The sequence below is a fragment of the Accipiter gentilis genome, chromosome 9 (assembly GCF_929443795.1).
Source record: "Accipiter gentilis chromosome 9, bAccGen1.1, whole genome shotgun sequence".
NCBI lineage: Eukaryota > Metazoa > Chordata > Aves > Accipitriformes > Accipitridae > Astur > Astur gentilis.
Window position 1 is genome coordinate 23,890,658 of NC_064888.1, and position 72,089 is coordinate 23,962,746.

Below are 72,089 nucleotides of genomic sequence, written 5' to 3' on the forward strand. Positions count from 1 at the left end.
TCTCGGCTCGGCCCCCGCCGCCGCCCCCCGGCCCCGGCCGGGCACCCGGCCCACCTCGGTCCTCGAAGCTGCGCACCACGTCGCCCTCCAGCAGCTCCGGGGCGCGGGTGATGCCGTTGGCGTCGGCCACCCTGTTGAAGAGATCCACCATGAACTGGGGCGGCTTCCTGCGGGGCAGGACGTCGGGCGGCAGCTCCTCGATGTCGAAGACCTCCCGCAGCCGCTGCAAGGCCGCCGCCAGGACCTCGTCCCGCGGGCCGGGGGCCAGGGGCGGGCCGGGGGCCAGGGGCAGGCCGCTCGCCGCCGGCAGGCTCAGCAGCCAGGCCAGCCCCAGCCGCAGCCGCAGCCCCAGCCGCAGCCGCAGCCCCAGCCGGCGGGCCGCCATGGCCGGCGGCGCTGGCTCGGGAAGGCCGAGGCCGCCTCGGCTGCCCCGCGCCGCTTCGCGGCTGTGACCGCGCTGGGCTGAGGCGGCAGCGGCCCTCGGCGGGCCCCGGCCCGCCACAGCTGAGGGCGGCGAGGCGAGTGCGCGGGGCAAGGGCGCTCAGCCCCGGTGGCCGCTTCCCCCGGGGGTGGGCGGCCGCGCCTCGCCCGGGCCATTAAGGCCCCTTTACAGGCTCAATGGGGCATCGCCGCTGGCTCGTTAACATCAGAGGGCCGCCGGCCGGGGCTCGGGGCAACGGCTGCTGGTGTCGGGGAAAGCCAAGTAGCTGCAAAGAAACCCGCACTTGTGAAAGTCTTATTCTTTAAACTTACCTTCTGGAAAAAGGCTTTGATTTGGGCATTGCTGATCCCGGGTGCCGTTTCCTGTCAGTGCCACAGCAATAAAAAGCACACTTGAAAATGAGCGTGAGCCTCTGCATCTGCCAGCTTCACAGCCTACAGGATTCCCCCTGGTGTGGGCCCAGGCCCCGCGGTGGGCTCGGCCGCGCTGCAGGACAGAGCCTGCGCTTACACAGGTCTCTAACGCCGGCCCTACAGCTGCCCAGGGCGAGGCTTCAGGGACAGAGCCCGGCCGCCTGCCATTGCCGTGCGGCAAGAGCAGCCAAGCTTCCGAGTAATTCGCGATGGAGGGAGGCATGTGTATTCTGAAAAGCTATTTGAGGACTTAAATCATTCCCAGACTGAACCAGCTTTCAACTGATTGGCCTTTTTTCCCCCGCTTTCGTTGATGAAGGGAGTTCCCACTCCCCCCCAAACCAACCAACCAACCCCAGCCCTAAACATCCTGCATACTGGTCCTTTATAAGGCAGTCTGGCAACTGACTGAGGAGCAGTTATACGTTCCTGATGGTTCACGCAGCAGTGCCTGTTCTGCTTGTGCCGCATGGCCCCTTGTTCCCTTTCCAGGCAGGAAAGCAAAGGGAGGTAGGTTATGGGGCAGGGGCAGGTAGAAACGTCCTCTGGCTCCTCTGCTTAGGCATGTGGGCCCATAGGTGCATGAGGTGGCGACAAATGAGGCTACAGCTCTGCACGCTCCCAAATTAGCTATTTGAAGGAAAAAATGGTTTAATCTGGACTGTTCAAACAGCTCTGATACAGAAAGCACTCACATTTTGCTGCTGTAAAGCTGCAGTTCCTAGGGCACTTGGCCATGCGGTCTTGAGCTCCAGACTCTCTCCTACTGTCACTTGTTCCAGCCTTCAGCTATTGTAGCCACATACTTGAAAAAGAAATTGGATACTTATTATTGCTATGTTTTTTTCACCAGGAGACAAGGTTGCTGATCAGTTTGCCACATGAGGTGCAGAGGACTGATGGAGGAAAATGAGAAGCAGTGATGAGTTGATCAGACCAGTGTAAAGAGCATTGTTGCTGCACACGAAGCTACAGCCAGTTTTGATCCTCAGAACTCTCCAGCCGTCTTCCAAGGGCTGTAGGTATCTCAGCTCATGGCTAACAGCAGTGCTGGATAAAGTAATATCTGTTCAACTGTCTGCCTGACAGCATGGAAAGAGACTAGTAAGATATAAGAAATCATCACTAGACTGTTTTTCAGTCACCCTAAAAGCTTTGCTTCCACTCCACTGCTTCTTCACATGCTTATCCTTACAAACCCTACCCTGCCCTTGGGCCTCTTCATTTACTCCTAGTATCCTCCCTAGGCACATACCTCCATTTTTACTCTCATGGTGCTGCTTCCAGACATTAATGTCTGGAAACACATAGCTAGGGTTCCCAAACAACCTTAACTCTGCCCTAGAGGCAAAGATTTATGAAAAAATCCTCCCTGTTTAATATAAGCTGGGACCACAAACAACGAAATGCCTCAATCATAGTAGTGCAACTGCAGAAATTCCAGCCTACAGTTAGCCAAACGTAACCCACTGAGTGCTGTGTTCTTTTATTTTCATATTTCTGATTAGGCAAACAACATAATGAAAGCCTCGCTCCCTATTCTTTTCTAAGACTGTATGACTCACCACTTATGTAAGCCTTATGCAGGAGCTGGTCATAGCTCCACTGATGATACTACTTACTGGTTTGCAATTAGTGCAAGGCTTCAACCTCCCTGTTCTATACAATAAAAATAGGTTCTCTCAACTTAGATGTTGTGAGCAGTGTGGCTTTGGGAGCCCAGGAAAAGCAAGGAATCTGTAGGGAACTATGACAGACAGTTAACAACTTAAAATTTTAGGTGGATTCTCTAAAGAGTTCAGCATTGGCATTGCTTTTCCTTCTCCCTCTTTCAAATGACTGGATAAACAGCTTGGAGGGTCTGAAGAGTTCAAAATCATCTGGCTTTCAGACGGGTAAAGAACGGGGATTTTCTTTATGGGTAAGAATGGGGAGATTTATTATGTGGCCTGCCACATCATCTTTGATACCATTATAATTAATATGGACAGCAGTACTGAGTGGGCAGAGCAAAATTTAGTTGGGAGCCTTCATTGTGCATTTCAGAACCTTAGCAAGTTTGGACTTAAACGCAAGTCCAACCCTGCCATTCAGAAATGAAGAGCTCAGCTCAAAGTATACTCTCCCATCTCCCATTAATTCCAGGTTAGCACAAACAATGAGAAACTACTGGATAGAGCAGGGTGAAAGTTGCTTCCTTCTCAACACAGATGCCTGACGCTTCTCCGTACCTGGGCAGGTTTTGTAGTTCCTAGTTTAGTAACTCATGCAGATCTTTTCTTTCTGGAAAAAGGAGAGTAGTTTTCTGCTCCCTGAAGACAGCAATGATGTACTGCAGTCTTCACTGTGGCTTTTGCAGGCAGGGAGCAAGAACACAAGGTATTTCACTCGCTTCATAGCAGCTGTCTTAGAGCCATTTAAAAAAGAAAAGAGGTATGACCCTTGCATGAAAGATGTCAGACTTCTCTTTACTCTCTTTAATGATACTAGAGGCAGCAAAACCAGGGTCACCAGCAAAAATTAAGAATTACTAAGGAAAGCTTCATCTTCTAAGTCTCAGCTGAAGGAACAGGACTATACCACATCAGCAATATCATGTGAAGTAGGACTGTTGACGTCACCCCAGAGCCTAGAATAGTAATCCCTTGAGGGCTGGGTAGATGGAGAGAGCCACTAAGTTAGTAAGCATATATTCAGCATTTAGCTTGAATGTTGGAACAGGGAAATTATAAATGGCCCTAAGTAGCAGAGAGTGTTTTTACCATGTATCCAATATATAAATACCTCTCCCAGAGGAGATAAACTCCCAAGTGCAGACTTGCCAGCACATCCTGACTCCAAGACATGTGCCCTACTCAAGACCTTCAAAAACTGGACTCTCAGCAATTTTGTATGATAGTTTTGTGTAAACTACAGTTGCTGAATTAATAATCTAGACAGAAAGATGCTGTATTACCTCTTTTTTTCCAACCAGGAATTCTTTGTACTGTGCTATCATTTCCTGAAGCATTTCCAAAGGACTTGAAAGATTTCTTGCCATCCCCGAAAGACTGCATCCATCAGATAGGGAAGTCAATGCAGCAGGCAATATAGTATGGCATCCAAAGTCACCCAGAGGTTTATAGCAAGAGAATCCAGATCTCCCTGCTCCTAAAAGACCAAACAGGTAGATTACTCCACATTTTAAACCATCTCAGTGACTATGCTACCCAGCTTAATTCCTTCTTAATTTTTTCTCATGGTTTAAGTAATTTTTTGGCCCCATACATTGGGAGTACACCAAGTTTAAAGCTGCTATGGGGTCTCTTCACATCTAATCTTTTCACCATCTTCATGTATCATTTGAGAAAGCATAGTCTCCACCAGCACAAAAGACTTTGCATCATCCTTCCTTGCTGAACCACTGAGATATGGCTGTTCCTCAACACCTTCCGCCCTCCGAGAGAGAAAACTGCTTAAAGTTATTACTAGATTTGACAGAGGAATCACAGCTGTATGCAAAAAGAATGCAAGTCACGTATTATCTCACCAATTTTATTATTCACCTACCCAGTTCCTTCTATTAAAAATAAAATTATTTTATGTTGAAGAAAAGTGTTACCCTCTTGAAAGAACATTAGTCAAGTTACTGTTTTCTCTAAGACTGTTTTGTCAAATTAATTGCTTAAATTACTGCTTCCTGTGACAGCTTTCCCTGAAGAATACACCCTGTAACAATAATTTTCACACTGCTTTTTCTAGTAATGTGATGCCTGCCTGGATATCTTTGTCACTGAGAAAGTATTGTATATCATTACATGTGGTGTTTTTTTGTTTTTTTTTTTTTTTTTTCTCTTTTTTTTTTTTTGATAGATCTCAATGTGTAACAACTTAAAATCTATTGGAAAATTCCCTCCCTCCCCACCAATGTTGTTATGAGCATTCCCCTCTCATTTTTACACTGTTACACAGTAGTGTCATTGTTTACTGAACAGATTTTGTGTATTTTCTCAGTCTTAGGAAATGCAAAGCATTCTCCCTCCAAAGAGCTTTTTCGTTACATACTAGTGATGGGGCATTACGGGTCCTGGCAGTATTCATTCACTACCAAACTCATTTAATTGGTAGATGAGGAAAAAAAGTCCCAATTCAATTGCAGACTAACATCAGTATAACAAAGTGCACTTCATACATAACTTTAACTGGGGAATCAAGACTCAAAGGTCTCCTCAGACGGCTACTAAAATCATTGCCATCACCTATCTCCATGATTTTTGAAACGCACATCTCAAACCGTACTTGGAGTTCAGCCAAAAACGGGGCCCACAAGATCATTCTTTGTGAAAAATCAACCAAAAACCTGTGCAACAGGCTATCCCTTTTCAGGTATGCAACTTGCCTTTAATTGTCCTTTCCATACAGCAGTATCAGTAAGCACACAGAAACTGGAGAAAAGCTGATCTGTGGCCGTTTCAATCACGTGCAGCATCCCAGGTAACACCCTCGCTAGGTCCTCGAGGAACGGCATCAGCCCATCCATGTCAGTGGAGCTGCATTCACAACAGCTGAAGAACTGGAAACTTCTTAGTCCTAATGAGTCAGTAGCTCAAAGAAGGGGAGTGCTGCAGGATTTTATGAACAACAACAACAAAAATCCCATCAAGTCCTTTTGAAAGTCTTGTCCCCTCTGCTGTAGCTTCTTGAAAGGCAGAGAATTGCACCACTAGAAGACAGTAAAAATCAGCCAAGTTTAGCAATCTTGGAATCGAAAGCAAAGTTGACCTTGTGACTTGAGTACAACTGTCTGTAGGTGATATCATCTGAAGCCAAAACTTGCAGATAAAAAGCCCAATTCCCTACAGCTTTACTTGGGAGGGTAACATTTATTAGCTGTAGTAGACTCAATTCTCCACATGGTGTAGCCCTTTGAGAAGAGGCCGAGCCGCACTATGAAGTTATGGATTTAAAAATACTCCTCTCAATTTTTTAATCGCCATTTCTATCAATCTATGTATTCAGCATCTTGCTAATGTTTCTTTTGTGGCAGGTCATTATTGTTCAGAAGAGTCAAACACCTACAACCTTTAGCAGAATCTCTTTTCTCTAGGTCAGAATTTAGTTCTTTTACCAGAGATGAGTAGGTTGACTATACAAGACTTAAGTCTCCAGCAAAAGGATTAACACAGGAGAATAAACACCTGGAAAAATGTAAAAGGAGGACGAGATGTGGGGGGGAGGGGAGAAAGCACCTTAATAAACAAAGAAAGAGTGTTTTTTACCTCCCCTTTACAAATATGGTTTGGAACCAGAAGAAACAATTATGGTAAGTTTTAACTTCTGCTGTTAAAATACCAGCGCAGCACGTTTTACCCAAACAGTGTACGCAGCCCTTATAACTGCTTACAGAACAATCCAAGTTTTTGCTATTTAGCTTTCTAGATTTTTGTTCAACTGCATTTGTCTGCTGAGCTGTGTGGGTAGTAGGTCACATCATCTACAGTGGCATGACATTTTTTTGAGTAGCATGGTGCTCAGCTTTTAGCATCTTTACAGGAAACAAGTTTTCAGTAGTTTATTGTGGCATACTTTTTTTTTTTAATTTAAAGATTATACTCACTGCTCCATGCTGAAATGTCTTTTCTTAATAAGATTTAACGATTTTTCCCAACTTGATTCCTAAATTAACATCTATATTTTAATCGTTCTTTATCCCCTTTTTACTGAGGTAAGAAAACAAATTATAAAAACACAAGCATTCCACATGAGTGATTTTTGGAATCATGCACAAATAAAGTGGCAACTACCAACTGCAGCACTGAATACTAGGAAACTGAGAAGGCTAAAATACAAGCTTTAAAAAATATTATGTATCTATAAAGCTATTTAATGGTAAACATGTTTGACTCTGCAATATCGTTAGTCAGGAATTGTTTCAGATTATTCATTGAAGATGTGAAAGGAATTCACTTTACAGAGGTAAAGCTGAACAAACAAAAAAATCAGATAATACTTTATGGAATAAAAGTAGGATTATTCTGAAATAACTCTTCCACTATAGAATGTATAGCAGCTGTATTATATTCCAGAACAACTTTTACCTATAAATCAGCCTGTAGACCTTTAATCACATACACTTTTGAGATGAAATACTTTGAAATATTTTTTTGAGTATTATACTAATATTCATTCAGTCTTTTAAACATTTTAAAAGCTAGTACTGGAAAAAAAAATCTGGTTGCTAGGCTGCATAATTTGAAGTTGTATGAAAAATGGAAATGTATTTAAAGATAACATGAATCATTTAGTCAGAGCTACACTATACAGGAAGAGATGCCTCCCCGCCATTCTTCCCCCCGCCCCCAAAGAAGACTTCTAGAACAGACTTTTGGTTTTGCTTTTTTATTAAGTCCATAAAAGCCTAGGATTTATAAAAAGCACATGCAAGTCCATTTACATTAACAGATCAGCAAGAAGCAGTAAACTTTCCTTAATACAGGAACTATTTCTTTAAGATTGGAAGTAGTAAATAAAACAGGATACCAGAACTGACAGCTAAGGTGACAACAGCAGCTTTGCTAACAGCTGAATTCCTGGTTTGTTCCTGGGGCATAGGGATATGTGGGGGCATGACACCCAAAACCAATTAAAATTCCCTACAGCTTTTGAAAGAACAGCAAAGTTGGTTTTTTTTGTTTTTTTTTTTTTTTTTTTAATTTTTTTTTAATTTTTTTTTATTTTTATTTTTTTTTATTCTTTTACTGATCCATTTTAAGTCAGATCAACAGATCTACAATTTTTGAAGTGTTTTGCAATTGCAGCCTAGACTCTTGTTTTACCTTTCTCCTGAAAGAGGGAATGTAAGTGAATATAAATGGGATCAGGAAAAGAGATGTCAGGAAAAGGTGCCACAGTCCCACCTTGAAATGCCATGAGGAAAATAAACAGATTCTTGGACTGTCTGCCCTGTCCAGCTCTAGTCTGTGAAAAGCCAACTGACCAGTTATTGAAACAGCAAGTCACCACTTTTTGCAAATCTCTACAGAACCTTTAGCACTGAGCAAAACCAAGAAGAAGAGCCACTGGGGTATCTTAAAGACTTTCTTTATGAGAAAAAAGTAACAGTTTGTATTGTTGCTTCACCATTCATCTTTCAGTATTTGTATTTTCACTTGAAGTAAACAAGATACTTTCACACTGAACAAAAAAATTAGAGCTTTCCCTTTTCTCAGTAGCTTAGGGATAGGAAGGACATTAGGCATATTTAACTGTTCCTAGTTTAAGCCATACAGTAATTTAATATTGCTGCAAGAATGTCGTTTTCTTCTCAAAAATCTAACCATTCTTTCCCCCTTAAGATTTCCTTACATAGCACACTAGTACCTTGAAGATAGACCCAAAGTAGTACTCAGGTTTGCTACAAATAATCTAATCCTTCCTTCCTTGGAAGAAAGTGGGTATTAGAACTTGTCTGACTGTCAGGAAGACTGAGATTTTCCCTATCTACAGAATAGGTATGACCTGTGACTGCTGTATATGCTCTAATTATGTCTCTGGCCAAAAGTGATTATGTTTAGTAAAATGCAGTGAAACCATTCCCCTTCTGACCAACTAACACCTCAAAATTTTACACCTTGACAAAGACTAAGTGCTAACAGGGAACTGGAAAGTTTTGGACATAAATTACAGTGAGACCTATGATAATTTCATGGGATTTCAACTATCAGTCCACAACCTGTGACAAACATCACAGTTACTGTCACCTCAGTGGTAAGAAATATTGTACCAAGCAATTGACAGTGGTGTACGGGACTGTAACTGAATTGATGATTATAGTGTAAATGGGTTTTCCGTAATATCCTAAGTTTTCCATAATTATCAACTGTCAGTCATCTCAATATCCTGCCAGTCTTTCAATTTTTGTGATTAAACCTCTGTGGCAGTAGAATTATTTCCCAAAATATTTAGTGATCTAAGTTACGCTGCATATGCTAGATGCTGGCAACAATGAAAGCACCTACATTGAAACAAAATTCTCACTACTGATGATACACAATGACTTTGATGCACTTATCAGTGCAAGTGAATCTCTCATGCTGACCGCTATCATCTCCTCCTCCTTTTTTTTTTTTTTTTTTTTTTTTAATGGTACACTGAGTGCCCCATGACCATTCAAGTAACATACAGAAAATCGAGGAAGTTCTTGGAATTTCGCAGAAATCAAAGTCTTACAACCCATGGCAACATCCATGGTTCTTACTGCAATAAAAAGTCAGTATGTATTCTTCATCCCAGTTATATTAAGATTTCTTTTAAAGAAAAGGTGCTGAAATTTTGTATTGTTTCATCTATGAGGTAGACGGCACTTTGATATAAATAGTGTAAATCAGAAATTAAGTTAGCTCTAAGCCTGCAACAAGCACTGCACCACTGACTGCTCAAGTCAATTATTAAATCATGAATACGAAATAATTCCTCACTTTAAAAGACAAACAGTAAGTCTTTGAAAGGAGAGTGGTGGCCAAGCGTACAGACAGATGACTTCTCTTGACAAAGGTCATCGGAATTCTGGCTTTAGCCTCCAGACACCTTCACCGTTTGGGCTCCTATGGAAGGTGCAGAGATTGCGGAGAAGTTCTCTAAAGACGCAGGACTGCGCTGCAGGCAGTTTGGACTCAAATTCATGCAATATTTCCTGAGTGCTAGCCTCGCCGTCCACATGGGCCTGGAACGCTATGAAGTTACGCATATCCACGAGCAGTTCATCATATTCTGTTGAACCCAGGGCTGGGGCAGGTGCTTGCTGATGATTCTCATCTCCCTCATTCCCTGTCTGTTGTGGTAAAAGAAGGTGGTTTCTTGTCCTCATCTTAGCTAATAAAGATGAAGAGTCTAGTGCACTGGATGGTGATTCTCCAGATTTTCCATCAAAGTGCCCATTGGAACTACACTTCTTTACGTTTTCTTTCTTTATTGTATCTGCACCCTGCAAATAAACATAAAGACTATGAAGAAAGTTGGATTTTGAGATCCACAGAATCTGTTATACAAAATCTGCTTGCTGTTTACACTTCAACAACAAACATGAACACTCAGAAGCTAGTCACCTGAAATACATAATAAAGAGGTAATATGTTCTGGTAGCAACTTTAGAACTTAGGAAGTGAAAGAAAAAGCACTGCTCGTCTTTAGACAGATAAACAGACCATGCTGCAATTTGTGACTGCTGTATCTAATTAGACTTCATCAAGATGCTATATCAAAACATGAAAAATCAAATTCATGGGTGACTAAAAATTCTAGAATTCTACATAATCATACGACAAATGGGTATGAGACACATCTACAGTATAAATCACATTTGTTGCATAAATCAGAACATTTCACATATATCAGCTATTAAAAGAGAAATGTTAGCTTGTGTCTCTTACCTTGCACTTCTTCGCAGGTGATGCACAAGTGGAATGTGAAGAAAGCAGCATGGGATTTCGTTTTTGACCAAACCGACTCCTGAAAACCCACAAAAGAATTAGCTCCATAAAACATCCTTCTCAAAGTGATTAGGATAGTTTTGCCAAAGCCATTGACTGGGTTTGAGTTTTAGGGTTCTCAAGAGCCCTCTGCCAAACTCTCTCTCCTCTACCATGCAACAATAATGCCTTCTTTGTACTTCAGAATGGACTTCCTAGGCTTGTAATATGCCTTCATGTCTTTATTAAATATAAAACACGAACTCCACGTTGATACATGTTATTGCAAATACCAAGTGCAAAAAAATTGATAAATCCGTAGCATCCTAAGGAACTTTTCTGTTTTTGGAAAAGCAGTGTGAGAACTGAACTTACTTTATTCCTGATGGTGCACCTGAAAAACCACTCATGCCTGTCCAGGTTGGCACACCAGAAGCAGCTCCTAAACATTGCTGTCGAGAGACTTTTAAGGCTCTTAAGGCATCCTGGGCCACTCTGTTTGCTTCTGCTTCCACCAGCACATGATCTGCACTGGAAGCTTCCATAATGGCATCATGCTTCATAACACTGTGCACCCCTAGAAACCAGAAGATAGAAGAAAAGGTGAAGGAGGACATCTGTTCATTTACATGGTTATCTGTAAAATTAAATATTCACCATTTAAGTGAATGCCACAATCATATTTTTCCTTTTGCAGGTTGATTATAGTCAGCACTTCAGTATAGTCATTTCTAATAAGAGAACCCCCTTCTATCAGTTAAGCAATCAATTTGACAGCAAACCACTTCTGGTGTGCTGATGAGGTCATTATTCACAACAGACTTGGCAATTATGTGGGTAAATTGATCATTTCTATTATTATGGACATGGCAGACAGAAGTGAAACCCCTGTGTAAATGAAGGTTGGTTATATCCTTATTTCCAGAAGAAACACTGCATTACTTTTACATCCAGAAGTGTTTCTGGAAGGCTGCAGATCTCTGAAATGTTTGTGCCGAGGTAATGAGCACATTCATAACCGAAGCATTTCAGTGATGGACATTTTAATGTTTCACTACAGTAACAAATAGATAAAACATGTTTTGTATTGTAGCTCTGACCATCAGAGTAACAGAACTGCTCCTTCCCTCGCATAAGTTTTATATACCTCTGTTTAAATAGTCTGACACTGTTGAGCAGCAAAATAACAACTGTTACCTGATTTTTTGAAAAGTTTCTCCAAGACATAATCATCATTTTTCTTTGAGTCTTCCTCCTTCTCTTCACTGCTCTCCCTTCTGTATCGCTTTTGTTTCACTAGATGAGGAACGCGCTCTCCTTCAAATTTGGCATCTTTGTGATGCTTCTTCTTAGACTTATCTTTGTGGCTCTCGTGTGACAGCGTATCCACCCTGTGCTTTGTTTTTGAGGTACACTTATAATGATTATTATCTAATTGCCCATCTTCAGTTTTAGCAACCTGCTTTTCCCAAGAGCCAGCTGCACCACATGTAAGGCTAAAATCTCCCTTCACATTTGCATTAGCTGCTCCATGTACTTCATCAGCCACCATGGTGTTCAGACATTTGGCATTCTCTGAAGACCCTGCATCACGTGGCAATGACTGGAACATAGATTTGTCAGCTCTTTCCAAGCTTTCCTCCTTGCTTTTATTCAATGAATTTATATTAGTAGCAGCTTGTATATTATCTTTTGCATAGCTATTTTGGTCAAAGGCTTCCAAATTCCCTTTGGTTTCCTCACTTGCGTCTATTGCTTTAGAAGAAGAATTTGTCATGTGGGTGGTCAAGTAGGAATTGGATGACTTGCTGCACTTTGGTGAGCTGCTTTCTGTAAGATGGAGATCACCTTTAGAATTGTCATTATCAGGTGGCTTTTCAAGTTTCTGTTTCAATTGGTGTTTTGGGACTTGAACATCTGAACCAGTACCTGAGGGATGAATGAAATTAGTATCCATTTATCAAACACTTCAAACATTTTTTCTTTTAAACAAACAGAGAAAAATGCATACCTGCAAAAATTGCACTTGTTTCTGTCCCCTGAGACACATCTGGGCTGCTCAGAGTAAAAAGTTCATAAAGGTCATTGGATTTGAAAAAGCGCCTCTGCTTAGGGTCTTTCAGCACTCTGTTTGTTAAAAACTGTTTGAAGATTTGTCTAAAAATGAAAAAAAAAGTACTTTGTGCATGAAACAATGTCTAGCTATGTTTAAGTACTGAATACAGTACTTAAACAGAAAACTGTATAAGCACAAATGTTACCCTGCAGAACAACTAAGCAGTGGGAAGATGATGTTAGTTTCCAAAAGACAATCTTGAGTTAGTAACTTTCAAACAACCAACTAAATTGTTAAACACAGGGATTTATTGTTTTGCAACAACCCCATAACACAACAGGTAACCACCATCCTGAAATGTCCTATGGGGCATCCCTTAACTAAGCAATAAATAACTTCACAGCTAGAATTTTTTTTGTCCATTAAAACTGAAAAGCTTGCATATGTAACAATAAAACTATCAGAAAGCTCCTGAAAGAAAAACAAGAGCTTGTTAAAATTACAACATTTTAATGGTCAATTGGTTGGAGGAATCAAAAGCACCAGAGCAGCTCAGTCCGATGGTGATAACTAGATGACAATCACTGAAAAGGGAAATCAGATTTGTGGTTGAGAGGAAGGGAATAAAAGCCCATCTGCAGAAGACTGAAAGAAACAAATCTGCAGGAGATCTAAGCTGCAAAAAGTCTTCTAGCATTGGTAAATCTACTTCTATGCCATGTTTGTACTACATAGCTTTTGATTTCAAGTTCTACGCACTATTTTCACCTACAAAAAATACATCCCTAAATAAAGCTGGAAATCAGTTCTCAAGAAGTGTTTTTATCATGGTTTTGGCTCTGCTGGCATTAAGCAGGGAAGGTATTTTTAAATCCAGTTGGCAAAAACTAAGTTTAAACTTAGGTACCAGCTACTGTAGTGCACCCATCAGATGACTTTAAAGTTTTTAAGAATTAACTGAGCTTCATAGCTTCTTGCAAGGATGATCACATATTTGCAGAAAAGAAAACACAGGTGAAGAGAAAAGGCAACTTGCTCAAAGTTCAAAGCCCATTGCACTGTTCAGGAAATAAATGAATTTCTGATGGCTGCCCTGACCCTTAGAGCCCACTTCCTTGATGTGGTCAGTGTTGTTCAAACAGAAGTATGCCAGAGGGATGCAAGCCAACCAACAGCGGATGCTTTGTGTCCATGTGGTAAAATAGATTTAAAAAGGCACTCAATAAGTGCGGGTATTTCATTATTTAGAGCTTTTCATTCATCTGCATTTTCAAAGGGGATATTCCAGTTCTGAAGAGTAATGCCTGGGCAGAGGATTCCCATGTACATTCACTTGGAATTCACGTCAGTGAAGCTAACTACTGAGAAAGCTGAACGGGAAAGTAAAACAAAAAGATTTCACTGTTTTCAAAATACAAGCACTTCAAGGCTTTAGCTACATTTTGGAATAAATAATGTGAATATGACTGGTGGTTCTTGGGATTTAATTCTCTCACTTTGGAATGATTTGGGAATAAAATCAAATTGGGTTTGCAGAGTAGTAAATGCATGTATGTACCATATACATCTTTATATATTCTAAGGACAATATAAAGAACTTGTTGATTTCAATTTGCATTTCAGACTTGTCGAGTCTCATGTTCTGAGTAAGGGGCTCATTTTTTCCTGTCCATGCCTCATACTCTCTCATTTACAGTGAATTCTGGATGTACTGGACACAGCTGCTGGAACAGAATGATGAGGTATGTTTAGCATGTGGTTCTTGGAGCTAGAGAGGCAGCAGCACAGCCCTGCAGCTGGGAGCCTAATATTAGATGAAGGTCCATTTCTCAGCAGAAATTTTTAAAAGTTTTCAGTGACTTGCCCATCATGACTAAGATGGGGATTACAAGCCATGTGTGCACATGCACAAGTATGTCACTGTTACGTACACATCAGATTCGCTACAAATATTTTCTTGTGCATACTGCTTTATCCAACTGACCTGTGGTATATCTTCTCTTCAATAGTACCTGCAGTGAGAAGCCTATACACAGTCACCTGTTTCTTTTGGCCTATTCTCCAAGCACGTTCCCGAGCCTGGAACAGAAAAGGTTTGGTTACCAGACATTAGCCTCTTAGACATGTGTTTGACATAGAGCTATCGATACCACTGCTTCAAACCTAGTTTGGATATTTAACAAATAGTTCAAGAAGTAGCATAGCTGTGGTATTTCTACAGCATTAGGACAACTAACTCAGCAGGAGAGGAAAACAATTTAGAAAGTTTACCTATGTAAAAAGAAAAGTTTCCAGTTGTACCAAGAAATCTATGCAATAAATCTCAAAAAATAAATTACATTAAAATTAGAACTCTCATCTAGGATATGTACTTTATATGGACTTATTCCAAAAGGGAACTATTTTACAATAGATCTTTAATATACGCATTTCCATTGAACTTTTCTTCTTTTTCTTAACTGAAAGCTTTCCTATAAACATCTTGAACCAACAACTAAAACATACCACTCGCAGATCTCAGAGCTATGTAGGATTTTCATCAAAAATAGTTTTTTCCTCTCAAGCATGTAAGCCACATATACTGTTGAGGGATCTAATAAACCAGGGTCTCATCACACCATCAGATAAAGAACAACTTCTTCAAGGTATTGGCTTAACAGCAGCTTCTAAGGGTATAGCTACATATCATTATTTAGTGACAAAGCCAATTTAAGCAACACTTGCTCTCCTTTTCTTACCCTGCACTGCCACCGTAAACAGTCATGTGTGTTCAAGAGCTTGCACAGCTGTACTCTCCCTTCAGAAACATCTGGTTGGTTGGTTTGTTTATTTTTAAAAATCAGGCCATTTCAACTGTTTGTTTGGCTACACTCTAAACAGACTATGTGAACTGACAATATTGAAGAGTGGTAAGGTATAACAGCATAAAGGGGATGTGGTGGGAACCACTTAAATCGGCTTTGCCACAAGAGTAATAATATGGAACTGCACCCTAAGTGACCATTGCTAGGAACAAAAACTTAGGGAAGAGCAACATAGTGCTTTAACACTATTTGAGGAGATAAATGTCATTCTGTCTTCAGTTTTATTTAAACTTAGATGGTAAATGGAATGTAATGAACCAAACTCACCTGTGTGTCTGTACTAGGATTCCAATCAGGATCATAAATAATAACCCGGTCAGCACCAGTCAAGTTAACTCCAATGCCACCAACACGAGTTGTTAGAAGAAAAATAAATATGGACTTGTCCTATAACACAAGAAAGAATTTACTAAAGCAAGAATTACCAAAGTAGAATTATTGTTGTTTGGATTTTTTTTTTTTATTTTTTATTTTCTGGATTCTTTTATCATCATTATTTGCAAAGATGCAAAGGGACCCAAGAGAAGGAATGCATTTCCTTCTTTGCCTAATATCTCTTGACAAATAAGAGTAGTTTGATCTAAATTTCATTTACTGTTGTCCAATAAAATTTCTTTTTCCCCTTTTCAACTGTGTTTTTTTTCTTAGCAGAAAACCCAACTTAAGTGTGAAAAAAGTGATCACTTTTTTCCCCCACTCACAAAGAAAGTGGTTTCATTTGATTGAAGTCCCCACTTTTGTGTGTCAAACCTGTAGTATAATTAAAAACAGACCAAAAAGGAATGCAAGAACTCAACCATACTCACTAACAGGCATTAGTGTGTGGGATGCAACATCTCACCTCATTGTATCTTGCTATAAGGGGCTGTCTAGAAGCTATTGTTGTGGTGCCATCCATCCTGAGGTAGGAATAGTTTCTTTCACTCACAAAGACTTCAAGTATCTGCAGCATCTGTTGTGATGGAAAAAATTTAATGAAATCCAGACATGAAGACTGAGCAACTGTCTGATGAAGTCATAAGAATTTCTGGTACTAACTGCAGTGCCAATCAAACAAACAAGATGACGACCAAAAACTTGTGAAACTTAAATACGCAGAAAATTCATTAACTTATGTAATTGGGGGAAAAAAGTAATAAAAAGTAGTTATTTCACTGCTGAATGTATGAGTGGAATGTTTGTGCTTGGTTTGGGAAGTCCAGAGCCATGGTCTCAAGACAATTAACCAGGTAAATGGTGCAGCATTCCAAGGGAATCCATGGAAGCAAGACAAAATCATGAATACATAGGGAAAACAAATGAAGGTCACTGTCTGTGCTACTGGCCCAAAGCACACAATTCTGAGAATTAGATGTGCAGCACATGCACTAAACACAGCAAGCAAACTGACTACCGATTCTATCCTGAAACTACACAGTAGGGATAATAAATACGTCACCACTGCTTCAGCTTGGAATTATATGGGTAGAACTGATACAAGCTTTGACCCACTATAATGAATTTGGGCAAGACTGCCACAACACTGTGTTATTCCAGTAAAGCTTAGTGAGCTTGGGAACTGGTCTCCAATTATTCCAAAGACAACAGTAATTTTTGGTATTTTTTTTCAATAAGATGTTAATTTTCTGAGGAGGACACTAACAAAGGTGGTTCTAATTACAAGTCTTGTTGGGATACATACACACACATTTTTAGTTTTAGTAATAACTAAAACTAAAAACAATTAGCTCATCTTACCTGTCTTGACTGAGTAAAAAACAACACTCTGTGACCTTGTTTGTGCCATATTTTCAGCAAGGATTCTACCACTATCATTTTTCCAGAACGTTTCCAATATCCAAACTGATCTGCTTCCGCCACTTCAGCATCTGGTACACCCTTCAAATTCCTGGGGCCACCAGAGAAGAGGTCAGGGTGGTTGCAAATCTTTCTCAAAGCTACTAGTCCTGAGAAAATCTGGAGAACACAGGAGAAAAATATTTTTATTTTCATTTTCTTGACAACTACATTTATCTGTATGGGTTGTGGTTGAGAAAAATAATAGATTAATCCAGTAATCATCAAGAAGTTTGTTTTTAATAGTGGTTTGCTCTTTAGAAAAGCCAATGGACGCTAATACCCATTTCATGGAAAGTTTTAGAAAAAAATCAGTACAAGAGAAGGTCAATGAAATTTTATATTCTTTTGAGCCTATTCTGGTGACAATGTTACGAGCAATTTCCGTTGCTGTTTCTGCAGCAATTTCCACATTAGCAAAAGTAGTCTTTAGCTGTAACTCACAGTCAAATTTCTCCTACTCAAAAGGAAAGATTCCACCAAGTCTGTTACTTGAAATTATTGTGCCCTTCCTTCCAACCCCTGCCATGTTAGCAGGTAACTTCAGACAGACCTTGAGGATAGCAAGTATACCCACCAGCATGCATGGTAACAAAGAACAGATGAGTAAACATATTTGAACAAACATATGAAACTGAAAATTACCACTTTTGATGCCATCTTAGAAGGTTCTGTTCAGTTATTCATTCAACAAGATTACAAGTGTTACTTATTCTTCTGATATAATGGGCACTCATAAAAATGAACTAGCTTGAAACAGCAAATCCTTCAATCTTCTATCGCTACAAGTTGGATGAGCCTGCTCATAATTTATGGTTTGTTTATACAATGGGGTTTTTATTTTTCAGCTGGAATTCACTGCTGTCATCACAAAACATCTAGTAAAAGCATTGACATTTACCGTTCAAAATTTTCAGAACTCTAGCAAATATGATAGCCCATTCTGCACATCTTAAGACAAATTTCTGCATATAGTCTTGTACAAGCCATCTCTTGAAGATCAAGCTCCTTAAAATAATTTTAATTGGGATAACTAAAATGGCTAGGCATTTGAAAAAGCTTGGCCACTATACGTTTGTGAGATCTTGAAAAAATATAAAAGTAAAACCAGTGATAAGGTCAACATCTGCTTTGTATGGCACTGCAATATACATGGCTGTACTGACCATAGAACTAACTGGAGTCACTGGTGGTGGGGGCAGAAGGGATTTCACAGCTCACAAGACAAGGAAACATGGTAAATTACACAACATAACCAAGACATATTACTTCTCTTACAAACAGTAGATCTGTATCCTGCAGGTAAAATGGGAATGAAAAACATCCACTGCATGCATACAGAAGTCAAATGGACCAAATGTGTGCAATGCAGGAGTCACAGGGAATAGCAGACATTTTACACAGGCAACAGCAGGCATTTGAAACTGTATTTCCATTACTGCTGTCAACCTGGTCACAGCAATTTCAACACTTATGTTGTAAGGATGGAGGCAAAAGGTGTTGAAGTGACTAGTACGACCGTAACAAGGATGCTTGCTATTTGCTCTGCTATACATTAAGACTCTGTGAAATAATCAACTGTTGCATCACAAAGTTATCGTACCTGAACTGTACTCTGAGGACAAATTACTCTTTTCCTTTGCTTCACTTTTGCAATTGTATAAAAGCATGCATACGGTAACCTACAGCAGGTCATCCAACAAGCCATAATTTGTTCCCAAGATCACAAACATATTGCAAAGCTCATTCCATGACTACTTTTATCTGCTCATGCCGCTACACATGGATCACTAACTCTACATATTCCCTGGAATGTTTCTGAGAAAAAAAAGCATACATCCACAAAAGTAGAACTGAGATTAGTGTGTTTGCTCCCCTTTCTGCTCAGAATCCAGACAGAAGAATGCAAAGGTCAGTCCATGACTTTATCCATCAAACTCTACCTGTCATTAACATTAATTAATGCCAACCTGCATGTCTCCATTGAGAATCTGGTAAACTTCTTTAGAGCTGATGAAATTTTGATAGACTTGACGCTGCTCATCTGTCAAACGGCAGAAGAGGACCTACCAAAGCAAACAAATGAACAAATGAAACAAATGAACAGGTTGGGCTCAAGCCCGACCTGTAAACTCCAAATAGAGTGAATTTTAAAGTTTTGCAGTGTGCTACAATGAAGCTTCACACATGTCTGACATACTGAAATACTAAGTTAAAAGATAGTGCATAGAAAGAATTAAAAAAGAAGAAAGATTGAAGAGAGGACAGGAAAGCCTGAAGAACTGAAACCTGAGTGGCAGAAGAATCTAATAATGACCACAAGTGAGTATTTGTAGGAATTTCAGTTGTTTAAACAATTCTTTCAACCTCTACTTTGAATCAGAATGTTTCCTAAAAAGATCTCTCACCTCTTTGTAGAGCAAACAAGTTTTTGATCAAAAGGCTAATATTTTGGAAATTTATTAGAATGTTGTCCTGGTTTCAGCTGGGATAGAGCTAACTGTCTTCCTAGTAGCTGGTACAGTGCTATGTTTTCAGTTCAGCATGCGAAGAATGTCGATAACACACTGATGTTTTCAGTTGTTGCTCAGTAGTGTTTAGACTAAAGTCAAGGATTTTTCAGCTTCTCATGCCCAGCCAGGGCACAAAGAGTTGGCACAGGACACAACCAAGGCACCTGACCCAAACTGGCCAACGGTGTATTCCATACCATGTGACGTCCCATCTAGTTTAGGAACTGGGAAGTGGGGGGGGGGGGGGGGGGGCAGGGAATCGCCGCTCGGGATCTGGCTGGGTGTCGGTCGGCGGGTGGTGAGCAATTGCCCTGTGCATCATTTGTACATTCCAATCCTTTTATTACTACTGTTGTCATTTTATTAGTGTTATCATTATTAGTTTCTTCTCTTCTGTTCTATTAAACCGTTCTTATCTCAACCCAGGAGTTTTACTTTTTTTCCGATTTCCTCCCCCATACCACTGGATGGGGGGGGAGTGAGTGAGCGGCTGCGTGATGCTTAGTTGCTGGCTGGGGTTAAACCACGACAAATGTACAGGCCCAGCTAGCTTGCCATATAAACAACTGTCATCAAGTATTTCTCTACCATTTGCTGCCCAAATGAACCTTTTTAAAGGAGAAAACAATGTTAAAGTGTCCAAGAGATGCATCATAGGAAACACCCCATGGACAACTCATTTGTATGCACCTGTGACCTAGGAGGACAGTATTAAGCAGACCTGACTACGCTTCATATATCCTTTGGTTTTTAGATGAGAGTGTACTTGTACAGACCCTGCAAGACTGTGACCATTTAATACTCAGAATGTAGGTGAAAGGAGTATGCAACTTGAAAACTCTACATCTTATCTTTAAAACAGCATTTCATCTACTATTAGCACAAATTATTTCCAAATGTCCATGAAAGATTAAATTTTGGGGAAGGAGAGGGCTCAGATCTAATAGTAAAGATAAGCAAACCTGTTCATTTTTATCTGGAAGTGAAAGGCTCATTTTTACATCAGCCTTCATTCTTCGCAGCAAATAGGGGTTTATGGTGTCCCGTAACACACAGGCACATTTGTATGCAGTTTTTACCTGAAAAAGGAAGAAAAAGGAAAAGTTGTATTTTGGTTCTTGATATTAACTTTAGGAACAAGCAAAATTCCATATCTAGTAATAGGAAAATTCTAATAAAATTAGATTATTTATGAATCACATGCATTTGCAGTTACATATTCAACACAACATGAATTGCAATAAAATTCATGTTAGCAACAATAACATTGAAAAAGTAAGTCTTCCTCAGATACCACTAACTTATCTTTCCTAATTTAGTGGACTTTAAAAGAGATCAGAAATGAGGTATTTCTTTTAGAAACCAATTCAAGAAGTGAGTATAAACTTGCACAGAACGAAAATCCTCATGAAAAACTGCTAATACATATACTGAAGATCAAAAAACAAGCCTGCAGCAATGGTGGTTACTAGACAATAAGTGAAGATTAGTGCCCGCTTGAGACTATTAAAAAAATCGGTACAAGAAAATCCTCACGATCACAGAAACTAAAGGTCACTCTGGCTTTAAATGGAGCATATGGTTCTATAATGGGTAATGGATGTGTGAGATGGGTATTAACTGTACATAATGGCTAAAAAATACCTTCGTTTCTCTTAAAGCAAAACAAAGAATATAATAAATTATTGATGTGTAAAAAACAAATTGGCTGTCCAATTTAGTAAATTACTAAGCTTTAGACAGGGGAAGTACTTAAACTCAAGAAGAAAATAAAACTTTAGTAACATATGTGTGCAAAACATTACAAGAATATTTAAAAGGATACATGTTTATTAGCATTTATATGAAACTTAGTCTGCAGATTATTATGCAGACAATTTATCTATCAGCTAATTTGAAAAAAGTTTAAGAACTCATAAATACTGAGAACCACAACTACAAAGATTAATAGACATACTTATTCAAAATAATATTCCCAATAATTTTTGCTTCCAAAATTAAATAGTTTATCTACTTTCAGACTTCCAATACGTACTCTAGCTTTTTAAAATGAAAATGGTTTTCAGTTTGGATTTAAGGATTCCTCTATTGCATAATTTGCCAAAGCTTGATATCAAACAGGAAAGTTTTATTCAAATACATCAAAACACAAGATGTATTTTATATACACTTCCCACCGCAATTTGCTTATCTTTATTTTACATCAAAGAATAATTCTAATGATTTAAACTTTTGACAAGAAAGCCTTGTGTATAAGCTATACCCCTGTATAAACAAAATGACCTCATTTAGTTGAACAGTTCTTTTCACAAATGCAGCAGTAAAACACACATGCACCTCTCTTGAGTTAAGTGTCTAGAACATACAGCATGAAGTACATTTAAAAGTCAGTTTAGAAACAACGTAACAGTTTCCTTCAAGCAAAGTGATATTTTTGAGGCATTTACCTGGACAGGAGAGGCATTAGAATACCCTCCCATAGTTATTGGAACAGAAAATTGCTCCATGAACACAGGCAGTGTTCCCAATTTCCCCGGGAATACAAAGTCAAAGAGGGACCAGAGCTCCTTTAGGTTATTTTGCATAGGCGAGCCAGACAAGATGATTCGATGGGGTGTGCGGAACTATTAATAAAAACCACAAAACCAAAGGAAAGTTATTTTCACAGTTCATGGTGTAACCTGCCTCCTGCCTCAGAGTATATTCAATTTCACCATCAGTGAATTCTTATTTTAAAATATGTGGCCTCATATTCCTGAAATAAACAGCTTTCTGCAATATATTGTCCATAAACTGTTAGCAGAAGATGAACACCAGCAATCTGACATTCATCCCAAATGGTAAATTACTACACAATTTAAAATTTCTGATTTTTTTCTCTACCATACTTCTGTAAATTTACTAATGTAAGCTCATTAAAAATGTTAAGTAAATTAAATAGTCAAATACGGACCGTTTTGATTTATGCTTTTGTTCTTTATTAATGGTCAAATGTGCATTTTTATAATAAAGTAATACAGGCTATTAGATTTGGGAACCTCCCCCCAGAGCACTTAAAATATTTCATTCATTTTTTATAAAGTACCTGCTTGCATGCAAGTGTGACCGCGGCATTTGGATTTCGGATTTTGTGACCCTCATCCAGAATCACATAATGCCAGTCATAGCTGTGGATGTTATCCTGCATCAGTCGAATGTATGAATAAGATGTAATTAAAATTCCATGGCATGAAGCAATTTCATGAATTAGTTTCACCTAAAAGCAAAAGGTGCATGTTGTCAGTAACAGTGAGACAGAAAACTCAGACCTACTGAACTACAGGTTTGCTGTCCAAGGTACATACAAAAAGTTTTGAAAAAGCAGATACATAATTTAGTTTGCAAAGAAAATAAGTATAGGCAAGATTTTGATTATATGATTCTTAGCTCACCTGTAAAAGAATGAAACACTTGAATACCGTGTTATAACAGATCAGAATTCGACCTGAAGACTGGTTAGAAGGAAACAGTGGTTTTCATTTATGTATTTATTTATTTTAAAAGGCAATGTCTGAAAAAACAAACATTACATTTGATTAAAGTTCTCCTATATTCACTTCACAAACCCAGCTTTGTGTACTGCATGCAAGATCTAGAAAGTTCGAGAAAATTAAACAAGTGAAAAACTGAAAAACAATCACAAAATCTGTTTGGTTAATCCTAAATTCTGCCCAACCTCTCTCATTAATAGGATTAATATATTTGTGAGTAATCTTCAAATTTTGTGCTTCTCTTGTAAGCTATATCCTTTCCCCAAGTTTTTACTAGCCTTTATAGCTGTAGATTATGTAGGGCAGGGACCATCTATGTCACCTTCCAAGCATTCATAGTATTCAAGCCTCATCCTTCCTGCATTTATCCTCCACATATGAATCTAGAAGACTTAAACAGAAGATGATGGGCTGGGAAGCAATTCTGGATGAAACAAAAATACCCAATGTAAAAGAAAAAAAAGTAGAACCACCACAGAATTTGCTAAAGGAAAGACAAAAGTCTTATTACTAGAAGTACCTTAAACCCCTCCCCCCAAAACAAACAACCCAACAAAAACAAAAGGGAAAAATCCATCTCAAAGACTCGGATGGTGTTAAAAGTCCATGATCTCTTATTATAACATTTCTTGCTCAGATATATCCCAAGATTCAAAAAGCTCTTCTGTGTTCAATTGTTCAAGAACTTCTACGTTCTGATTATCACCTCCTGATAAAACCATGACACATTATTTAATGTTGACATGATTCTCAAGAGAATATGTAATCTTTAGAACAATTTGTATTACAGAGTAGGATTTCTAGGCAGATGTGGACATCCAAAGCTTAATTCTACCTGGCACACTGCCCACAGTCTGCAACCATGTCCTAGAATCTCAGCAATGGCCTATCATAGAATATTGTAGACATCTCTACCCAAACACTTAAGACAAACCATCTCGGGCGATTTCAAATTAAAAGCTTGTAAAATATGTAACCTCTCCTAGTTTTTGCAATTAATAGGGTATGTCTGCAATTAGCCTGACTTACAGAATGTTACACTGTTGTCATTAAAAGATGTTTTGTGAAAGTGCTGCTGTTATTATGGAGGCTCAAGAGACCAATCCCTCCTAGAGGGCAAACAGTGGACTAGTAGAAAACAACAGCCATAAATCACATTGTCAGGTAGCAGAGAGAACAGAAGTGAAACACAGGCACATGAAGGCCATTCACTGTAAACACACCACAGCAGAATCCTAGTCAGGATTTACTGAACCTGTAATTAATTAAAGTTTCCTTCAAGCTAAATTTTTAATAAACAAGGATTTGTGCTGACAATGAAGAAATACAACAGCACAATTTTATCAACTCACACTACAACACTCATTTTACTGCATTGGGTACTTTCTCAGAGGTTGCCTTTGCTTTAGTTGCAGCTCTTGGAATAATTTTAAATATTTAAAAACACGATAACAATTTTAATATTGGATGCACACTGTTTTGAGGCTGTGGCATTTCAAAATTTATGCTATTTTATCATGTATTCTTTAATTCACAATTCCTGTTTGGTTAGATTCAGGCATGTTTAATGTAATTTTTTTTTTTCCCCTCAGGAAATACACTTCAATGAAATATTTCAGGGCATGTGCCGTTAAACTAAAAAACCCAAGCAAACTACCCCCAAAACAGCCTCCTCCCCCCCCCAGCTTAAGAGAGACAAATCCTACCAATGCCAAAAGATTACACAGCAGTTACCCAGCTTTGAAATTCTGAACTCTGGCCATTAAATGGTGCTAATGAATAGAGGAACATGTGAGTAGATCAAGTAATTCTGATCTTGTAGATCTGTTTAGCACAGTATTTCAGGGTTTTACAATTCAAAGACAGTATTTTCTCCTAACTTAGGGTGGTAAGTTGATTGCATTGCATTGTCTTCACTGGGACACATGCAATGGACGAAGACTGGAAGATTTTTGACAAGCACCATTTCTTAAAGCTAAAACGTTTATGATTTATTCTAAGGACACACCTCTAAGGAAGTGTTTTTTTTCCTGTTGGTACCTCACTGTAGCTACAAGTTTGTTTCTGAAGCTACAAAAACAGGACAAATTTTTTGACTGATGCTTACAGAAATAAGATTTATCTTTTTTAGCACAAAGTAGTGTTTTAAAAAATATTTAAGAGTAAGACCTGAACTCTTCTATAATATTATGTATTAAAAATGGTAATTTTCTTAAACAGAAATGTGTATGTTAAGACTGAACTTAAAGAACTAGATGAGTGATAACTACAAAATTCTCTAAGCATTCAGATACCTTTAAGGCAAGTGTGAACTTAAGAGATAGTATCTAGTCACTTACTCAACCATACATCACTTGTGAATCAAAAATGCATTCTTCAGCAGGCTTATCACTATCTCATAACCAACCATTAAGCCCAGAGATCCATAAATTCAACCTGTAAAACCTCTTTATTATTTCCCTGCCCCCAACAAAACAATCTAGATGGCACCATGAAGAGGCTTCAAAAGAACACATTACAATGTTTAATAATGTAAAAGTTGCAATAAAAAGAGCTAAAGCACTTACTGCATATTTAACAAGAATGCTACTTCTTGTGGCATGATACTGAGTTTATCTGAGTTTGGTCCTTAACTCAGAAATAGAGCCTTTGGCTAAAATAGAGGTTCCATATGCAGTCATGCCAGTAACTGTAACCTCTGCAGCTTATTTTCTTTACATGTAGATTGCGTATTCTGCTGTAGTGTGAGGGCAGAATGTCTAAAATCTCCAGAGTGCAAAGTCATCTTCAAATAGATGATTCTACAGGTGCAAGAATCATGAACTGACAATTACCTTCAAGGACTGCATTGTGTGCCCAGCATTTGACTGGAATAAGGGAAAGTAAAGTTACGGCTCTACAAATGGTATGTGATTACCACCAGAAAGAATGGTTAAACTCAGTGATACTTGTTCTAAAGATCAAGAAATTGAAAGTTCAGCCTTGATCTTAAAAAATACAGCCTCCTTCCGTATACGATATGCTAAACCAAGATAACCAAAGTTCACATTGCCTCTTACATTCTGTGATATACAAGTGCTCATGTGCCATGAGAAGTTTTGAAACAACAGGACAAGCTTATTGTACAAAAGGCTTTTTTTCCCTACACTTACAGAGCTTTCTTCCCCTTATCTTCTGTTCTATACCACAAATAAAACAGTGTTTATGATACGCTACCTTAGATTTACTTCTTTATTTTCTCTCATCCTTAGAAGTCTCAGAGCACTTGATATTTACAAGTCACTTTAAGCTACATCAGAATTGAGTATAAACCATAGTAGGAGGTTAATAGCATAAGACAGCACCACTGGACATATTTAGCCACAAATGCTGTGCCTTATTCAAACTGAAAGCTGACTTCACACGGAAGACTACTACTTAAATCTGGTTCTTCCTACTGCTTCCAACTTAAGCATGTTTATCATCATAGAAGAACCACATGATCTTCTGTGAGCACAATTAATAATAAAAAAGAAATTTTTACATTTCACCCAAATGCCTTAAACTAGCTCTAAATTCTTGGAAACCTATCCAACTTGCTATTGTGTCTTCCTTCCAACATCTAAAATACCACCCTGCTTTCCCTTGTGGATAGCTGAAGGCCTTTAAAATGTTACTCATATCTCAAGGGGTGAAACTGGAACTTTTCATTTCTCCCCCTTACTGCCAAAATTGTCTACCATTGTTATTTTAGCAAATGAATGAAGTAGTCTCTCTTCAGAAGTTTCACATGGTAAAAAAACCCTACACAAATACTACAGCAGCAAAGATATCTAAGCAGGATGTCTCAATGACTCATCTGAAACAGGCTGACCAGATTTGCAGCCAATCTGGTGCTCACAGTTCCGGCTGTTATTTCATAATATCATTGTGGAAAACCCTAAAGTTGCTGGCAAAGAAAACCGAAGTGGACTGGGAAGAGAGGATATGCCAAGGTAATGATCAGTGAGCCTTTTACTTACCACAGCGCTCAGAAGTCCTTTTGTAATACTAAAGAAGTGTCACTAACCAAAACTATGTGCAAGTTATTGCCTAGTATCAATTTATGATAAAACAATTGGAACAGATGTCTTCCCCACCCCTCACTATAAAGCAAATAGTTCTGTGGGCAAGTCTAAAGAACTGGGAGACAGGATCTTGCACTGATGCTTGGGTACCTTAGAAGGTGCAACAGAAAATACCTATTCATAAAAGCAAATCATTTCACCAGTGCTGAAAGATTTAGTATTTGCTAATATTTCAGGATTCCCGACAATGTTATGACAATAATTACATAGATCCATCTTACCTAAAAGAGCAACTTAAGTTTTATCAAATGAAACTTTAGCTGTTGTCTCTTTCTGCTATGAAATACCATCTTGCCTTATGGGACACCTGTCATTGCTTAACTCTTCCTCCAAAATTCTCATGCATCAGTTTTAAGATTAATCTTTCCTCAGAAATCCTTTGTCCCTCTTTCACAGGCCTGTATAGAGCAAGCTGCAATACTGTGTTTTACCATGAACAACCTGCTGGCCAACTACTGTGGGATAATGCATTCCTCAAAATCCATTAAGATCTTCACTGTCTGATGTCCAGTTAATTTCAGGGACAATTATGTTCTTCTACCAGTCCAGACCATTCTAACCTCCGTTAGCCCAGTGTCGTGGTTTAACCCCAGCCAGCAACTAAGCACCACGCAGCCGCTCACTCACTCCCCCCTCACCCAGTCAGATGGGGGAGAAAATCAGGAAAAGAAGTAAAACTCGTGGGTTGAGATAAGAACAGTTTAATAGAACAGAAGAGAAGAAACTAATAATGATAATGATAACACTAATAAAATGGCAACAGTAATAATAAAAGGATTGGAACGTACAAATGATGCGCAGGGCATTGCTCACCACCCACTGACCGACACCCAGCTAGTCTCCCAGAAGCGATCCCCCCCCCCCCCCCGCCACTTCCCAGTTCCTATACTAGATGGGACGTCCCATGGTATGGAATACACTGTTGGCCAGTTTGGGTCAGGTGCCCTGGCTGTGTCCTGTGCCAACTTCTTGTGCCCCTCCAGCTTTCTCGCTGGCTGGGCATGAGAAGCTGAAAAATCCTTGACTTTAGTCTAAACACTACTTAGCAACAACTGAACACATCAGCGTTATCAACATTCTTTGCATACTGAACTCAAAACATAGCACTGTACCAGCCACTAGGAAGACAGTTAACTCTATCCCAGCTGAAACCAGGACACCCACAGGCTGAAGTGACCTTTCTCACTCCAAAGCAGGTAACAACATTTTGTTCCCCAGTCCTGCCTCCTGGCAAGTTAGCTGTCCAGCACAAAACTCTTCTTATTTACTTCCTGATAAACCATGATACACTAACAGAACAACAGGTGAATCCTGGAATTGTCAGTTTAATTCCAAACAGGTCTGTGCAACATTGAGACCACAGGTGTCCAGAGATTTGGCTTTTGGCCACGTAAAATTAATCTCAACCAAGGAACAAACATATGTTCTTATGCAGTCTAACCACAATTTTCTTATTTAAGTTTATGCCTTGTGCCAGAGCATAAGGGGAGAATGGTCCCTGAATGAGTATTATTAAGGTTAACATGTGCAAAAGCAGTCTCCTGTAATGCCATAGGTTATCAGAAGCTGGAATTGTCACAAGATCAGATCAGCACTAACGTACTCATAGCAAGAACATATATTGAAAACAAATTCTAGGCAGGAGAAAGTCACCTGGTCTGTATTTTATGTGATATATTTTCAGTGCACAAGTGTTATTTATGCCAATAAATTAGTAGTAAACTTTTCTTGCAGGTATAAGGACAATTAGAACGTGAAAGTTTTGTTGGTTTTTTTTTTTTTTTTTTTAACTTTAGTTTAGTCCTGAGCTTGCTCTTCTCTGATTAAGAGGCATCTAGGAAAAAAAATGTGTAGAAGGTAAAGACCACATCAGCAGTGACACTTGTTTAAAGCACACTGTTGCAGCTCTCAGAAGATGAGGCATTAGAGCAGAATAGAGAACTGAACCTATCTAAAGTGATCACATGGTATCCAAATTAAGTTGTTGAGTAGGCATTTGTGGGAGGACAACAGGAAGGTGAAGTCCTGGAAATCTGACTATTCCTGCAGATGGAAAAATTTAAGCCAGTCTTGTCAAGTGCATTAATTAACAAATACCCCAAAATAAGCAAACACAATTTAATTTAGGAAGACATGTGAGCATGTTATTGAGGTCAACAGACTTTTAGGGCTTGAAAACACACCAAGTTAATTGAACAACAGGAAGCTATTAGCACATCAGAGCATGCTATTCTTTTTTTGCCATGTACTGTAACTGCATCAATTACCTCAGAATACGTTTAATCAAGTGCAATTAAGCACCATATCATTTTAATGTTATTACAAGAAATTCAATAAATATTTAAAGAGAAATTTAAAAATGCTTGGCCGAATCCTGAAAATCCATTTAAGCATCTGAAATATGAGGCCAAGGGAAAAGAAAAAACTAAGTTTTCCTTGTTTTGTTCCTGCAAGGTACCAAGGATTGAAACTTCAGACAAGTCAGGCTTGTCAACTTAAGAAATGGAGTAAGAACACACATATTAAGAGACTGGCCAAGAAAATTAAAAGACAGAAAAGGAAGTGCTTGAAAAAAAGAAAACCAACAAAGTAACACTGTCATTAAAGAAAATGAGACTAGGTGATATCAACTGACATACTGACCAACTGAAGAGAAATTGCCTGTGCAAGCAAGATGTGTTAAATATTAGATCAATGATATACTGATGCACAGAAGTGCGAAGAAAGAATTCACCAGTACTGGAAGCATATATCTGGTGTACAAGCAGTCTAGTCATGAACTTCTAGCATGGACTACACTACAAGCAAAGCTCAAGCAAGAAACCTGTTACTAAGTCTTGTTCAGGCAACACTAGTCTGTATCATAATATAAATGTACTCCATGTCATCTCCTTTTTGTCCAGTTTCCTAACAAATCTATACAAGACACTGAACTTTTTGTTCTTTTAAAACAATCAGAGAAAAAGCACAAGCCTGCACAGAAACATTCAGGAACAAGGGATTTTTTGGGATTTTTTTGGCTAGCGCAAAAGAAAAAAAGAAAAGCTTCTGGAATTACAAAATGGATGTCAACCATTACCTTTTTGTTGGTATAAGAACCAGTTTCATGGAGAATGGCAACTCTAAATGGCGGCCACCAAGTGTGGAATTCTTTTACCCACTGATGCATCACAGTAGCTGGACAAACAATCACTGTTGGACCCAATCCGTGGTACCTAAAATAAAGTATTCAAGAAAAAACCAAATGTTTAACATGAAATAAATACTCCATATTAAGTGGCTCATTAAAATACACACATATTAAAATGATACACTTTATAGTTCAAGCGGAATATGAGTGCTATGGAAATTAATTGGCATTGTTTTTCTGGAAGTCTGCTTTTTAAAGGAAGATGAAAGGTGTACTGCTGTAAGAACCCATCCACTGAACAGTTAATGGATGCATCTATCAAGATAAACACAGAAATAGAAAAGCTCCAAACAATAAGGCATAAGGGAACTTCCTTCTGTGGTAATACAAATCAGGTTTGGGTGACTGCTGTTTCTATAGGAGAAAAGAAATCATTAACAAACAACTATTTTATTACTTCTATTAAAAAGAATGTGTAGCTAGAGTCTCACAAATGGACTTACACACAGGTGTTCTGTTTCATGTTGGTAATATACTGTACAATTATCAACATAATTTACGGATAAGACAAGGACTCTAAAGCAGCAGAATGTATCATCCATGGAGGTTGAGGTCTGAGCTGGGCTTAAACTGTCTCCTAAGTTTCTTATTCATAATCATATGATTGTTTCTGAGAATTACTGAGGACATTTGAAACAAAGTCTTTCTGTATTAAGTTCAGAGCTACTCATAAGGTTAAGAAGAGAAAAATCTCTTGCACAACAGCCAAACAAGAAACACTACCATCACAAACAGACACCAACAATCATACAGGAAATACACTAAGTAGTGGTTACTAGTAGTTATTTTTCAAATATATTTGCTCTTTAAAAAACAGAACAAAATGACTTTGCAAACAAAGGCAATAGCTACAGTTACCACAGTGATCTGTGTCTGGATGACTATGTACTATTCAAGTGGTAATAAATACACAATTGAAAAGATCACAGTATACATTCAAGATCATACGCATATAGCAATAAATAAGGATTTCCCAGACACCAGCAATACCCTGCTTTAAAAAAACCTGTTAATGCCTTCAGAAACTGCTGACATTAAGAAATAATACTCTTTATTAAAAGCTTATACATATGCAGAATAACAACCTGGGTGTTACTAATCTCTTTCATTATGAAAAAATTGTATATACCAACCTTACATAAACTAATTAAAAAATCCCAGCAATCCAAGGCGAAGTTAGAAGTTGGAGATGCAAAAAATAGCTTAAAACTATGCTACAAATCCAAATAACCTCTGCCACTGCTCTTAAAAATATCTATAGCAAAAAAGCCAACTTTCCCAGAACAGATTAGTTTCTCATTCTTCATGGGCAGTAACAAGTTACCTCTATTTATTCCCCTGGTCTGTATCAAACAAGCTCACATGCTGGGTTTATCCATTCCCCCCGCCCCCCCCCCCACCTCAGCTTACACAAAGAGTTCACACTTCCTTTGATCAATTTTCAGAAAACCTTCTCCCCTTCCACTCGGTTGTGTGAAACCTCTTCTGTCTAGTCTGGCTCTAACCACTTTCCACCAGCCAACATTTTATTCTTCTCTTGAGAGCTTTTATTTATTTATATAAAAGAGTCATCTAACTTCTTCCAGTCTGCGCTGTTTCACAAAACTAAACAAAGCACTCACTGCTGCTTGCTACACTTAGGAGGCATCCTTCATTCTCCTGATCACTGCAACAGATTTGCTCTGCTGCCCATCCAATTTATATTTGTTTTGCTTGAACAAAGGTGACACTAATAACATTCCAAACCAAAGTCTTACTGGTGCCTTGCACCAAAATACTAATACTGCCCTGTTCCTACCCAAATATATTGTCATAATGTATTCTGTCCCTTTTTCACAGTTGCATTGTACTAATAGCTTATGGTCAATATCATATACGATCAATATATCCAAATCTCTTTCTCCTTTTGTTGCTTCTGGTTTATAAAACTCAAATTCACAGCAAGTATCCTTTATGAGTTCTTATTTAATTGCATGTGATTGAAATTGCAAATAAGATCTATTCCTGCAACTTACTACCAAGAAAAAAGGAAGCTGTAGTTATACTGTATTTATAATCTTTAAGTACTCAGAAAATCAGCACAGGAAAACATGTTGCATTATAACCAACTCTATTGCCAAGCACTGGCAAATCATGGCTTCAAAATGAAACTGAAATGACAACTAAATCCTAGTGAAAATAAAAGGACAGGGCAGCAAGAGCAATACAAATTTTCTGGGGCAATGGATTTTTATGTAAGTGCCACGGAAATTAATCTCTCTGCCCCTCATAGCAGAGATTGAGCCTTAATGTTTAATGTGTATGATTATATCTCAGTATCTTGAAGTGCACAGATGAGGAAATAATCAGTGTATAAACTTTAAGGCAGTGTTTCTCATCTGATCTCTCAAATAAATGAAGGAAAGTCTGTAGTGAAAAGTAACATCTTTGCTAAAAAAAATAATGTATTTGGAAAGAAGCAAACTTGTGGACCCCCAAGCTCTTAAACATGTTTCAGCAACAGATTTCAACCTAGATACAGGTTAGAGATGGGTTACTTGAAGTTTGCTGCTGCTTTTCTTTTTTCTTGTGAAGGGACCACTGGTCTGAGAGCTTATTTGCTTATTCCAACTATCTCAGCTTGTCTAATGAAAGACCTTTCCCCCTCTATAGATCTTGTTTCCCATATATCCTTATACCACCATAGCTGCAACACTTCTACTGATACCTCACATGACATTTGGCTTTCTGCAGCTGTATGGCTCAGTAACTTTTAAAAGCGAGACATTTTAATTTTTGTAATCATTATACTCCATGTAACAAGTAGTTCCTTGCTTCAGCTAGTCTTCAGGCTCCTTCAAAATCAGAAAAGCACTGGAATCAGAAGTGGTTTACAAAAGGAAATTTCTACTCCCCTTATTTTAAAGAACACTTTTCCAGAAAATTTCACCGATAGAAAATAAAGCTGAGTATTTTGAATATCAACAAAAGTGACCTTTTTGTGTTAATACTCAAGTGCCTCCAAATACAACAACCTTTGCAACTCTGCACAGGAACGACAGTATTATCTCCATTTTAGAGAATGCCAGTTGAGGCTGGGAAAGCCCGCAGTACCAGATTCATACAGTAGTACGCTAGCTCCACCTACACATCAAGGTAATTACATATGAGCTAGGCTGGAAGACATTTAAACATGCTGACAACACAACTATGTCCACTCTTAATGCCTGCTTCTCAGCTGCACTGACCAGAAGGTCTTCTGCTTACTAGACTATGTGGCTTTCAGACAGAAGCTAGTTAGATGGTGTTACTGCCTTCCTAGTTCAGACTGCAGATGGGGAAAATACTTGACTATGAGAACATCAAGCTGTTTAGACCCTCAGTCTTACAGCACACAAGCAAAATCAGACTAAGTTTCACCAAAAAATTAAACCTTGTTTCCTCCCATGGAATTACTATCCTAGACTCAGTGACATGCACTAGCCACAAAATGAAACTGAACACATTATCTTACATGCAGAAAGAACATTGCTACTTAGGTGTGCAATTATATTTCGGCCTTTTCAAAGTTTTATTGTAGTTTCACTGCAGTATCTTAGGCTGTAACCGTGTAACAATGTCAAGAGATGTTCCTGAAGGATTTCCATCAACTTAGTGGTCCTCCAGCTGGGGCAGGGAATATACCTACACAAAATAATCTGTACAGTAGTATCCTTAAATCAGGCAGCGATAAAGTAAATCGACCTGGAGCTTTTCTATACAAAGGCTACAGTAGGAAGCAACTGAAGAAAAGACAGTAATATTTTCTCTTTAAAGCATTATTTTACAATTCATGTACATGCTGAACATAATTTAAATATGCCTCTATATAAAGTTAATTATTTTTGTTTAGTATAGTAGTATGGTATTTGCTTAATTGCATGTAGTAATTTACATCAGGTAAACAGGCCAACAGAACTAGAAAAATCAAGTATTATTCACACGTGCATTTGTAAATCCAAGAACACTAAGAGGTATCTTTTCTGGTAATTTCACCTATGAAGAAGGAATTTTAAAGCATTGTTCAGTAACAATAAACCATAAAAGGTCTTGTAATAAAGGTCAGTCACTCTAACATAGTTTGAAAAGCAACAACAACAACAAAAAAGCAGATGGAAATTCCTCATTGTAAGTTATTGGTTTTACTATTACTACTCTTCTTTTGGCATGGATAATTCCCTGCCGATCAGAAACTCTAATTTTCATTGCAAATCAGCTTGCTACTTCCTGTAAAGCATTTACCTGGTGGCTTGCCAGAACAAATATTTTAATGTAAAATTTAATAAATGGAACTAAAGGTATTACATCTAATTCAAAATTCCATATTGTGTAAACTATTGATATTAATGTAATTGAGTTTGTAAACAATCCATTTGTGGAAGCTAACCTTAGACACTGTATTGACCCAAAATATCTAGTGCGGCTCATCTGCAAAATGAAGCATCAATGCCTGGAATTCATTAAAAGTGTTACATGTTTAATTTTTCCTGCCCTACAGCTCCATTGTCTCGTAAAATTTTTCCTTTGATGTCCCCCACTAAAAGAATTAAAGGAATATTGTAATTGAAATGTCATTAATAATTCACAGGACCCTCCTCCACCAGCAATACATCTGATGAAATATTAATTGAGCTCCACAGACTGACAGTCTGCAGAGGAGCACTTGCCTGTAATTTGAACCACGAGTCCTGATCTTGCTGTAGCTCAGACCTGCCAAGAAGGCAATTATCTGGATGGTCTTGCCCAATCCCATTTCATCTCCCAGAATTCCTCCTGCCTGCTGGCAGTGCAATTCCCAGAGCCACCTAACACCTGTTTGCTGGTACCTAAAACAAGGAAAAAGAAGATGGCAAATGTTTGATAATACAGATCATAACAGAAAGTACTCATGAATTAATCATTTGGCAAGGTTCTTACACTAGTTACAGTAACATGCTGGATCTGTGTTTTACATGAGTGCTGTATTTACCAAGTCATACATTTTTGATGGACTCAGACATTACATGTGACTTTCATTCTTTATGCAACACTAAACCATTTCTAATTAAACTGACAGTCCTGGTAATTAGAGGGTATTTTATTTAATGTATATTTTAAGTGTTAAAAGCAACTTGGAAAGCTACTCTAACAAAGCATTATCTTTTCAGAAAAGACGACATGTAAGGGTCTAGTAAATAATATTATTTGGAACATATGCCCTGAACTGAAGGAAAAGTTTGACTTGCAAGAGGTACACACTTTATACTCCACTGTGAAAATTGATCACATCTGCCAAAGCATGCTTTCTTTTTACATAAATCCATTTAATAACATTTAGTCTCTTTCAATGAAGAAAAAAGTCAACAAGGCAAAATGTTTTGGAAGGCAAAACAACAGAAACTATTCCAGCGAATGGGATGCAGCGGAGCATTATTACATGAGAGTATCAGGGCAGTTTCTACTCCCAGTCATTCACTGGAAATTGTATAAGCAACAATATAAAATACATTCTAATTAAAAGAAGTAGAATAGAAAGCAAGGCTTACGATAGCAAGCTAAAAAGGTGGAGGTAAGGTGCTGGACTGAGAATCACTTTAGGACATGCTTTTTTATAATGATATAAAATAGTGAGACCAGTAGGAATAAAACACCACATGTGTGGGTTAAATTGAAAACAGAACAAAGAAATGAAGAAACAGTATATTTAAATTGCATTTTAATCAAAATAAAATACATGTTTCAGCACTTCTGTGTCTTGTAACTTGGAGTAAGAACAAGGTTACTGATATCATTTTCCTGATGGCATGCATTCCTGGAGTGCAGAGCACAGCAAAGAGCAAAGCATTTTTTTTTAATTTTTTTTTTTTTTTTTTTTGTAAAATACGGATTGTTCATTTCAGGGCACTGTCTTGTGTGCATTTCAAAATCCTGTTTCATTCCTTGAACAAATAATATTTAGGACTACTGACAGCTAACAACACTAGTGTCTACAAAGTACTATTAAAAATCAATTTATGATGAGTTCTGTATGGATTTAGAGACTGCTAAACACAGACAAACAAACGACTTGAGTAGTTAGACGATCAAAGAACACATCTAATGGTTCAGACATCATACTATCTGCTGGTGTCTCAAATGCATTATACCAAGAAGCCCATAGAAAATCCCCTTTTATTAGAAATTAATTCACCTTAAAAATGCAGCAATCTAAAACCAACTATGAAACAGCTTGCAGGATTAGCTATAATTGAGTTAAGATGCTACCATTACTACATTTTATGAAGACAAAACATTTTCTAACAGAAATATTAAAGAATTGGAGAACCTTAATTCCAGTCAGAAGCTGCTCCCCCAGACTAATGTTGAGCATGTCTCTTCAGAAGACAATCACTCAAGAACTTCCTGACATTATTTTGTATTATTTCTTAGGATTACATCCAGTGCTTAAAAGCTAGCTGCATTTGCAAGCATCTTTCTCACTCCCTTCTCCTGAGAAAGTTTCACAGTAGAGAATTAAGTTTGTGAAAAACTCTGCTCCAAGGTTATCTAAAAATGGAAAAGATGCAGGTGCTTTCTTTGTATAATCATATAAACATGCAATAATTGCAACTATGCAAAAGTTAAAGTAACACCACCCCACTCCCCCCATAATTTTTTTATGGTTGTATGGAGAGATAATCAATTCTCTTTAATCTTATGCTTTCATTGCAGCAATTTTTATGTTTTGGTTTTTACTCCAAAAATACTGTAGAAGCAAAATAAAAGTGTTGCCTGGTCTGCCAAAATAATTATGTTTGGACTGTATTTCACATGAGCTATCATGCTGTGATGCATGCCTCAAAATTCACCCCAGTAGCTAGCAGAGTTTAGCTGCATTGTTGCTGAGACAAAATCGCATTTCAGACATATTAGGGAAATCACACACTGAAAGCAATAATGAAGAAATCTGGTTTCTTGTTTACACAGACAGCATTCTCTCACACTAAGTGCAGACAGTATAAGGCAATGTTTGTAAGTCATTCTTGCTCACTATATTTGGTTTTGTTCCACAGCAGCACCAATGGTATCCTTGCTGAATGTTCCTTAAAGCAGATAAGTATGTAGAAAAGAAACAGACTGTCCACTTTAACAGTCTTACCAAAGAACAAACTTACGGATCTACTATTTCTCGTGTGAGCTAACTTCTTTGGAATTCAACTCAACTATGCAGGAAGATCGCTTACAGTACACTGCTCTACACCTCCTTGGGTCAATATACTTCCATGTTTTGTACTAAACTTGCTCAGAACTCGAAGTTTAATGCCTACGGACTATGGGCCTTCCTACATTGGAGATTTCAGCATTTATGTTACAAGTCAGATGAATCATTCAATTGATCTTTCTAACCACTTAAAAAGTTTTGCCAACTGACTCATGCTTGCAGGGATACCCTTCATTAGCGAGGCTGGTATCTCTAAGATTAATTTTTAGCAGTCTGCTTTATTTCAATTCCCTTTGGGTTGCTCAGACAACACATTGTTCTCAGGACGATTACTTCTGTAGTACCTTTGGATAAACAACTAGAGATCACATATTGGCTGTATATGGTCCTGGTAACCAAGTCATTAATTCAATTCCATTTCAGATCTAGTGCTTTCCTTCTGAGGAACTGCAGGACAACAGTAATAATTTCTTTGAGGTTAAGACTAAGGGGTCCTGTTGGAAGGGATACCATGCACACCCATTATAAAGCAGGGCTTTCTACTACACTAATTACAAGATTTGAGAGAGTTAACTTTTGAAAGAGATGATGTTTTTCCTGCTCTGCCAAATGTTGCCAACAAAAATGAATTCAAGCCTGTTATGCAAGGGAGAGGTTATGGATGAAGTTAACTTGTCAGCTGCTAGCTTGTTTGGGCTGCCTTTTGTAAATAGTTTTTTGAGAAGAACTTGAAAGTGCCACCAAAGTCTCAAAAAACTGAAACAGAAAGCAGTCATGTCCAAATCTGTAATCCAGCATTAAATAACTAAAGAATGAGTTGTAGAGTGTTTTCCATCTACTAAAGGAACTAAGAATGTACTTTCCACATTTTACTGGGCAAAATGTTCAAGACTTTTATAATATGAATTATAAGTAGTTACTTTGAGTAGACTTTGAGTAGCTATTTAAAGTTGTCTATCGTTTTTTTACTGGCAGAAAATTTCACTCACTCCACCCAATCACAGGAACACCTACATTTCTTGTTTTCATTTATCACAACTTGCCAACAGCTTATTCTTGAAAGTAAACTCATTCTACCACTCCACACCTGAATTAAAAGCAAGCACTTATCAATAAAAGAAAGCATTTATAAAAATAGACAAGGAGAGCTTCTCAATTATTCATTTAGCTAACAGGCATTCACAACATTCACATCAGGCAGTTATCATCTGTATTTTCATGTAACTACATTTTGTGCTTGTAATAAATTGGTTTCTTTGAGGTTTGATCCTGGAGCCTTCTTTAAAGAAATAATCCTACAGAAACAACTTAAGTAAAAGTTACAGCAAAGGGCATCCAGAAATCACCGTGACTATCACTACTAATATTATGAACAGCACACAGCACATAATATTAAATAAAATACAATATACGTACTTAAAAAGCTTTTTGAAGAGAAATCCTGGTATTTTGAAACCCTCTTCAAATTCAGCGTCACTTTCTTCAGATAGTTCCTCAGCTGTGTGACATTCTTTGTCCTTCAAACGTTCTTTTTGCCACCTCCTAGAGTGACACAAGGAGTCAACATTCAATTATTACATAGAAAAGATACTACATGAAAACTACACTGAATTTTCAATCAGGTAAAAACCCAACTTCTTGTTATCTTAGGTTGCCTCTGGAGCAGCAAAAAAAAAGACAGGATAATGGATTAACAGAGTTCTAAAAAATCCAAAATAAAAGCCCCAACCCCCTCCATATTCTGGGAAAAAAGGATTTCTGAACTATTTAAAAATGTGAGGAAATTCACATTTTCCTCTCTCTTTTTTTTTTTTTTATTTTTTTAAAGTTATTTACCCTGATTTTTCTGTAAAGCTCTGCATTGCTTTCAAGCATTCAAGATAAACTGCATCTAGAGGTCGACATGCAAACTGTATCTTATTTCCAGCCTTGCTATGTGAAGTCCACTGTGTTTTAAGCTCATGGGCCAAGTGCCTTATGTTTTCAAAGCTACTAGCCCAATTTTATCCATATCAGGAAAAAGATGCATAATCATAACATTTTGAGTTAATTTCTGGCCCAAAGTTGACAACAGCATCAGTTATGGAAACATAACTTAAACAGTTTCACTAGCTTGATTTATATCCTGACCTAACTAGCCAAAAGGAGTGAGATAGAAGTCACTGTTAAAAATTTTCCTCAAACAAGTACCCATAAGACAGCTACCATCCCTGACATTTTGGACTTCCAAGCTGGCAAACAAACCAGAAGACACTATAAAACATCTCAAGCGTTGCTCCAAGTCTTTAAGACTTCAGCCATGCTGCTATCTAGCTCAGCCATGTCAAGAGCAGACACGACTGGCACAGTGTCATGTACAGTACCGTAACTTCTTCCAGCCCGGTACGAGAAGTGTCTTCTCCACCAGAGAAAAATCCTGTCAGCTAAAACTGTTTAAAATAAAATTTGATTCACGTTTTCTATCTTGAACACATTAGTGAATGAAAAACCAACCAAACAACCAACCAGGCAATGAAGGTCTAGCGTTCCCCTTGTATTTTTTGACTACATAAGCAATTCTGGGGGCAATTAAACCAATGATGCCTGTCTTCCTAAGGACACTACTCTGCTTTCTGTGGTATGAAATAAGGTGAAAATAGTAGCAGAGACTCTTCTTGCTGTTAGGTCATTCAAAATCATCTTCCACAGGATCTGCAAACTCATAACAAGACTTAAACTCAAGCTGTGTTTTCTCCAGTAGGCAGCATTAATGGAGTTTCTCTTGTCTTCCTGACCACTTACTTCAGTGAAACTTGTTGGAACTTCCTCTTAAAGGCTTCTGCATCTCTGGCAAATTTGTTTAAAACAAACTTGAGTTAGGAACAAGAGAACAGGGAAGAAGTTCAACACTTCATGTACAACCAACACAATCATACGCCCTTTCTCATGAAAGCAGCTAATTACGACAGGTTTCTAGATCAGATTTTCACCAGTATCTTTTGAGAAAATATGTACAGTCCGCCTTTCTGGAACCAGTCACAAACTTGGAACCATGGTATTGTTTTATGAAGTGAAAATAAACACCACCACCTCCAAATATACACCTTGCAATAACTGCCAAAACCAACTGCACTGAAAAACTGACTACGACAATACAATGCCGGACAGGTTTAGAAAGCCAGCTTCACTGGAATATATTTTGATCTCAAGTCAGGAACTCTTCAGAAGCAAAAACTGTGATGGAGAGAAAAAGCAGCATATGCAGGGGAAAACTCCAAGATGGACAAAAATAGTCTTCAGTTTTCTGATTAAAAACTGATGAGCTGCTAATGTTATTATTGGATTGTTCTTATTTCATTATATGAAATCATATATCCAGTTAAGTAGTAAAAAAAGAACTTACTAAAAGTATATAGTGTCAAAGTCTCCCCCACAGATACTTTTTATATATCTATCCTAACACAGGAATGGAAATCTCTATCCCAGACTAACAGCCTGTTAAATGTTTGATTTAAGACAATAACATTCATGCTCTGGAGTCTAGCAGACAGATATGATACATTCTAGAGGCACAGCATAAAAATGCATTTATTTTTGTTCAGTACTACAATGTTGGGCTATGAGGCACAGATGGTCAATTATTCTGAGTTCCAGAAAGATCAATGATTCAAATTGACAAATGCTGACAGTCATTGCTTCAGACTGTGTCATTATTGGAACTGAGACATGTCAGAACTTGATTATTTTAACTGACTGGGTTATGACAAGACTCAAACCAAGAAAGAAAACTCCTACTTACCACAGTAAAATCAAAACAATTGTAGATTACAAAGCTTCCAAAGTGACAGCTAGGTAAAAAGTCCATATTAAACTCAAGCAGGGCAATAATTTGTACAAGAGTTTGCTTCTAATTCTATATTCCAATAGGAATCGCCACTAGCCAACACTGGAGCTTCAGTCTCCCCTGGGAAGAAACAGATTGCCCTCTAGTGTACATTAGAAAAAGTGATCCAGAAACAATCAAGAATAAACATTTCTGAGATTAGTTCGTAGCTGTCCAGGAATTTAGGCACTTTACCTTAATGTAACTACTATATTTTCTGCAAGAAGTGTGACCAATGTTGGGATTTCTCTTAAAATTATTAGATATCTAGAAAATGCGTATGTCTAGAATTCGAGCTAATAAATCCCATACTTAATTTTTCTAAAGAAAAGTGTATTTTATATACACTGTATACACTTTACAGAAGTGTGTAATTAGGAAAGCTGTACTATTGAAGGCTCTGGCACTACATCTCTTCCAAAGGTCTGGAGGTTTTTTTGCCCTCGATTACCAGTTTAAAGAAAAAGCAGCAATTTGTTGTTACCACTAACAACTTTCAAAGTTTGAAGAAGCTATTCAGTTTTTGAAAGCCTGTGAACTTAGTGGAAGACATTGTATTAAGATATTCTACACTAAAACATCATCATTTTCTTTAAAAAAGTGTAAATATCTAAATGGCTGAAGCAATGGGAGGTCAAACGCTATTCGTTAGACCAGATCAGTCACTTGGTCATTCTGGTCTTGTACCTTTCCCCAGAAGTCAAACTGTAGAATAAGAAACAGCAGTAGTTCAAAGTTGACTTAACTACATGGTAACTCCTGACTGACCATTTGGTCAATATATTCCTTATGCACCTCAGTTAGACATCATTAGTATGCCTAAACAATCAGCAAATACAGGTTTTACTGTATTACCAAGGTCTCTTGAAAATAAAAGCATGACCTTTGAGAAATCTATTTTATGTTGTCCATGCTTACTGACATACGGTATTATCCTGAAAGTGCAGTATAAAAGCTATATATCATACAATTAAAACTTTCATCTAAATAATGTATTCAGATACTAAGCCCATTTCCCACTTATTGCAATACCCTAGAAAGAAATTCTGCAGCCAAAACAGTAATGAGCACAATTTGATTTTTTCAAAAAAATACAGTCAGGAACCAAACTGAGTGTTTAATATAGTTTGCATTTGTGAAGCACAATATGTTTTCTGTTTTATACAGCTAAGAATCCCTTACAGATTATTCTAATTTGCTAAATTGAAGCATTCAGCATTACTTTTCTGATCTAACTTTTTATGGTCTTGGGTGGATTTAATTGGTACGTCCTAACAGATGAAATACATGCAGTTAGTACCGCAAGTCTCCACAAGTAAATTAAGACTGATGTAGACAATTACACACTTGAGCTTAGAATGAAAGGTGTACTTGGCGAGTGGGCCAAAATATATCTTCATTTGTGTCTTGGCTTTGTCATTTTAAAGAGCAGTTAGGATGCTCTAAGAAAGTATCTTTCAGGAAAGGTAATATTTAATCCTTTTTTAATTTATAAATCTGAAACATCAAGATATTCAGTGACTCAGATATTTCAAAGAGAGCTAGCACATGAAAACTGACCTGATTTGAGAAAAACAACTTATTTTTAAGCAAATTTTATTTTTTTTCGTTTGGTTCTTTGTATCAACTGCTTTGTTGCACTGATAGCCACAACTTCCAGGTACTCAGCTGCTTGGATGTCACTTGGGAGTCACGGAAAGAAGTAGCTTTCTTAGCCTTGCTTTTGAGCACTTGACAGCAATTAAAGAATTCAAACAACTGTACTACACAAACTATACAGAATACACAAGATAACACAGATATAGCACTTATCTCCAATAACATGACATGCAATTCCTTCCTTGAAGCAGCATGCAGATACATACCAACAAATGTTATGGGAGTAGTGACCATAAGACTGCTAATTTTTTGTTTTGACTCCAAGCTATTACCTTATGCAGACACTGTATTAGTTATGTCAATAGTGTAACACATTAACTACGTATATTATAAGCAGCAAAAATTCCTTGGTTATGCTCAAAACATTAATGTGCAAAAAAATCTTGATAAGCTGCAGTTTCCAAATCTGCAAAGTCTTGACAATAATACAAGAAAACCATGCAGCAGTATTCTTGTTGAGAACAAAGAAAATGTTTATTTCCTATGCATTTAATCTGCATACAAGGTTACTTTTATTTTGTGATCCTAAGTAAAAGAAGCCAAAACCAGGTGCGTTTTCACTCATTCCATATCTTCAAAGAAACTGGCTCTGCCATGACCTGACCATTCCACAGGGCAGGAGGCAACAGGTTAAGATTCCACCAGCACCAATCTTGAACACTTCTAGACCAAGATGGTCACTGCTGAGTATGACAAAATATAAATTGATAACATACCTGCTGATGGGGATCAAGTCTCTGAGACATTCAGCACCATCCTAGAGACTGAACCCTAATCCTCTGAGTTCAGCTGGTAGTAGGTGGTATGAAGGACAGTTTGGAATGATACGCTACATTTCACTGAATCTTAAACTTACATTTCAGCTGCTTGACAGTATCCTACTTACTTACCTTACTCTCCATAACCCTTATGTTCCTTGCTACTGTTCATTATTCTTGCAAGTTATGATTCACCTTAGATGTTAACCTTTTCAGAACAGAACATTTTTCCCCTGCGTGTCTGCACAGCAACATGGCACCAGTAACAGTAATTAGAGAAAGGCAAGACCCACACAAGGGGAAAGAACTGAAATTACTGAGAGCATGAGCTGAATTCTGTATAGCTAACTTTTACTTTTCCACATGCCACTGATCACATCTTGCTTTGAGTGACTAGGCCGACCACTGCAAGTAGCCTTTAGCAGGAAAGAGCCGGGTGCTCTCCTGCCTGCCCTGTTTACTGCAGATAACACCAGCTCCTGTTCTGAAAACAGCCTCTTGTTCTAGAGATGCTTTGCAGTCCTGCAGTTAGCTAATTATCATGCTTTAACAACATCATTGTAGTTTCCCCTTGACACAGACCAATCTCTTCAAGTCCCATCTCTAAAGTTTTAATGTTAAGGAAACTCATTTTCAATCTTTAAGAGTGTAGGACTGTATTCAGCGTCAAGCATAAGACTAAATGTTCAGAAGACTAAAGGAATCCTAAAGGATTTTCCCCTGCCTCTCTCAGGGGTAAAATATACCATAATCTCACCCATTCGTTTGCATTCAAAAGTAAAACTGACATGAAACAAGACATAAATGTAAGCAAATGACAGCATTTCTATAGCATTCTTAATATGTTTCTTAATTCACTACATTTTATTTTCTCATGGCATTTCCCGTAATGAAGATTACCTGGGGGTGTCAGCATAAAAACGTCAATGTGGACAGCTGCAGCTTAACAGCCACAATAACTGTAGCTATGAAATTTTTAAGAGATGTAGTGTTTTGGTAGCAATTACAGTTATTGATATTTCTAAAATTCATTTAGGCTTTTATTGTAACTTTAGTAACCAAAAGAAACGTAGTCTATGATATGACTTTGCTAAGGATAAATTGTCACAATCTTAACGTTATTAAAAAACGTGTTTGAATGAATTTAAACTGTGAGTCATATTAAAACTTTCAATCAAAATAAATTAGTCTTGATGAAAACACTGAATTAAAAATGATTTAATATTGGTCTAATTTAAATGTGAAGAGTAGTTTTATTCAATAAAATAGTAAATACTTTACCAATTAAGTACAATTAATTTTTGTTAATGCATCCAATTAAAAACATATTTCTTTTTGACCCTTTGGACATTGTTCAGATTAGCCTCTTGCTGAAATCTTCTATTCAAGAGCAATAAACTATGCTCTAACTTTGAAAAGCAGCATCCTGGGATTGCAAACCTATTGCCTCATATCAGCTCCTGATCTGCCTTTGTAACCTGGGATGTGAAAGCGAAGTTGGGCTCCTCCTACCTGAGGTTTTCTTACCAGTAATTCTACAACTGTGAGTACCTCTGTCAGAAGATACCTCCTCCTCCACAGCAACTCAGGCTCTCACGACAGAAAGAGATGGTGTTTATACCTCTACTTCTTGACCCCTCTCTGATACAAGTTCACTTAAATATGTAAAATTTTATATTTCCATAGAAGTGTAAAATTCGAGTCTCCCAAGAATTAACCAAGTCCCTATGCTAGGCTTTACCACTACTACATCAACCATCCTTCGCTGACAGCCCTAATATATATCTTCCTCTCACTCTAGAGCAGCTGTTTTCAAGTTGGAATCCATCATTTTCTAGAGGACTATAAAACTACTTGAAAGACATTCACTAAAGGTAATTAATTAAAAGTAAGCATACTATCAACAAGCTGAAGTTCATTATATGAAGCTCAACCCCTATACTAGAAAAGAGACAACATGCCAGTGGTTAGAGAACAATTAAAACAAAACAACCATTTTAGTGATCTTGATCTTTTGACTCCCAGTATGTGCGGAAATGTCTCTTAACTTCACTGGCATGTCTAGTTAGCATCAGTAGAGAAAACATCTCAACAGCACACTGTAGTTACAGAGAGATCATCAACACACAGGTTACACAAATTTCATAAATCACAGATTAGCACAAGGTGTTTCAGCTGCCATTTTAAAAAAATAACTTGTGTTCTTAGCTGTATTTCCCCACCTAACATACTAGACTCTCCTTAGAAACCTTACTCAGTTTACAACCTTAGGTCATCATAGCAACATAAAACACCACTACTACCACCATTATCACTATCTCTTTAGATAGGGATGTTTTTACCCTCACTCGCATCAAGAACAAAGAGGAAAATCACTGTCAAAATGAGCTGCTCTGTTTAGACTTGACTAACAGCAGTATAGATGTCCAGTCTTCATTACTTATGTCTTCTAATATAAGCTATGCAAGAGACCATGTGCTAATAATCAAATAATATAGATATAGTCCTTTCCAGTATACATTTTTTTACAAGTTTAAATTCAAAAGATCCTTTTAATATTTGGTTTCAAATAAGCCCGTTAGCCATATAAACTGTATGTAATTGCCTTGGATTTCAGATTCTACAAAAATAGTATGTAACTATAATTTATTCAAATGATTTCTTCTTGACTAGCAGTTAATTATTTCAAGCCAAAAACTAAGCATCTCACCCCATTCCAAACCAAAGATTTCTCTCTCAGTGGAGAAGTGCCATCCCTCTGAAGAGGGAGGGCACTGTCTGTCTGCATTGTAATTTTGTCTATCAAACAGAAGACTTTTTTTTTTTTTTGAAAGGTAGTTACGATCTACAGACAAGGCAGTACTTTGGTGTAAAGCTGCCAAGTAATATGCTGTTTCATATCTACTCAATTTTGAGCACATTCACAATTCTGCAAACAACAAACAAACACTGATACACAAATAGCTTACTACTGAAGGACCTATAACAATCAGAAAAATCTAACAGCAATATCCTTGTAATCAAGAGGTATGTCTGATTCCTTTTGGAAGGCTATGATCATTTTGACTGTCTTGTTTTCCTTACTTCAATTCCTAGCAGTGTATTACAGACATTGCCCTTTGCATGTTCAAAATCATTTGTTAATGTTACTAATATAAATGTCTAGGACTAACCTTAGTCTCTGTTTATAATAGTCTTCATCTCCATCATCTCTCCATCTCTTTACTTTGCGCTTCCCCAGTGTATGCTCCTCTTCTTCAGAGCTTGGAAAGAAGTCAGCATCATCTTCAGCTCCTTTAAAATCCCTCTTCACCAAATATTTTCTTTTTCTTGACAAATTCCTAAGTTCATAATCAGAATCATTCTCAACATGAGAAGATGCCTGCTCTTCCTCCTCTTCTGCTGCTTCTGGGTCAAAGATCTCCTCATCAGGTACATACTCAGACTCTCCACTATCATCCTCCTGTTTACGCCTGAACTTCTTGGCCTCAGGGTATTTCTTTTCTTTTGGAATCTCTGCCTTTGACTGAATCTGAAGGGCATGCTTCTGAAGTTTTCTCATGTGTTCTTTTAAGCGCTTCTCTGTTTTTGACATGCCTTTACCCCTTTTTTCCTTTGTAGTAGATATAGGAGCTATGCACTGAACATTTTTGGCTTGTGCTTTCTTCTTTGCTCCTTTGTGAAAGGATATCTTCTTTCTTTCAGATGACAGCTTAGCTTGGTCTGCTAAGTACTTCTCAAAATCAGATGCTTCATTTAGCATTAATCGTCGGGTATTCCTCTCTGGCTTCTGAGGTATTTTAGTTCCAAATGGAGTCATCTGGCCAGTACGAATAAGCTCTTCCCACTCTGTTTCCTGAACAGGCATAAGCATACTGCCAAGACATGACGGACCAGGTTCTACAACAAAAATCAGAACATCCAGCATGCCTTTTACACCTTCTGAATAACTCAAATGCAGGAACAAGGGTGTTTTGTTTTGGTGTCGTCCCGTCCCGTCCGTCGTGTCCCCCCCCCCCCCGCTTTATATACATTCGGTTCAGTTTTTATATACAACTTAAAAGTCCAAATTTTTGTCACACATAATACCTGAAGTTCAAAATAGGCAAAACCCAAGAAAACAGAAAGCCGAAGAAGTCAGACTGTAACTTTTACTTCAAACTACTTCTCAAACTTCATATAGGAAACATTACACATACTATCAAAATGCAAATACTTTTGAAACAACACACAGAGCAAGAATTACCATAAAATTACAGTCCCCCGTGGCACATGAACTCTGGTGTGTTCCCTATGCTGTCAATTCAACCCATGTCACCATGTTCAGTGCAAGAAACCACTGAGTTCCCATATGCAGCAACATCGTTCATTTCTATTTTATTATTGATTTTTCAGTCCCACTCATATGCTTGAAATGTGACATTTACATTACCATACAAGGACAGACACAAATCTTACAAAACACATAAAAGACTGCCTTCCCACATGCTTCAAAAAACCAAAACCAAACCAAAACAAAACCCCCAAACCCATCCTCCTACTCTACAATACTAATATTAGGATAATGACTTTAAAAGTTGCACTGGCTGCACAGCACATTGCCATAAAAGAGCTCTTCAGTTAAACTGCATTCACAGTTACTATACACATTAACACAAACTAATTGATGTTTAAAACCAAAGAGGGGGAAAAGCTCTTGAATTCAGGAAGCTGAATTCCAGCCTGGTCCAAAATTTCTAAATAGCTGTACCACAATTGCCAGCACTGCATGCTACTGTATACAGTCCCATCTGAAGTGCTGTATTTATCACCAAAACACGTTTAACAAGTAATGATGATGCATCAGGTATGAAACACCTCCCTCTCCACCACCTTAGTTTCTCAAACTATCGGAACTGCTCAGCTCCATTTCTTCTGTCTTGTAGTCCATTCATTTGCTAGTTACATTGCATCACACCAGGTGCCTGAGTTTTACCGCGTGAACCCATTCAAAGAAAGAGGATTAAAGATGCTTTTCTACCAAGAAAAGTTTACTGAGGTTTTGACTCCTGTAAGTTTTGTTGAATCTGGAATCCACTGCAGCCACATCTGCAATGGACAAATAGCAGAAAGAGTTTACACCTTTGCACACAATAATATAACCCAAAGGCGATGTGCAAATGTCAATGGGGTTCAAACTTGCCCTGCAGAATACTGCAGATTAGTGACTGTGGCCAAGACACAGCCAAGCTGGAGTTATAAAATCCAAGCTCAATTTGCAGACAGTAGTGATAAAGAACACCTAGTGAAACAGAGAGAATAAATATCCTGCTTTGGAAGAAGCCTTACTTTATTTTACTTTTTTTTTTTTTAAATCACAGTGCAGCCTGAAAAAGAGAAGCACTTCCCCCTTCCATTTCTAGTGATACATCCCAACAGTAAGAAAAAACAATTTTGTTAATGCTGATTGATAGCATCCAGCATATAAAATGTAATTCAATCATGATGTTAGTCATCTTTATCAAATTAGCTGTGAAAAAAAATGTTAGAATTTCCAATTTATTAAGCCCAATACTCTAATGTGCCTCAGCCATCCCTACTGAGCTGAACACGGATTAACATCCATTTTTTAAAACTTCCCACATGAATATGCCAAGATCTGCAATTTTGCAGGTGCAGAGAGTAAGTGTTCTTAACTCTCTCATTAAAAGCAAACCACTGAAATTTACTTCCTTATTGGCAAAGATCTTGCAAACTAGCTTCAAACAACAACAACAAAAAGCATTACATCAAAGTAGAACAGAACTTTCAGCCTTCTCCCATACCTTCATCTTCCTCTAATTCAATCTCATTTACTTTATCAAGAATCTCCGTTCCACCAAGAATTGCTTGGAGACGCTTTTGTTTTGCCTTGATCTTCTTCAGCTGTTGCTCCTTGAATGACAAGTAGATACATAATTTAATTTTTAATCTGTTTCATACACTTGCTATCCTTTTAAACAAGACAAATTAATACATTTGCAGTATTTTCCACCAGAATCTCATATTCAAATGTTCACAGTATTGCATTTGAAACAAAAAAAAGTGTAAAAAAGTGACACCACAATATCTGTAGCGCTCCAACCCCCAGAACACACACAATTTTGTGTGTGCAATCATCTTGCAATATGCATACAGTAAGATCAGATTGTTTATACACAAATTTCACATGCACATTGCGCATTTTTATGTACATCCTTTGAGGTCATTTTATGAATGTGTCGATTCTAGTGAAGGAAGCCCATCAAGCAGATTGTGAGATGCGCAGAGAACACCAAAAGATTTGGTCATGATTTGCAAGGCTGGGTTGATGGTTAACAAGCCACTAAAAACAGCTATAAGATTTATTTATCATCCCAGAAGTGTTGGAATGTTTTGTTAGAAAGAAACTGAAATTGTAAATCAGACCATCATCCTAATATATATGGTTGTACACAGTTAATTCAGGAGTGGTCACAGCTAATTTAACAGCAAAAACTATGAAAAGTGAAATTACTTTAAAAAAAAATAAGTGAAAAAAAATCAACATTACAGATGCTATAACAAGTATAGTTCATTCCTGCTACGAAAATAATTCATAGCTAGCTCTACTGTTACACCTTTTATCTGATTGTAATTCCTTGGTGTCGCTAACTTTCACTTATGAAACAAGAAATTCCAACCAGTAAAATAAAGACATAGGCAATGTAACTTTCCACATTTGTAACTCCATTCTTTGGGAATATTTCCTTACCTAGAGAGGCATGTATTTCAGTAAAAATCAAGTTCATGGCAAAATGAGCAATTTTTTTCTTTTCGGTGAGGAATGGTTCACTAGCCTGGCCGTATCTTCATGTAGCACTTATCAAACCACTAAGGGTAAGTATATTCATGTATGGTACAATGTATTATCTCCTGTGTATGCACTATAATCCTTGCTACCAGAGTACTTTATAACATAAAACACTCCCTGTATGACAGCTCTAAGGAAATATCTGTCTTTTACCAGTCATTAATTTCCCATGTGTCTCAATAATGGAAGAATTCAGTTGTCTTTAACCATTTATTTTTTCTTCAATGCTACAAAAGGAATAGTACTAAAAAGCACTCCTCCATGCATAAGGTAGCTCAAGACCAGGTTTAAATACACTGCCAGCCTCCAAACAGCCTCAAAAACACTCCTGTGGTTAATTGGGACTACTTTTACAAATTATAGTTGTCATACAGGGATTTATTCTTACACTTCAAGGACTGTTAGAGATGGCTAACAATGAACATTCAATGAGGTTTGAACTTTCCCTGCAACTAACGCTTGTGTAAATTACTGCAATATGAAAACAAGTAAAATAGTGTCCAATTACATGATCACTCTTTAGTGGTAAGTCTGATTTAATGCATTTCTTCCCACTACTTCCAGCTACTTGTTCCTAGCCCTGTGCCGCTGTTCAGTACTGTCCCTCTCACTCTCTTAATTGGCCAAATTGCGAGCACAGTGTTATCCAAGTTGCTGAAATGGTCAAGGTTAAAAAACAAACAACTGAATGACTCCATGGCAAATGGCCTGAGACTGGGAAGAAGTATCTGAGGGTAAAGGACAATTAAGTTTCTCAGTCAGGTTTATCATTAGAAAAAATATTAAGGTGAATTTCCATCAGATGGTGAGCTGACCAGAAGTTTCCCCTCTTTTCAGATCTCCTTCTTCTTGTTCACAGCTGTACAGGTCTATCGCTTACATTACCCTGATGCCTGATAGATTGCTCTGCAAGCTCCTTTAACTTACTACTCTGGCAGAAAAAGGCTGGAGCAGTTTCTGCCAAATCACTGAGTTAAAATGGCTCACAGGAAGGAATGATATGTACTGGTACAAGAAAGATACAGACCATGAAAAAGGATTAAGAAAAGGAAGGTAGGGAATGAAGACCACAAGAACCGAGATTTAGGTCAGCTATAAAATCGTGCCCTAACAATGCTTTGCTAATTCTCCAAATACTACCGGGAGAGATTTAATTAAATTAATGCATATCAGTTTTCTGAGGACGTCCTGGAATTTCAGTTTTACAGCTTGTTCTGAAACTTAGAATAAAAAAAATAATTCAGCTCTTACTTTCACATCTTTAATTTAGTTATTTACATTTTTTTGGTAGAAAATTAAACCATTTAAAAGGGAAGGAACAGCAATTGTAGACTGACTCTGAACTATATAATTAAGCAAGAATTGTATCACATAATCCAAACTTTAAGCCAAGCACAAGCTAAGTATTGTCAGTAGGAAATTAACGTAATCCAATCACCTTGTTATATTTTTGCCGTTTTACAGAATCTAGTTTTCTGTTTATATCTTTGTTGTTGGCTGCTTGAGGTGAAAGTTGCTCAATAATTTTATTTATTTGTTTCAGAGATGTTGTACATGATCTGAAAAAACAAGAAGATTACAATGTACTAGTCAACTCCAGAAAGAAAAATACCACATTCTTGATTCAGACAATTTAGAAATTCCAGGAAATTTAAGGTAATATTTAAAAAGGTCTAAAAGTAAGTTTCTAAATAAGCATCTTATATTTAAACAACACTGGAAATACTAAACGCTTTAAAAAGTTGTACATCATAAAATATTTTTAAACAAAATTTTGCTAATACTAGAATTCCAAAGGCAAGGAAACTTAAACCACTGCAATATTTAGTACTCAAAAGTTACGAGTCTGATGATGATAATAAGCAAGTGATATTGGTTGCTTTTATTACTCATGGTAAACAAAAGACAAAACAAAAATCTGAGTGGAAAATCCCATGTTTTCATTTTCTAAAACTGTTTTAATAGTTGATGCCATTATATAAGGAAGGCTATTTCTTTTACCTTTACAACACCTCTTTTACAAAATGTATAGATTACAAGATATAAATACAGTTTCAGGAAGACAGACTAGCTCAAAGAATTAATAGCACATAACATTAAATTTTCCTTACTCACACACTACCATTTTTCGTGTTTCCATACAGAATATGAAATTAAGGTTGAACCACATATTATAACCTAGTATCATCTGTTTCTGCTGTTGAATTTGTTCGCAAGGAAGGAGATACTGGCCCACCATCAGAAGCACCAAATCTAGGTTTGTTGATTCAAATAGCAGATTTCGTAAGGATATACAAATTAGCATCTCAAAGCATTATGAAAAATGTCAAAGAAAACTCTTTACAACACCTGCAAAGCAGCCATTATTCCCCTCATATGCAAAGAAAAGCACTACATAAGTCTCCTCAATTGTCAGGGAGGAAATTGTTGGACCACATTTCTCTCCAGCTCTAATTTGGATTCTACCACTGTTCTCCTAGGAGACGTATTCTACCAGCTCCCCAGCTATCACTGCCATCTTCACTTCTCCATTCTTTCAACACTTTTGAACCATCCCATCCCCTTTGTTAGTCTTCTGTTTTGTTGCTTTAAGTATACCACCTTCTTGCACATCTCCTACCTTTTGGCTCTTGCTTCCTTGGCCCTAGGGACTCTTGACACATATTGCTACCATCTTCTTCCACAAAGCTTCATTTAAGAGGACTGCAGGATTTTAACAGGCAACCATTTTTTATTCTCCTCCTTCTGCTTAAATTTGCGTGTGCATTATAGAATCATGCAGCTTCTACCATGAACTCCATGCCAACTGCTCAAAAACTATTTCTTGCCTGATTCTACCTCTAGTCATGCATTCACCGTGCTACAGGACTTTAACCAACTCTATTATGCTCTACTTGTACATCTTTACTTTTGTTAGTCCCTCTGCTCAACAAAACAGCTATATCTCTGCTGATCTTCTCCAAAATCAACTTTCAGACTTGCATGTTACATCTTATACAGATGAGGTTCTACAGGTCTGCATAAACCATTTGCATCCCCTCATGTAAATCTCATTTTACGACTTTAAGCAGAAGGTGAAAATAGGGGGGTAAGAAAAATCATAGGATGTTTCTTAAAGAAAACCAGGAAAATATCAACTAATTGATAATGCCCTGCACCATTCTTTCAATAACTGCATAATCTAATTACAATGGTTACACTACTCCATTTGTCCTTTCAGTGACCATCTTACACATTATGTCCTTCTGCTACATAACATCTGAAATTAGGTTCCAGTCTCGGAAACTTATCTAACTTTGCATCTCCACACCCAAACTGGAAAATTAATGAAGTGCATAAAATTAAGCGTATGCATAATAAGAGAGCTATGCGAGAGTTCACATAGGTAATGGAGGCCTACAGCACTCTTGAGCACTAAAATCCAACATTAATGCAATACAGAGAAAGATGCACAGGTAGAATTATTTACCTGTAGTAGTTCACACGGTAACTCTACAATGAGACTAGAAACAGAAAGGGAGATCTAAGATCAAAACTTGAAAGAGGCTCCCATCCCTCAAAGTCTTCTGCTATCAATATACCATGTTAATTAAGCATTTGATTCTTTTAAGGTATCCTTAAATACTTCATACAAGCACTTGTGATAAGGTTGTTTTGGTTGTAGCACACTCATGATACGAGTCATCAAAGTTACAGAAAGCACATAACCAGAAGCAGATAACCCTATGAAGCATACAGAATTGAAGAAGTGGCACTTTGTCTGATTATTACTTTGAATAATAGAGTATAATGCAATTCTACACTGCCCAGAAAACAGACATACATCTTGGTAAGGTAGGAGACAAAGAAGAAAAAGGACATGCACTGTCCTCTACTGCCTTGATGCATGACTGAATTAGTCAAATAAGAGCAATGAAGCATTGTTCTGATGTGAAAAATATTTTCCTTTTTAAAATGCAGGTGACTCAGAAGAGTACATGTAATCTAGTGTTTTCAAAACAGCTTTTCATCTTCCAGCTTTTAAAAACATGAGACATCAAGCCTCATTAGATAGTCAGTAACAGAAAAGAACAGTAAGAAAGGACACAATTTACCTTAAGTCATCCAACACTGACTGATATTCTTTCTCCGCATCAGCTATTTTTGTTGCTTTATTAGCTTCGTTAATTGCATTATCTACTTGCTGAAGAACTCCTTGCTCCAATACATCCTGGTCATAGACATCAACTCCTAAACCTTTGAGCTCAGCAGCCTGTGCACTATATGAGATGGACTGAATCTGCTGCCTGTTGATCTGTAAAAGGGGGTGTCCTCTTCTGGGCAACTCCAAAGGAACAGCCGTGGAAGTGGATGACTGGCTGGCAGAGTTGGGAACTCTAATACTACTACCTGGGTCACTGTTACAAATGCCATTTTCTTGTTCAATTCCCAATTCCTCAGCATTATGCAGGCAATTATTGCTTGAAGTAGTAACAGGGTCTTGTTCTTGGATTCTGTCTGGCAGGTGGCTGTTGTCTGTTGGCATCCTCTGCTCAAAGGCAACAAAGAAGAACCTCATCATTGTAAGAACATTCACACGCACAAAGCTCCTCATGAAGACTGTGCCCAAATAAAAATAAGCAAAACAACAAACACATTTCTTTATGAGAAATTCTTGTTTCAAAACACCTAGTAGTCTACTCCTCCATGAGTCCTCCCCCCAAAGGCTTCTCCACGCTCATTTCCACAAACCAAAAGGAAAAAAGTGGCCAAAACTTCTTAAAGACAACCATACGGAATACTCCTGGAAAACACTGATATCAAGACAAATAAAACAACCTGTAAAAATTCCTCTATTCGCCAGAGAGTGAACTCAATCTTGTGTGTAAATGGTCACGCCCTGAAGACTACGGCATAACAAAAACATAGGCAACTTAACATGTCTAAAACCAAAAAGTACAAGTTTTTGAAACAGGGTAAGACTTGCCAGTGAAAACACTGATGAGAGCAGTTGGCTGTAGACTTTAGCATTCCAATTCAGCTTGGAAGTAGAACATAACGCATCTTAGCTGTTTGGAAATTAACACCGGACTGACTTACCAAGGCAAGCCTGGAGCTGATTACTGTTTGGAGCTTTCAGGGGCAGACTGTCTTTCGAAAGGATGTAATTTTTATCACCTTCGGGGAGAAACAAGTGTTATTAACTCGCAGGAAGACATTAATAAGGCAGGCGGGCTTCATCAGCAAGCTCTCCGAGCACGGCTGCCCGCGGGTCTCGGTCCCGGCTCACCGTTTTCCTTCATCGCCTCCGCACGCGCACGCGACGGGCTTGGCCGCGCGCTCGGGCAACAAGTGCCGTGACAACCCCGCGCACCGGCCAGCTCCCCTCGGGGGACGGCGCACCCCCTCCCCCACACCGGTCCCCGAGCTCCCGTGCTTCACCGCCTCTCTCTGCGAGCAAGCCCGGGGCCGGCCGAAGGCTCTCCCTCGCGGCTGAGCGACGAGGCCCGGCCGGGATGGAAACGCGAAGGGCTCCGGGGGGGCGCCGCCTCCCCCCGCCCTCGCCCCCGCCCTCGCCCCCGGCCCCGCCCGGCCTCTGCCCGAGCTGGGCAGGCCGCGGCCCCGCGGGCGGTCCCGGCGCGGAACTCAACTCGCCGCCCGGCACCCGGGACGCCTCACCGCAGCGACGCGCGACCCGCCCACGCCGAACGCGCACGCGTCACTTCCTCAACGTCGGTGAGCGTCACTGCCGCGCGGCGGGGCTGGGGGGAGTGACGTGCCGCGGCCGCTGCCCGCGGTTGCTCGCTCGCCCGCCTGAGGCGAGGTGGGCGGCGGCGGAGCGGGCAGCCGTGCTCGGGTGTTCCCCGGGGCCGCCGGCAGCCGCTGACCTTTACCGCGGGGGTGCCAGGCTACCTCGCTAGTGCGTTTTTAGCTGGCGGCGCACGGGCCCGGCTTGGGCTGCGGGCCGGGGCACACGGGGCACCTCGGGCCGGCCGCCCTGCAGGGGAGCGGTGCCTGGGGCAGAAGGGCCGGTAGGCCGGAGCCACAGAGGAACTGCTTGCAGGGACCGCTTCAGAAGTTCGGTTTTCTCACTTGACGTCTCTTAGCGTCAGGTGGCTGTCCTTTGAAAGGCCCGGGGAAGGAAGCGTGCTCTAGTGGTTGCAAAATTAGCCCGGGACTCAAAAAACAAGTGTTGTTGAGCAAGTAATTTGATTGCTTCAAGGCTCCTGCAAGGGAAGAAGAGAGGAGGGTGCATAATATGCAGCTTGGGATTTAGCAGTAGGGTTGCTTAGAGGCTTAGCAATCAATCGGCAAGAGGAGCAATCTTCTAAGAGCTACGGGTCATCTGCCTGCTGGGCTCTGTAGCAGCAGTTCCTTATGTTTTATGCGTTCCATTCTATTTTCTTCATAATTCTCTGGTAGTGGCAAAAGCAGAAAACTAGATTTTCTTCGGGGGTCTTTTTGCTGTCTCCACAATTTCTCCCCATCTTTCTATCTCCCCGTTCCACTGGTGTGAAACTCCTGGACCCAGGTCCTCCGCCTTTGGGCAGCAGAACTGAATTTATTTGCCAACAGCCTTGGGCCAACTGCGAGAGGATAAATACGTAGCCGAATACATTTGGAAATGTATTGCTGATGAAATGCTGAGGTATTTCTATCGAGTTTAGCTCTTGGCTGTAGGGGACAATTCGCGATTCCATTTGACCACAGAGTTGCTTTCTTCAATTGCCTTTCAGTTGTCCTGCTCCATGTATTCTTAATGCTACCTTTTTACAGGGAATGTCTTGAAACAACATGCATATTGTAAAAAATATATTACTACTTTGTAAATTATTCAGGGGTGGAGACAAGGCATATATAGGTAAGTGACAGAGGCATGATACCTTATGCTTCTCACTCTTAATTTCAACAAAATGCTGCAGATGAGAGATAACAAGTCCAGTAATAATAATACATTTATAGTGCACCTTTGATCCAAAGAAATCCCAGATACTACTGATTAGTCACCCTGCATATAGAAGATTGTGATTGTAGCTATGCAGAAATGTCAGTTGTTTAACACAGGAGTAGCAGAGGTGGTGTTTGTGTATGACTAGGTGTAATGTTTTAATCATGAAAATTTAAGGATGTAGGTTAGGGTGTATAGGGAGAGATGGTAACTTTTATTAGATTTTGGGCTTTGTCTTCTTTATACCCTGCCTTTCGATACTTGTACACATTGATGACATCTTCCTTCTCTAGGCTATGCAGTCCCAGCTCTATTCAGCCTTTCCTTATAGGGGAGATGGTCCAGTCCCTACTCATCTTAGTGGCCCTTTGGTGGACTCTTGTCTACTAGCCCCATATGTCTCCTGTACCAGGAAAGTCCTAGTCTCCGTAGACATTGATTGTCTGACATTTTCTCAACTGTGTTCCTACAGTTGGAGCCCACACTGCTGCAGTAAAACACTGTTGATAAATGAAGTATCCAGCGATTCAAGCATTTCAAACGTGGTTGAAACTTTTTTTTGCCAAATTTGTGGCATACCTAACACACCCACAGACTCCCTACACATGAGTAGGGATTCTGTTACTTTTTCTCATAAATCACCACCACTGACAGTTTTTGTAAAATACTGTATCCTACCAAGTTCTCCATGTTGCTAGCTCTCTATGACATATTATACCATTTCCTTTAATACCCACTGGTGTGAGTATTAATGAATAACTCTCAAAATTGTTGGTGGTTTTATTCTGAACTACAATTTTGGGTCCTTGACTTAAGATGCTCCTTTCCTTCCATTCCCTTATTCCCTCCTTCCCCCAATGTCTGGAAGTCTCAAGAAACCACAGAATGGGTTCTCTAAGGTCAGTAAGACCAAGACCCAAAATGTCAGCAGGCAAATAAAGCAGTGCTTAGTTGATATTCCTTTGCTCTGAAATACGCTATTACTGCAAATATCCTTTACTTCATATTTAACGACTAGAATGAGCAGGCTTGTTTTTAACTTTTATTGCTATCTTCTAAGTACAAGGAATGATGCTTTGTTGTTGTGGTTTAAGCCCAGCCAGCATCTAAGCACCATGCTCTATCACTCCTCCTCCTCATCTGGACAGGGGAGAGAAAATACAACAAAAGGCTCGTGGGTCGAGATAAGGACAGGGAGAGATCACTCAACCAATTACCGTCACGGGCAAAACAGACTCAACTTGGGGAAAATTAACGTAATTTATTGCCAATCAAACCAGGGCAGGGTAATGAGAAATAAAACCAAATCTTGAAACACCTTCCCTCCACCCCTCCCTTCTTCCCAGGCACACCTTCACTCCCAAATTCTCTACCTACCTGCGCCCAGCAGTGCAGGGGGACGGGGAATGGGGGTCACGGCCAGTCCATCACATGTTGTCTCTACTGCTCCTTCCTCCTCAGGGGCAGGACTCCTCACACTCTTCCCCTGCTCCAGTGTGGGGTCCCTCCCATGGGAGACAGTCCTCCACGAACTTCTCCAACATGGGTCCTTCCCACGGGCTTCAGTTCTTCACAAACTGCTCCAGTGTGGGTCCTTTCCACAGGGTGCAGTCCTTCAGGAGCACACTGCTCCAGCATGGGTCCCCCACAGGGTCACGAGTCCTGCCAGAAAACCTGCTCCAGCGTTGGCTCTTCTCCATGGATCTGCAGGTCCTGCCAGGAGCCTGCTCCAGTGCGGGCTTCCCATGGGGTCACAGCATCCACCTTCCTTGTCCTTTGGACATCCACCTGCTCCAGCGTGGGGTCCTCCATGGGCTGCAGGTGGATATCTGCTCCACTGTGGACCTCCCTGGGCTGCAGGGGGACAGCCTGCCTCACCATGGTCTTCCCCACGGGCTGCAGGGGAATCTGCTCCGGTGCCTGGAGCATCTCCTCCCCCTCCTTCTTCACTGACCTTGGTGTCTGCAGGGCTGTTTCTCTTACATGTTCTCACTCCTCTCTCTGGCTGCCGTTTCTGTGACCCAGCAACTTTTTTTTCCCTTCTTAAATATGTTATCACAGAGGTGCTACCACTGTCACTGAGGGGCTTAGCCTTGGCCAGCGGCAGGTCCATCTTGGAGCTGGCTGGCATTGGCTCCATTGGACTTAGGGGAAGCTTCTAGCAGCTTCTCACAGAAGCCACCCCTGTAATCTCCCCACTACCAAAACCTTGCCATGCAAACCCAATACTTTAGTAATTGCTGAAACAATTGAAAATGTGGAGTGAAAAGTCTTTCAGCAGAGTCAGAAAGGCAGCAACCAGGGGGCATTTAAGGACAGAGCAACATCAAGCTGTTGTCAAAACTAAACTGTTGTATGGAGGGGTAGGCTCAGTTTTCCAGAAACTGATTAATGAGTGGGGAAAGATAAGCTGTCCTGGAAGAAAGAAAACAGAGCTTTGTATTATTTGCTAGGAGAAGAGTTTTCAAATGAAAGGTTGCTTCTTTCCAAAGCTCAAGAGGAAAATGAGTGAAGATTTTCCTATATGTTAACAAACTTACGTAGGTTAAGAGATTACTGATATGGGAGATGGTTAGTACTAAGTCTGAAAGAAGATGCTGTAATCCAGCATTAAATACTATTGCTTCAAGACAAGTACTCGCAGAACAAAGCAGTTACACTGGTATCCTGACTGTGACTCCAAAGATCCCTGCTAGAGCTTGCTCATAAAGATCCCTGTTGTGCTCTGTAGATGAGAGGTTATATGGGACTGAAGATGATCTTTGTGGGAGTGTTCTGAAAGCGTGATATGAAAATGTGGGAGGCCCTTCAGGCAGAGACTGATCAATGTCATCTGTCCATGAAACACCATATACACTGGGAATGATGTATAAATAATAAGCATATTATACAACTAGTCTGTTACAAACTGGGTCACACTCCCAGGTGGTGTGAATGAAGGCTGTTCAACTGAAGCCTGCTGAAGCCAGGTCTCCCAGCATTTGAAAATCTATATGGCTCCATTAAAGTCATAGCAAGGATAGATTCTATAGGCCTTTAAAGCTCATTTCGTGGTGTTCCGTCCTTGATGCATTTGCAACACTATGCCTTTCTTTACCTCTTCTAACTCAACACATAGTTTTGCTTCAGCTGCTGAGATCTATGGTAGCATTGTGTTCTCAGCCTCAGCTATTGCCTGATACTGTCCATTTCAAAGGCTGTAAAAGTACAAAATCTGTATTATAAACCAGAATGACTTTGAAGTTATATTTTAAGTGCAGTCATTTTCACACAGAAAATTAACCTCTGATGAACTGGAAGTTCAGTTCTGCTCTCAGCTACATACACATATGACTTCTGATCTTTTCATATGGAATGCATGCGTACACACTCATTTCTATATTTTACTGAAGTTTTTAACTGCATTTACCTTTGTTTTGTTATATTTTTTTCTACACGTAGATGACTGCTAGCTGCAGTGCAGCTACTCTGCTAAACCACTGGCAGCGTGGATTCCCGGGCAGGACAAGTTCTGCTTGTTTGGCTAGGTTTTTGTAATGTTGTTAATGTAGCCACAATCTTCACCCCCCTTGTATGCAGGCATTAGTGATGACACGTAATTCTTGATGGAGCTGGTTCTGGCAACTTTTGACATGCAGTAATTATGCTCTGTTACTTGAACTAGCAAGACTGGGAAATTAAACTGTGTGGATGTCTTCCCTTTCTATCAGCCTTGTGGGATTACTGGGAAGGATCCTGGCAGTGTGGAAAACAGCAGCTCAGAGCTCAGCTGTCAGTTCTGGAGGGCTTTGAGGAACAGCAAACAGTCTTCCAAGGAAGCTCAAATAGAATAACAACTTGGAAAGGAAACAGTTTGTTTCTGTGACTCTGAATTTGGTAATGAAAAATCAGGTTCTTTAAATGATTGTCAGTGATGAGAGGGAAAAGGGCAGTGGTTTAATTTTTTTAGTCCATCATTTTTATTCAGTTTCCTACTTTAAAAAGTTATCCTGAGAGTCATGGGAATTTTATGAGAAGCACATCCCAGTGATGTACCCAGTGTACCCAGTAACAATCTGCCGTGTCCAAGTCCCTGGTTCTTAGCAGGAGATGATCCTCTCAAGCCCTTTAGTGGCCTGGTTGTGCTGTTCAGGGTGTACCCTGCTGACAGTTAGCCAAATCTTCAGTCTTGCTTTTTCAATTAGACCTTTGCTCCACAGATTCTAGTCTGTATTTTGCAAAACTGAAGGCTAAGGAAGGACTTTGTGACAGGACAATTTTATGGGTTTTGTTCTGAGGAAATCCTGTGCATGAACTATGACTGAGTGCAACAGAACAACAGCACAGAAAGACTTGGACTGGCCAGCTAAGAAAAAAGTAATCTGAACCACTACATTTTCACAGTTAACTGACCCCAGGATTTGAACATCTTTGAGCTCTCATCACACAAGTGTTTACATGCATTAAGGTGACCTGAGATGGCTGAGCCTCAGGCATGTGGCTGCTAACTCTTATTTATGGAGCAGTCCCAGTGGACGCAGTGCTTTGCTAAATATTTAAAGACGCTCCTTGTCCGAAAGTGCTTAGGCCTAAGATTTTCATTTATTCATAGATTCATAGAGCTTAAGGCCAGACAGGACCATTAGATCATTTTTCTGACCTCCTGTGTGACACACAGCAAACATTCTCACTCCTACATCAGGCCTGTGTCTTGGAACTGAGGTAGCACAGATGGCTTAGCAAGACATCACATTTTGATTTAAATACATTCAACAGTAGAAAATCCGCTACATGACTTGGTAGACTGTTCTAGGGGCCAATTCCCCTTGCTATGAAAAAACATGTTTCAAGTAGCCTGAAACACAATAGCTTTAAAAAAAAGCCAGGTGCTTAAATAAGGGGCTGGCCTGTTAAACATAGTGGAGGGAAAGACTCCAGTGGAATTTTGGAAGAAGCCTCAAACACAACTTTGTAAAACCTTGAGACTGAATTTCAGGAGAACAAACATTCCCTTACCTGCTTAGAGGTCTGCAATGGGATGGGCAACTCTGGTTGCACCTAACACTTCCCTAAGCAGTTATGTGCTTCCCAGTGCTATGGCTGTTCCTAGAAATGCTGCTTTTGTGGCTGAGCTGATCAGCTGGGTACACTTGTCCTGCCTGAGGCCAGCTTAGAAGCTGAAAATCCCAACACCAGGCTAGAGGGGTCAGTTAGTCAGGTGTGGAGTGTCCTAGTACCCACAGGCAGCACTGTTCTGTTAAAAAACAGAAGGCAGTGGCATATTTTAGTGCATATCAGTTTAGTGTCTCTAGTTCTCAATCCTTTCCTGATGAAGTATCAGCTGTGGGTCTGAGCCAACACCCTAGGAGACTTCCGTGCTGGTGGTGAAAATGCTGTACACTGAGGCACACTGACACTTTTAAAACGAAATGCTAAAACTGTGAAGTTGTGATGAATATAGATAATAAATGATTTAGAGGCTGCATTACTTCTCAGGAGGGCACAGAATTGCGGCAACATTGGCAGAAATGGGAATTCCATCCAGGGTAATAAAGCATCTGTATCAATTTGTATGAGTGAGTTGAGTGGCAAGTACCTCTCAGAGCCATGCCAGTGTAATAAAGCTAATATATCAACTTAAGAGAGATGCTAAGCTCTTTGAAAATAATTGTGTAGTTGGCAAGCAATAGCTTTTACTCTTTATATTGCAGAGAAATAAAACTGGTTTTTTTCTCCCTTTATCTCCCTGCTGTGGTGTGTTTAAGAAATTAAATGCAGAAATCTACTTCCGATGCACTATTAGGTTGGAAAAGTCATGACTGCAAATGGGTATAAATTCCAGAAGTGAAGGTTTCTACTAATTTAGTGTGGTTAGATTTCTCACCTTTTCTATTTCCAACAAATATTGCTGGACTAAGGCTTACATGTAAGGAAGTTCTTGAAAATATCAATTTTTTAGGAAAACTCCACATTTGTGCTTATTTGGGCTCCTTGTTTCTCCAAAAGAAGAAAAAAGTGACTTTGTAGCCAAATCTGCTGCAGCTCGTAGAGGACTGTTCCTGAGCCTGCAGCCAGATCATTGCTTCACATGTGTCTTTGCTATCTATCTTTTATAACTGTGCGGACACAGCGCTTTTTTAAGGCCCTGTATAAAAAGCGAACAAATATATATTAGTTTAAGTACTGAGTAAGCATGTAATAGGATGTTGCCAGAGCAATTGCATCAATCTCCTGGAGTCAAAGAGGGAAGTTGAACCTGGAAGTTTGAGTCTTTGCAAACCAGCCTTTCACATTTTGTGTGCTTCATAGCTGTTCAGCGGGAAGCTTATCACCAGGCTCTGGCCCTTGTATCCCAGAACCAGGATCATCTGCTGCCGTCTTACCCAGGCAGCCGTAGGCTGCTGCTTTCTCACCTGCTGAAGACCTGTGCTGGGTCTCCTTGCAGTGACTAGCGTGTATGATGATTTCTAAAGCTCGCTGGCAGAGTCATGCTAAGACTGTGTTTGAACTGTCAGATGGTGCCAGGAAGAGAAGTATATAAATGTTGAAGTAAGTACTTGAAAATCTTTCACCTCCTCAAAAACTGGGCTGACAGGGACAGACCCGTTAGCAGCCACCTGCCTGCTTTAACACTAGGGGGAGGCATCGCCTAAAAGAAATCACAGAGGCTTCTAAAATAGCGCAATTTAAACCGATATATGTGTCTTGGAAGGGAACAAAACACTTACTTCTTTTTAAAGCCTCTGTTTTTATTGGAATACATTATGGGAGGCCTCATCTGTTGCCCAGAATGCTCTTGGACAGAGTGAAATTCAACCTTCCTGATGAGGCAGGCAGATTCAGCTTGTGCTGCTCTGCTTTGTCTTAGCTGGGCTCTCCTGGGACAACCTTGTGCACAAGGCCTGGAGGTAGTTCAGCCTCTATAAATAGCTCATTGCTGAATTCTTGTGTGAGCAGATTTTGCGGGCTGTGCCAAAGGATAAAGACTTGTGTTGTTTTAGTTCACTTCAGACTGACACACTCAAACAGATTTCCCTATTTGGCCTCGGTTTGTACTCAAAGCAGAGGCCAGGAAGACAAAATGTCAGTGCCTCACTCTGTATTTATTTCTCCCTAATTGCAAGCCTATAAGCAAAATAATAGGGACTGACTTAATGATGATGGCTATGTAGGGATGGTTGTGGTCTCTGAGGAGGCTTTCCCTTTCCCCCTTTCCCCCATTAGCTCCTCCTGTTGCAGCATGGATCCTGTACCATATAAGGGGTAGATAATGCACAGCTCCCTCATTCATGGTAGGATTGCTTCCATGTCTGTAAACTACATTTTGCTAGGTTGCACAAAAAGACCATAGAAAAATGTGAATAGTTATTTGAGGGCTCCACAGCAGTTGACTGTAACCTGGAGTTGTGTAAAGCATATATTGTACTGAGCAGAGAGTTTATAGTTACAATCCTAAAGCAGGGACCAGGTAGCTGAAAATCCTGCATGTTAATTCCAGCAAAGGGGGAGAGGGAGTATGACTACCTGTGCTTTCCTCCACTCCTTGTTGTCAGGAGTAAAGGTGGTTCATGGAGAAGGGAAGTGAGGAAGGATAAAGGGCCCAGGAGCTCTGGATATCCTGCTGAAATCTTTCAATGAGCTCTGTTCAATGGAGATGCTTGTTTCTTCTTCTCCTAGACTTATATCTGCCTTGCCTCAGCTGGTGAGCGCAGCTACACCTAGCAGGGAAAGGGGGAAAAAGGTGCTCTGAGGCAGTCTTCTCCAGTCAGGTAGGAGGCATGAAACACTGCTGAGGGAGCGAGAGGCAGAGCTGGGATGTGCAGATGGGGACAGAAACAGATGTTAGAAGGAAACGTGTAGACAGGGATGGGAGAGGAAAGAACAGAGGTGAAGAGTGAGGGAAGGGCTGTTATGAAATCTGGGGACAAGAATTACTTGCTGAGCAGGGCAGTGCAGAGGTATATGGGTGGCTGGTTTGAGTGTATGTAAATCTTTGAATTTCAGTGAGGTATAGCATACATGCCGATGGACCCAGGTGCTCCAAGATCACTGCGATGAAGGTCTTAAGAGACAGAAGGTCTGTTGTCAGAAGGTGCAAGTTACAGACACTTCAAATGGATGGCAGGAATTTAAAAGAATAATAAAATGTGTAAGTTACAGCTATCGAACCCCTGTTTAGAGTCACTTAAGCTGTTCCATGAATTTATCCTTTAACAAGTTCCAGGCAGTGCCTTTCATCCTTTTGGCAACACTTAAAATGTCCTGAGTCTCTGCTGAAGTGGGACTTGGTTCACTGTTCCTATTGCCACTTGGTCCACTGCTCCAGCTCAGCCATATACTGCTTCTAATAAAGGAACTTTCACAGTGTCTGCCGCAGTTTCATTCTGTTGAATCCCTTGGACACCTCATCGTCTGTGATTCTCACCAAAGGCCTTGAGATATGTTTTGTTAAACAGCTAAAAGAAAATTGTGTTGGGAAAGCTGCTGATGTGGTTCCTTTTTGCCTTTCAGAACATAATCCTGCAAATCTGTAGTTATTGTAGCAGATCTTTGTTTAGAGCAAGGAAGATTTCTCAAGGTGCTGTTTAAGACTTCCTGGTTTGTGCTGCAAATTGTTAATCAGTCCATGACAGCATAAATAAAATTAAAGGGTTTAATTAAAACTAATGAATGAGTGAGTGGAGAATACACAGCATGTTCTACTTGCAGAGCGGTGGTGCTGTGAATAATTAAAATGTCACAAAGTAGGAGATGTCTTAGTAAAAATGTTGGAGCTGCAAAAATAGAGGCCCCTGAACTTTGGTAGTTTGGGAGGGTTTTGCTCTTTAAATTGGTTGAAATCAGTTTATGTAAGTTAGGGGAAAGATACAAAAATATATACAACTCCATTTTTTATTAGAATGGAGTCAAAGTTGGAAACTTGGTGCCAAACAAACCCTACGGCATTTTGGATCAGTTTGCATGTCTCTGAATATCTAAATGTTTTCATACTGTATTAATCCTAAGACCATATCACCCAGGGGATTATTTTCTTCTTTTGACTCATCTGTGACTGTATTCTTGCAAAGTAAACTTGTTATTACAGGCTATTACATTGTTGTTACTTGTTAATGTTCTATCTACTCAAAGCACAAGCATTCTTTTCATTTAAACCCAAACCTGAACCACAGCCTGAACTGGATCTGCCTTTGGCTCAGGTTTGGTGTATGTGACATGGTCAAATAACAGGCCAAGAAAATAACTTTAGCTGTACTGTTTTAAAAAGATCCAGGGGGCATGAGGTGGGAGTTAGAAAGATGAGGCCAAGAAGCTGATCAGACTGTTCTAAAGCTTGGGATTACAGATTAGACCCAGAATATCAGTTCTAGGAATAATAGGAAAACATCTTCCATCTTGCTGCTTTACAGTGGCTTGCTATTGTCTGTGGTACGACGTGTTTGATACTACCCCTCTGTGACCTGTTCTGAGGTTGACGTTCTCCTTCTCCTCAGCTCTGGACTTTACCCCAGATCTCCTGACCCTATGACGTCTTCTGAGGCAAGGAGCCTGTTGCAGGATGAAATAGGATCTGGATAAATGTCCTGGCTACTGACATCACTGATGAAATAGTAAGGCTCCTGCAGCCTGCTTTCTGTGTCATAATGACCCAAGGTGAGCATCAGTGAGGGACCTTACTCAGTGTAAGGGCTTAACTACATGTGTTGGGAGGTTTAAAAGGTACCATACCTCCATCAAGTGCCTCTAGAGGCCATGATCTAATGGTAGGCAAGTTAGTGTGGGGTGAAAAGGTGAAGATCATCTATGAGGTAAGTGGTTATGCTGTTGTAAAATGCTAGCTCTGTATCATGTAATTTCTTAAGATAGCGGAGTAAATTTTACCTTGAGAATTTCCACCAATTTAGACTGGTAGGTTAATACCAGAAGAACAGTGCAACTTCCAAGTGGCACCATGGAGTCTTCCGTGTCCAGGCTGGGTATACAAAGCCTCATTACTAACGATATCAACAATATATTCCCTTTCAATGCTTGGCTGTCTGTTTAGCAGAAGATCAGACTAGATTATGATAAAAATGGTCCCATTGAGCCTTAAACGTTTATAAAGGAATGAGTAGGCTTTGCCAGGAACTCAAATGATTTCTTAATGTTACATTAAATAACATTTAAAAGTATGGCATAACCCTAACATATCTGCTGTTGGCTTAATTCTTTGGTATTATGAGTAGTGTGGAAAAAAGGTATCTCAAAAATGCATTTCTCTCAGGAGAAAGGACTTTTGAAGAATATGTAGTTTTTATGCCTAAAGTTTTCTCTTTCCATATATGTTTTTGGCTTATTTTGGTCCAAAATTCAAATACATTGGAAGAAAAACATTGAGAGTTTGCCTAAGAAAAAATGTAATTCTCCCTGCACCTCACTTTGGATGTGTTTGTGTTGGGCCAAATTATACTGAAGAGAATGTGGGCCTTTCAATATGCGAGAAATCCCAAATATCTATACATTACCAAAGCAGACTAAACTTTCTGGCTCACTCTATAGCATTAGCGGCCTTGGTTACCCAGAAAAAAAAGTAATTAATAATCCACAATTTGAGTTAATTAGGTATGGTCAATTCCTCACATAAATTATGCTGATTTATGTGAATTCTTAGACTGTAACGGCTACATTAATAATTAACTACAAATTAAAAATAATCACAAGTGCAATTGAGAAAATATCTTCCCACTGGTTACTTTATGATTCTGTTTCAGTTAAAGGGTTTGGTACTCATTTCCAATCAACAAGGGCTTGTATGCTGCTCCTGGTGACATCACTGTAAATCTGGGGTGAGGTTCTTATGAAGTCAGTGGCATTACTCCAGATTTACATAGATCTAGCCAGAAGCAAAATAGAGTCCATCGACTAAAGCATTCCCTTATCTTCAAAGGGAATTGGTTTCATCTATAATAAAATATCTCAGGGCAGCCTATGCTAAGCCTAGTTATTTGGCTTCACTGAGGCTCTTTGTGTGAATGAATCTTTTTAGTTTTGAGCCTAAAAGGTTGAAATTCATAAGCAACCTTCCATAGACTTCACTGGAGCAGATCCAGGCTCTATAGAGCCTCTGCTAAGAGGCTTTTCATTACGGCAAGATGCAGTTAAGGTTGCAAAAATTTGTTGGGCTGTTCATAAGCACACGTATAAAAACTTTCCTAAATTCCAGAAGCTGCCAAATATGATGGCAATGTAGCTAGAAAGAGGAAGGGATGAGATGTTTGGGACTCTGTCCATGCTGGTCTGTTTTTGCAAGGGATAGTTCTGGTTAGCTGTATATTGTCTTGCTGTATATATCAGCACAGTATTTTTTTCCAAACATGGATCAATCAGTTACCTCATTAGTTTATTTTCTTAGTTACTTGTGAAGTGATCAAAAGCCAAAACTTCAGATCAAGATTCCTCAGTGAATAGTCTCATGTTTTTAACTTAAGACCTAATTGAGTAGGGTATATGGTGTATACTTCTAGGATGTTAGGATGTAGCTCTGGTTTGTATTTTGCCATGTGGTTAGGTATGGAAAAGCAGAACAATACCTTTGTTTAGGTATATACAAAAGGTATTCTATGCTTTCTTTCAGGGCACATAGTAGGAACTGTGAGCCAGTAAGTTCTGCATTAAAATATATGTCTTTGCGCAGTCCATTCAGGATGTTGGCACACCTCTTCCCCATTGCTATATCTTGCTGCAAGAATAATATAAAGTAGATCTAGGATTGGTTTACAGAGCCCAAGATTTTTATCTGATGGGTTATTTGCATCCTTTCTGTGTAAGGGAAGGGTGGCGTGGTGCAGCTTTTCCCCTACCGTCACGTAGGCTGGTTGATACTCCTGGAAGCGTCCGTCTTACTGTGTATCAATATCACTGCTGTTCAGCACGTGTAGGGAACACAGTGCTCCCAGAACTGCTGGATGAAAGTAGATGGCAGCACCATGCATGCACTGTAAGGTGCCAGCATTCAGTGTGCTTTCGAGTTGCTCCTAGGAGTGGTCCTAGTGAATTGTCCTGGAAGAGTCCACAAGATAAGCAGGCTGATCTAGCAGATCTAGGAGCTCATAGCTACTGCATCAAAAGGAAGCTTGCAAGAATTTTTTCAACATATCCATGAACAACCATGTAGGGAAGAGGCAATTTTTCCTTTGAGTGGGATCCACCCTACATGTCTCACTGTTAGGGAAACCTTTGTGTTCTCTGAATGTTTTGGATGAAGACACACATTCACTTTTTACAGTCCTTCTCCCTGTAGAGTAGCTGGGAACAGCATTCATTCGTAACTGGAAGCATTATGACAACATTAAAAAAAATTTAGACTAAATATCAAAGAAGTCCATGACAGCTAAATTTATTACAGTTAAGTCAGCCTGAATAAACATCAGAAGCCCCGTAGCATGGGTCACATGCAACTATGATATACACAAACCTGGGAGAATACTGTGTAAGGAATAATCTTAGATCCTTGTAGCTGAATGATGAAGAAAATGAACAGTAAGGAAAGTAAAACACAGGGGCAGGGGTCCAGAGGGGCTCAGAAATCTCCATCCCTAGTATGTAATTGGAATTGCCCTTGTTGCATCTTGTGTATTGCTGCTTGTAGTATTCATCTAATTTTAGACTGTTTATGCCAGCAGGCCATGGAGTCATGCAGCTGTGAATCAACTCCAATAACTAGGGTAGGATCAATACCTAATTTTATAAAGGAATCAGCTTAAAAAGGACAGGAGACCAAAGACAGGATTAATAGAGCCTTCCAGTGTACACCTCCAATTGCACGTCAGAGAGTTGTCAGTATCCCAGATACAATTTACACTGCATCAAAACCACAAACCTCAGCAAGTACAGAAAGTGAAAGCAATTTTGGAATGATCTGTGCTAGAGCAATTCCCTCCACAATAGGTCTAAGCTAACCCAAACTGATGCTTTTTACACAAATGATTACAAATAGAAGCCAAAATTTTGTCAGACCAATAGTGCAAACTTAACATATTGGCCCCTTGGTGTCATTTGAAGAAAATTAATGCAGAGGGCCAAAGAGACAGAGTCTGCAGTATGTAATGCTCCGGAGACATAGCTGAGATTTTGTTCCTAGTGTAGCAGAAATAAATGCTCTTGGCAAGTCATAGGGGAGGAATAAGACATGTGCATAAGTAAGATTAATCAGTAAAGCCAGTGTCTATCTCACGAGTCATATCTGACATCAAAAAGGCCGAGGTAGTTGCATGTTTGTGCTACTACAGGAAAGGAAAAATAACAAAGAATCTCCTGTGCAAATTGTGCTGTAGATTTGGAGAATGTGCAAGCACTAGTGAGAATGGGGGCAGGGGAAGAAGGAGGAGGGGGCTTCTCTGTCCTCTCTCAATAGAAAATTAAGTGTGGAATCATGGCCCAAGCAAAATTGGTGACAATGTTCCTGTGGCTCTTAGTGGGGCCAGGTCCTGCCCATGGTTTGTACATACTGGGTTACAGTGGAAGGGCTGAATTTCTCCGCCTTTTCTCAGGTAAACTCTCAGAGAACTAAGTGGAAGTGACAACTAGCCAAAGAGCCTGCTTCTCTCTGCTGAAAATGCTAGATCAGAGGCAAGGGAATTTTTCCTTGGTGAGGGTCTGATAGATTTTCCTGTACTTTTGTGAGCCACCACAGTGCGATTGAATAATGAGGGGACTGGGGCAAAGAAGTGGCTGCCAGAGTGTACAGGGGTGGCCTCCAGGCTGCGGGTCCCCTGTTCACCTCCGCTCCCACGCCGTGTGTGCAGGAGTGACCTGACGCAGAAGTGCCTCTTCTCTTGTGCCCTGAACTGTGAGGGCTTGGTGTGTGCTGCTTTGTCTCCCTTTGCAGCAAACCACTGTGCTAGCTGTCTGCCCTTTCTGCAAGGACAGGGAGGTGTGGAAGGAGAGATACCGGGTTTCTGCAGCATCATTCTCTATTTCTTTCACTCCTAGATTTCCTGGTACAGTCGAATTTTGTAATGCACTGGACATGTTTTTGCTCTGCTTCAAAGATAGCTCTTGGCAGGGTCCAGAAGAAAGCACATCAGCAGAACCAAAAGGTGTTTCTTCAGGATGTGGGACAGAGATACCTAGTCTTGCTTTTTTAAAGAAAAGTATGTTGAAGGGGGCAGATCCAAGGACTCTTTATCCATTTACTGCTCTTTTCCTGCTGGTCCTTTCCTCAGCAGTTCTCTGGGTGTTACTTTCAGAGCTCAGTGGACCTGTCAGGCACAAGCCACCCTCACTGTTAGCAAGGGAAGGGGACAGTGTTTTCAGTATAGCAGAGATGACTAAGTCAATGGAAGGACTGCACCTCCTCTTGGAGAATCACATTTCGAGCTTCTGCCCAGGTCATGCAGCTGGGTGATGCTCCCACATGGGCTCAAGCCTTCAAGGCACAATCTGGCTCTACTAATTTTGTGGCAGTGGTTGTCTAGGCAGGT

General features: G+C 39.3%; 2 protein-coding genes across 6 annotated transcripts in view; both read right to left on the reverse strand.

Moving 5' to 3' along the window:
* Nucleotides 1-385, reverse strand: part of LOC126042950 (bone morphogenetic protein 2-like) — a 4,648-nt gene extending 4,263 nt beyond the window's left edge. Inside the window, exon 1 of the mRNA XM_049810722.1 lies at nucleotides 55-385. Within this exon, the coding sequence (XP_049666679.1) occupies nucleotides 55-385 (331 nt within the window). The remainder of the gene's footprint in view (nucleotides 1-54) is intronic.
* Nucleotides 386-7,565: 7,180 nt separating this feature from the next.
* On the reverse strand, nucleotides 7,566-56,409 carry ERCC6 (ERCC excision repair 6, chromatin remodeling factor). 5 transcript variants are annotated; one of them, XM_049810448.1, is made up of 22 exons: nucleotides 56,382-56,409; nucleotides 55,803-55,880; nucleotides 54,818-55,251; nucleotides 52,162-52,282; nucleotides 49,678-49,786; nucleotides 47,047-47,773; nucleotides 39,011-39,136; nucleotides 35,082-35,240; nucleotides 30,286-30,421; nucleotides 22,656-22,826; nucleotides 22,018-22,194; nucleotides 20,533-20,649; nucleotides 19,028-19,123; nucleotides 16,959-17,177; nucleotides 16,063-16,173; nucleotides 15,489-15,608; nucleotides 14,342-14,436; nucleotides 12,313-12,458; nucleotides 11,499-12,230; nucleotides 10,677-10,878; nucleotides 10,263-10,341; nucleotides 7,566-9,817 (listed from the first exon to the last, which is right to left on the reverse strand). In XM_049810448.1, exons 3-22 carry the CDS (start codon nucleotides 55,246-55,248, stop codon nucleotides 9,389-9,391), a joined length of 4,503 nt encoding a protein of 1,500 aa, XP_049666405.1. In that variant the 5' UTR covers nucleotides 55,249-55,251; nucleotides 55,803-55,880; nucleotides 56,382-56,409; the 3' UTR covers nucleotides 7,566-9,388. The 5 variants fall into 5 exon arrangements, with proteins under 5 accessions (XP_049666405.1, XP_049666404.1, XP_049666403.1 ...); XM_049810447.1 differs by lacking the exon at nucleotides 56,382-56,409 and adding an exon at nucleotides 56,145-56,250; XM_049810446.1 differs by lacking the exon at nucleotides 56,382-56,409 and adding an exon at nucleotides 55,993-56,250.
* Between the last annotated feature and the right edge of the window lie 15,680 nt (nucleotides 56,410-72,089).

Coding starts and splice junctions, on each gene's coding strand:
- ERCC6 (XM_049810444.1), bottom strand. CDS start 55,317: ATGAGGAGCTTTGTGCGTGTGAATGTTCTTACAATGATGAGGTTCTTC. Junction 10,879..11,498: donor GAAACTTTTCAAAAAATCAG/GTAACAGTTGTT, acceptor TCTGGTTTCTAG/GGGTGCACAGTGTTATGAAG. Junction 9,818..10,262: donor CACCTGCGAAGAAGTGCAAG/GTAAGAGACACA, acceptor GTTTATTTGCAG/GGTGCAGATACAATAAAGAA.